Here is a 72,089-nt window from a genome sequence, read left to right on the forward strand (position 1 = left end):
CGTACAGATGGTCCGAGGCCGAGTATTTGTCCAAGACCGCGCTTCCGGCGTGTATCTCGCTGACCTTATTGGATACGCTTATTATGTCGGGGAAGCTCGTCTTCCCGTTCATGAAGAAGGTATACTTTTCCTTGAGCCTCAGTGGAAACACCCGGTGGCTGCTTAGTGCCTCCATTAAGACTCTCCCTCTCTTGTCTGTGGTCGATCCTCCCCAACAGGTTGACTTTGCGTTGAAGTCTCCGGCCACGACGACCTTGTCGTGTCTTCTAGCAGCGCTCTTCGTCATAGTCGACAGCGTGTCTATGTATTCGGAGTATGCTAGCATATTTATGTTGGGCGAACAGTATCCGCTGAAGCAGATGACGTCGCCGACGCGGACGCCCACTATCCCGTCGCTCTTGACCTCTGTTGTTTCATCAGGCAGTTTGCCGTTGAGGAGTGTGACCCATATCGAGGCGTCTCCTTTGGTGTCATTAAACCAGTGCGGTAGCTGCCTGTTCGGCTCGGAAATTATTATTATATCCGGCCTAAGTTCGATCGCGCATTGGTGCATCATGTCCTGCGCCAGCTTGCATCTGTTGAGGTTTATCTGCAGTATCCTCATTTATTCGCTTTTAGGGTCTCCCTTACCCCCATCAAGTCTTTGTAGACCTGGATCCACTCCTTGTCTTGCCCTACTTTGACGAGGATGGCTTCGGGTCTGTTACGTATCCTCATCGGTCCCTCCGGCCTCTTTGGCTTGTCCAATGCCGCCCTTCCTTCGTTCGCCTTCCTGACCACCGTCGGGGTGTCCGTTCTTTTTCCTCTCTTTCCGCGGACAGGGATCCAGTCTTCCTTTACATCGCTGTCCGTGTAGTCCGTAGTCGCTTTTGCCGAGCTGTTGCCGGCACAGGCTCCTGCGTAGGAGGCCTCCACGGTCGTTGGTCTCTTTTTCTTGGTGTCGCCCTTCCCCTCGACGGGCGATCTCTCCTTCCTTTTTCCTTCCTTCTCCTCACTCCTCCCCGGAGGGGTGGTCATCCTGGTGGCCGTGACTGTCCTAGCGTTCCTCTTGAGCCTCATCTCGTCCAACATCGAGTGGAGCTTGGACGCTTTTTTACTGATAGCGTCCCTCCTTTTCTTGATGTCGGTATCCTTTTTGCTCATGAGGTAGAGTCTGCTACCTATGTATTGGATTTCGCGGAAGACTTCTGTGATGATTTCCGTCATCGCCTTCCATTCGCTCATTTTGATGACGATACTGTCCTCGTCATTGCTTTCGGTCTCGGCCGTTGCTCTGTTCGCCATGGCCTTCCTCCTGAGACATTCCCTTGGTGCCGCCGCTTCGCTGCCGCTGTCCGACATTTCCGCCGGTGTGTCTAGCTCCGAGGTGCTGGCCGCTTCGTCCTTCGTTGCCATCGGCTGGCTTCTGGCCAGGCTTCTCGTTGTCTTGCACGCACTCCCCTCCACTGGGGACTTTCTCAAATATCTGGTGATCTTGTCACCTTTCGGGATTTTTTCCTTTGCGAATCGGGTCGCCTTTACGGTGGGTGGTGTCTTATCCTTGAGTGCCTGCATTGGCATCTCGACATCCTCGATGAATCCCGCGATGTCTTCATCAAATTCGAGGTATCTTCTTGTGCTTTTTTTGCACATCTTTCCCTCTGTGACAACTGCGGGTGTTTCTTGGTCCCCGGTCGTGTTTACCGAACGAGGGGAGGCCCTGGGATCGACCTTCCCCTCGCCGTTCGTCCAGTCGTTGGGTGACCGTCGGGTCGAGCCTGGGACGCTACTCGAATCCCCGACGGGGCCTGGAAGCTCCGAAACCCCCTGAGCCGTAGGTTTACTTACCTTGTAGTACTTGTCCATATTGTGTTTATGACTTTAATATACATATATATATATTTATGTTTGAGGTGTATCCTTCCGCGTGTATGCGATTCGTGTCCTAAATACTTGCCGATGTCGTCGTAAGGTCGCCAGTCGTCTGTCTGATGACCGGATACTTAAACTCGCAGAGTCCCTATCACTGTTCGACGCGGGGAGTTTAGACTGGCCCTCCACGGGGGCGCTCTCCCACTCCTTGGTTACCCAGGTAGCCCGCATCGGTGGCGCTTCGGTCTCGCGACCCAAGATGGCCTTCGCTCTGCCCCTAACCTCACTTTCCACACACAGCACTTTCAATCGTTTCTCTCGCTTTTATACCAGCGAGCTCCCCTATTTCTTGTATTCCCACTCATTCCGGAGCACTAGAAACTTCACTTTCGTGCACTTTTCCGCCCGAGTTCTTTAATTTACCCAGATATTTCGGTTATGCCTACGGAGCGTCGTGCACGTGTCCGTTCTGCTTGCCGCCATCATCGAGTAATCGTCGTGCTGTTAATGAAGTTTCTAAATATTTCGTGTAATATAGAAAAAGTGAAAAGTTTCTAAGAGTCTTCGAGTATCTTCGTGCGTCTCTGTGTGCGTATAATCGAGCGTCTTTAGATAGCGAACGTAGATCGAGGAAGAAATTGCGCGTCTTTGACCGGTTAGGCGGAGCAAAATTGTACGTTAAGAGATTAAAGACTGACACTTGCCAGGGTTACGAGTCATCTAGAAAAATAAGCTCCCGTAGAATATCACCTGAACGCCAATTTTGTCTCCGACTACGAGCACACGTAGTCCTATTACGCTGTTCTTTAGGGGGAGACGAGTGGAGAGCGAAAGAGAAGGCAGAGAAGAGCTCTCCGAGGAGCATCATATTAGTTTGAGAATTTTCTCATAAAAACAGGCTGAAATTTAAAGTTGATTTGAAACTAGAGATCGGTTTTAGAAAGGCTACCGGTTCGATTGGATCTCAGGCTGAAAGTTTCATCTACAATTATATCTCAAATATTTGTGCAATTTTATATCTTCTTGCGTGTATTGCGTATGCTAAAAATCCGCAATTTTAATTATCACGTTTCGCACGAGACCAGCATTCGCGCAAATACTTACGAGCGAGAATTTATTCAAACAGTATAAATCTAATCTACAGTAATCTACAGTTAAAACTACCTAGAATTTATTTTATAATAATATGGCGTTAATTACCGTCGTTTCGGCACTTGCAATTTTTCGAGAAGAATCGCTTCATAGCGTTGCACAAACGATAAACAATTAACATTGTCGTTATCGAACTCAATTTGTTACGAACTGTCGTCGCATTCGTGCAATTTATATTTAGCATAAACCGTACGCTTAATACAACCTTACGGTTATTAGCAAATTCCTTGTTAGCATATTCCTTATTAACAATTATTTCTAGAAACGAGATAACATTTGCTTGCCGAACTTATCAGAATATTTGTCTCTCGTTCGTTTGCGTTTATTAGCTGAGCGTAATTCTCGCAATGGTAACGCTTCTCCGGGTTCTCCAGTTGCTGTGTATGATATCGTATAAAAGATAAATGCTTCGGTTAAGAGTAAATTTCGAAAGAAACTATTCGTTAATTTGCCAAGGATTCGTATTCTTCTAATTACACTTGCTAGCCAAGTGTAACTACCACAATCGATGCCAATAGCCCAAGTTCGATCGTAACAGGCGGATCGTTTCTAACTAATTTTACGTAGAACGTTCTGATCGATATTATCGTCGTCCCACTGAACCAGTTGTTCGCGTTTATCGCGTCGCGTCTTAAAATCGGGCAATTGTCTGGTTTGCATGATTCGTTCGACGAACGGTAACGCAGCTGTACGCACAGAAACCGATAAATCGGTTCTACAAACTGATTAGACCTCTCGTTTAGAAAGACGGTGTAAATGAACATAAACACGTTTGTACGCGAGAGCCCATAGAAAGGAAATTCCGCGTACACCGGCAGAAACGACTAGCTTAATTTCAACGACAGCATCGTTTCTGAGAATTGAGCATTCATCGTTAAACATCAAAGCGTTGGCTTTCAGAGATGTACAAGTTTCTGTATGTCACGGTGTACACGTCAAACGTTCCTTGATTCGATGAAATGCAGCCTCTACTTTGCTCGATTTGTCACGGATTAGTTGCACCGTGCAAGCAAGGTTTATACTTAGACTTCAAAGTACCGAACATCGATAAAACACAACGCAGGTACGTGTTCTAAACGATGACACGAGCTTCCAAGTTTTCCAAGGAAAAATTGTTTCCCGCTGTTTGCGCGGTGGCTCGCGCTGCTATTCCAACGTTCGCAACGGAAAATTTTTTCCAAATGCGCATTACGCGACACTTTCCGAAAGTTTGTTAACGCTGTAACGAGACAGGAATCGCTGCGAGAATTATAACAGTGAAATTTGAAACGAAACCGACGATGCAGATGGAAATTACGTTATTCTGGACATTTACTTGTGAACGTAGTTTATTTAGTATTAGTGAAAAATTAGCACACGGTATGAACAATAGTTTTAAACGCACTATTAGTCTCAAAAACGATCTCGCTATTTACCGTGGCTTATCGACGTAGCGAACAAAATTGGTTTTTCCAATAATTCGATCATCTTTTTTCCGATACTTGTGTGATACATTTTCAAATCTGTTCCGCATTTTGCACGTATAATAATAATAATCACCATAGTTTTATCTCGTTACAGCTCCAGTGAAATTTCGAAATTATTCGGTGCGATATACCCAATGGCTTGAGAAAGCGTTCCAACGTTATAAAAATAAAACCTCGAACGAAAAATTTTTATTCTATATTTTCGACTTCTTTTTTCGCGTAGAATCACCCCCTTCCCGCTTGTACCACCAGTTACCAACCCTGTATGTTGGGTTGTCCGGAAAGTGTCTTTCTTTCAAAGAGACGTCTTTTTCAACGACGCATCTTTATACAAACATAAAACCTAATCTGTCGAACATTGTGATCTTTAGTTTGATAAAACAAAACGGATCATAGGTAATTCAATAAAATAATATAAAACGGAAAATGTGCATCCATTATTTCCTTATAGAACGAAAGAAACTTTTCGGACGACCTAATAGTTTCGTATTGCCATAAACGGAGAAAATTCGAACTTTCTAAGTAACGTAAACTAAAACTCGAAATTCGTTAAAGTAAAATTGAGGAAAAATCAAACATTGTGCATAGTAACTTTCTAAATTTTTATGTACAATGTTCGTCGTAATAATATCAACGATAGAATATAATCAGAAGAGTACGCGTGCGATAAATTCGATCGTGCGTTTAAAAAGAAATAAATGAAAATTTCAATAAGAACGTAGTTGGCGATTTAATAGAATTTCAATAGAATTTCAATAATGGACAAGAATTTCGTTATTTGTCCGGTAACGTCGTTGTGTCCATTTTCGTAAAAGCCAGATTACGATTGCACGTTTTTCTCGATTCGAAGCTTCGTCGAGTTTAATCCGGCGACCGGTTTAGGCTACAGTATGTTTCAAATTTCCAGCCCTTTGTATGCAGAAAAATCATTCGGCTCGATGAACCGCGTGAAATGTAGAAGTTCACTGATTCAGCGAACGAAAATAAATCGCATGCAATATTAAATCGATATCGTCGACCTGACGGCGAACTTTCTCTTTGGAATCTCGTATCTTGGACACGTCGAATCAAACTTTCGAAATTCGATATTTCCACCGATTCAATGCTACTCGTATGACTTTTTTTTTGCGTGGGGAGGGGAAAATGCTATTACGCATGCCCAGTGACCCGCATCACTGGGTTATCTGGGAGTCAGTCGGATGTCGTTGCCATACCCACTAAAAACCCCTCCTCCTTCTTCCTCCGCATAGAGGGCAGACAACCCCGGTAAAACCTGTCGGCAGTCATCAGGGTTGTCCTTTCGTGCCCCGTTGTATCTACTTCTTCGGGCAGTTACTGCTCATGTCGTCCTCTCAGCCAGTTCAGAATACTGGGCTGGTCTCCTTCTGCGGTTTTTCGTTGTTTCATGTTCTTGCCCTCATTGCTCCGCGTAGTTGTTGTTTCGCTCGTTCTCCTCCTTGCCTCTTCCCAGGCCCTCGCTGTCACCCTCCTGTGACACATGACGGTCTTGCAGAATTGCCTGAATTTATTCCAGCTCTCGTCCTTGGCGGTCACCGTGGCGATCAGATTGCCCACGTCTATCTTCCCGCCCAGAGCGTTCTCCAGCTCGATCCTTCTGTCTGTCCACTTCGGGCACGCGAAGAGGGCGTGCTCTGCATCGTCGTTCGGGTCTCCACAGTCGAGACAGTTGCTGTCGCTGTCCTTGCCATTCCTTTTCCTATAGACACCGAAGCTCCCATGCCCGGTTAGCAGCTGCATGGTGTGGTGATCGATGTCCATCTTCTTTTTGGTAAATAGCAGCGCACTCGGTATTAATTTCTTTGTGATATTTTCCTTTTTGTAGTTGTTCCACTCCTTCTGCCAGTCCTCTTGGGCCTTCTTGCGAATCGCCTCCAGTTCCTCCTTCAGCTTGCTGCCGTCATCCGTGCCAATCCTGGACCCATGGATCTTGTTCCTCTCGTAGGTCTCTCCGAGCATCTTTATCTTTATGTAAATCGGGAGATTCCCGGTCAACACGCAAAGTGCCGCGTGGGAGACGGTACGGTATGCCGTCGTTGTTATGCACAGGGCCGTTCGTTGTGCTCGTTTCAGCTTTTTCCTGTTCTTATCGGTATTCGCTGCTCTAGCCCACACCGGTGCTCCGTAAGTTACGATGGACTCCCACACATTGTAGTAGAGCCTACGAGCCAAGCTGGGCGGCCCGTTGATGTTGGGTAGAATTCCCCTAAGGGCTCCTATTAACTTGTCGGCTCTGTTACACACCATCTCGATATGCGCACCGAACCTCCGACTGGAGTCGATGACGACTCCGGGATACCTGATGCGATCGACCGTTTCGATGTCCGAGGAGCCCAACCTGAGTTTCACCACTCTCGGCACTCGCAAGCTTGTGATGAGCATGACCTCCGTCTTTTCTCTCGCCAGGGTGAGTCCGACACTCGTGCACCAATCGTTGGCGATCCTTAGCATCGTGTTGACCTTGGCGGAGGCCTCTTCGTTCCTCCCGACGGAACATGTGATGGCCAGATCATCCGCGAAGGCGGTTGCTCTGACCATTGGCATGTTGTCGAGTCTCTCGAGCAACCGGTCGTATACCAAGTTCCACAGGAATGGTCCGAGGATGGATCCCTGCGGAACTCCCGCCGCCACCTCGTGCTCCACCGTGCCGTGCTGGTTGCTCACGATGATCCTCCTTCCGGATAGGTAACTGCCGATTAGCCTTTTGACCTTCCATGGCAGCTTCCTCTTGTCAAATTCCTCGTATATGATCTTCCAGCTGAGCGAATTGAAGGCATTGCAAATATCCAGGGTGATCATCACGCATACTACCTTCTTCCGTTTGCAGATGTTGGCAAACTTCATCACCTGCGTGATGGCATCTACCGTACTCCTCTTCTTTCTGAAGCCATATTGCCTCCGATGGAACGGGTCCATTCCGATGCATCTCTCGATGATCTTCTTAAAGCATTTTTCCCAGATCTTGCTCATGGTTGGGAGTATGCTTATCGGCCGGTACGCGTTAGGGAGACAGGGATCCTTTCCCGGTTTCCTTAGCAGTATTACTCTGGCCGTCTTCCAGCAGTCTGGGATCCTTCCTGATTCGGTGATGCCGTTGAACGCCCTTGTCACGAGCTCGCTCCTGCGACTCGCTACCAGCTTCGCGATCTCGCCCGGCACGCCATCGACTCCTGCAGCCTTCTTGGTGTTCATTCTTCCGGCGGCATCGACGACATCGCCTTCGCCGATGGTGACGCTGAGGCTAATATCTCCTTCTTCTTCGGTCTCTGCCTCTTCGCGGCCCTCATAATGGGGGGGGGGGGGTCCGTGTCCCAAGGTGAATAGCCTCTGTAGGACTGCCTTCACCATGTCGATCTGCATGTCGTTGGTTGGTCCCTTGCTTTTACATTTCTTCATGACCGTGCGATAGGGTTTGCCCCAAGGGTCGCTCTCCAGTATCTTGCAGTATTCTGCCCAAGCTGTTTTTTTTTCTGCGGGCGATCTCCTTTTTTAACTGCCTTCGGATCTCCTTGTAGGCGTTGACGAGGGGCTCGGTGTTGCCGGCATTCTTCCTCCTTTCTCTCGTCACCTTCCTGAGCGCTTTGTGCGCCTGCGCTCTCAGTTCCGCGATCATCGGGTTTCACCAGTAGTTCGCGTACTTGCGGCTCGCCGCACAGTTCGACTTCCTTAGCATCCCTTCGCACGTACCTTCGATGCTCTTTTGCAAGGGTTCGGCCCCATCCTCTCCGATAGCCGCGCTGAGGTCCTCCTTCTTCATTGTGTCGTCGAATCTGCTCAGGAACTCCTCCGGCGACATGTCCTTGGTCACGTACCTGTAGAACTTCGATACGGTTCGGGTCTTCCTCGCCTTAAACCTGTGGAGCACGTACAGATGGTCCGAGGCCGAGTATTTGTCCAAGACCGCGCTTCCGGCGTGTATCTCGCTGACCTTGTTGGATACGCTTATTATGTCGGGGAAGCTCGTCTTCCCGTTCATGAAGAAGGTGTACTTTTCCTTGAGCCTCAATGGAAACACCCGGTGGCCGCTTAGTGCCTCCATTAAGACTCACCCTCTCTTGTCTGTGGTCGATCCTCCCCAACAGGTTGACTTTGCGTTGAAGTCTCCCGCCACGACGACCTTGTCGTGTCTTCTAGCAACGCTCTTCGTCATAGTCGACAGCGTGTCTATGTATTTGGAGTATGCTAGCTTATTTATGTTGGGCGAACAGTATCCGCTGAAGCAGAAGACGTCGCCGATGCGGACGCCCACTATCCCGTCGCTCTTGACCTCTGTTGTTTCATCAGGCAGTTTGCCATTGAGGAGTGTGACCCATATCGAGGCGTCTCCTTTGGTGTCATTAAACCAGTGCGGTAGCTGCCTGTTCGGCTCGGAAATTATTATTATATCCGGCCTAAGTTCGATCGCGCATTGGTGCATCATGTCCTGCGCCAGCTTGCATCTGTTGAGGTTTATCTGCAGTATCCTCATCTATTCGCTTTCAACCGCCTTCTATATTCTGGACAAGCCAGGGATCCGGTTACGTGGTCAAATTTCACTCCTTTCTCCTTGCTGCAGATGGAGCAGCAGGGTGCGTTGACGCAAGCAGCTATCGTGTGGTCTTTGGCTCCGCACTTCCTCCAAATCTCCTTTCGAGGGCTTATCGCCGTGCATTTGTTCGCGATATGTCCGAACATGTGACATCTGAAGCACTTTACCACATTGGGTAGTGCCTTTATCGAGGCTATCGTCAAGCCGGTTCTGATCTTCCGGCTCGCCCCCTCTTTGGCCAGATAGGCTTTCGGCATCGTCACTATTGCCGATTGGGTGCCCCACGGCGCCATTTTTAGGGTCTTTACTTCGACCTCAGTGATGTCGCTTATGCCCAGTTGCATTACTATCTCCCTGGCTAGTTCTTCCTTGCCTACGAGCGGGTCTATATCCCTGATCTCTACGGAGGTCTTGTCGCGCATTGGTAGCGCTCTCACCTTGCCTCTTAGCGCCGTGTTCATATCCGCCGCGGTCTTTTTGGCGTTGCTACCTGCTTTCAGCTCGATCAGAATGTCACCTGTTCTGGTCCTCCTAATTCCACAGCTCTTTTTTAGGGTCTCCCTTGCCCCCATCAAGTCTTTGTAGACCTGGATCCACTCCTTGTCTTGCCCTACTTTGACGAGGATGGCTTCTGGTCTGATACGTATCCTCTTCGGTCCCTCCGGCCTCTTTGGCTTGTCCAATGCCGCCCTTCCTGCGTTCGCCTTCCTGACCACACTCGTATGACTTTGATATTTGTCGATACTCCCCGGTACACGTGTAACGACATTTGCGACTTCGACGCATGGAAAATCCGTCTCGTAAAATGTGCGCTAGCCTGTGCTGAACTGGTGAATGATTGCCACGTTAGAACGAAGTAGCTTCAATAAATAATTGATATGCAGCGACATAAAGAAAGTAGTGGCAAAGTAAAAATTTTAATATAAATCTTTCGATGGATTCAAAGGCGTAATAAAAAAAGGTAATAAAATGATTTCGAAGCAGAACTAGATTATTTGAAATTCTCTGACGAAAATGCTACGATAGAAGGTCCTTTAGTGCGGAAATTACGTTACAGAATTTTTTCGAATGGAAAGAACACAATGTAGTTATTGATTTTGAAGAACGTTCCATAAAATATTGAGTTACTTAAGCTGCTTATATTTTGATTTTTGTAAATAAGCAAACGCGTATTGTTTATCATTTTATTGTTAACTTATTTATTCCATCTTTTCTATTATTCGTTATTTAATATTAAAAATTACACTTATTTTCTTAAAGTTGATTCATATAATTATCATGCTTTCCTTTATGAATTAATTGAATGTTAACGCGTCGCGTAATTTATAAGTATTAAGAAAAATCGTTTATTCGAGTGCATTATTCACCTGGTGTAATGTCACTCAATTAAGAAGCACGAAAGAATATATTCTTGTTCGATTTATCACGAAAAATAAAATCTTGCACGTGTGTACAAGCTGTTGGTTTCATCCAAAAACTACGACGCATGGGATAGAGAAACAGATATATATGCAAATGCACGTAATATATAAGAGAGAAACGTATGTACGAGTCCATAAATCGAAGTACGAACTGAAAAGGGAAATTTAAATTTTATCGAAAATTCTACTTCTAATCGACGTCTGCGTAAGATACGAGGACTAGCTGTTGGCGAGATACGGAAGCAATTTGTAGTTTCGAAGGGGAATATCGAGAAACTGGTGGAATACGCGAAGCTGTCGCCATATTTTAACGTCTAATAACTTCCAATGGCTGTCTGATATCCGCACGGTAACATTTCCAACGAAATAACGAGAGCGATTCGCAAAAGAAAATATCGACTCGCAACATTCGTTCTGGGCACGTGCTGCGTGAGCGCGTCTGCGTAATCCGTTTTTAACGGGCGAAAAAGTCAGTGTTATTGCTAAAACGAACGTAGTAGGAAAAAAGTAGCGAAGCGTAGAACTTTAAAAATAAAACAACATTTTTCCACGTTATATTCCTTCTGATATTTACGAAGCCTTCGTGTGTCAAAAGAATCTGACATTCTAATGTGACAATAAACAGGAAATCTTTTAAGCAAAAAGAAAAAAAAAAATACATATATCTCGAGTTCTCAGTGGGATTAGGGGCGTGTAACGAATCTTCATTTAGATTAACCATTGTTGTTATACGATATGCATGATATTTACTGGTACCGATATGATTACAGTACCGATATGGTACAGAGTTTGACAAGTAACCGTGGCAATTAGATACTCGAGATGCCAATGACAATGATCTTAGGTTCAATAACGAATCCACGGTCAAAGGGATAACAAATACGTCTTCTTCCAAAGTCTAAGTCGTACTGAGCTTACTTGTCCACAATTCAAGTGTAACTCAACTTACTTGTCTACGATATAAGTAGAACTCAACTTACTTGTCTACAGTATAAGTAGAACTCCCTCAGTCCAAATGGAACTGCACTTATATACTCGTCTCTGTACCCCTCGGGTCAACTATATTTTTAAGGAGATCTATACAATTACTCCATAGCTTTGTTAGGTAAAAACGTCCATGCCATGACCGTGGCTACGTTTAGCGACCAGTTGTGTCACTTCGAGCCCAAGCCTACTGTCATAAATCTCGGGTAAACATAGTCGGATTAAATCATAAACAACTACTTCTGAGTTTTATTATTTAAGTGCAGCTATAATAAAAAGTCTAGACTAAAGTATTGGGGGTCTTCCCAAAAATTCCAAAAGAAAGGCCCCGATGTCCTTTTATCTCCAACACGTATATAGGAGAAACAAAATAGTATAGTAATTTTTTAATTGCACACTAAATTAGTATTAAATTCCATACGATATTTTCAAAGATCTTGTATCTTTGAATCTATCAGATTTGTTTTTAGATACAAAAGAAAATTAATAAAAATGTGACTTAATTTTATTCATTCTTTTGTACTGTTCGATCGTTCTTCACTATGATACGGTTTCAACGAAGAAACGTTTTATTTATGCTCAAGTGAGAGTTTTCTAAATCAAGATGAGAAGACAATTGTGCAGCCCGAATGTGAATGTGGCAAACTATGGCGAGCCTCAAATCGTCATAGAGGAAAGCACATCGGGCGAAGAGGAAGAGGAAGGGCGAAGGAACGAGTCGCCTCCGCGTTGCATAGATCCCGATTCGACACCCTTAAATCCTCATCTATTGTCTCCCTGGCGAGAGGTCAGGAAACGCTCTCTACCGACTCCGCAATGTACTTCCGGGATAACCGCATCACAGGTACTGTCTGATGGTCATATCTAGAAGAACATACTTGCTTACGGGCCACATCCCCTTTCTTGATAATGTACTTTTAGTGTATCCTGTTAGCTTAACAAAACATAACGTTGTCCAACGTTTGCATAATATATTTAAATATATTCCTATTAGGTCATTTGTTGTCTGTATATTATCGCTTTCGATTTTGTCTTGGACTTCGATAGGTAATCCAATGACAATCAGGTGTATCCTCACCTCTTCATCCATTTCCCTTTTTACTTCCAATATTAGTCGTTCTTTCTCTATTGCATATTCTACGAACGAACCTGAAAGGTATTTACAGTTGTAAGCATATCGTATTGCCGGCCAACCTTTATTCTTAAAGGCTTTGATAAATGCTTCTTTCCAATCTTCCCAGTTGTGTCCTCCAGCTTTCAGTAGATTTGTTTGGTACCACCTTTTTGCTGTTTTTCCTAGGTACTTTCTCAAACCTTTGACTTTTCTTCATCGCATTTATTTTGTATTTTTTGCATTCCTCTTCATACTCTGATATCCAGTTTGTGGCTTTCTGAGTTCCTTCTAATCGTTCTATATTGTTGTTTGTTTCAACTATTTCCCTCTTATCTCGTCTTTAAAGGGTCTCTAGAAGTTTTTCCATGTCCACGTTGAGTTTCTCCATTTCCGTCTTTGTTTTTCTTGTGGATGTTATTTATGCTTCCTCTAAGACAATGTCTCGGAATACGAAGTTTGAATCCGTATCGGTATCAGTGCTGCTGTCTCATCGTCTATTGGGAGTTTAATATTTCGATTCTGAAGTCTGAAAATCGAGTTTTTTTTATTATGAAATGATTTGATAAAATACAAAAATGAACAACAATTAATATGCGTCTATAACAATCAATAACGATGATTATCTAAACGGGAAATTATAAGTCTTTGGTGCAATGTTTACCTGAACGTCCTGAGCTACCGATCTTTCTTCTTCAGTCTTTAAATCTTAAATCTTCAGTCTTTACAATCTTAAACAACTATTCTATAACCTTGTCTGTCTCTCTAATGTAACTCTCTGTCCGTCCGTCTGGGGAACACGTACTTCTTCAACTGCTCGTCCGTATCGATCTCTCCGTTAAACACAGCCTGTCGTGCTACCCGTGTTACGTCGCCTAAACATCTGCATGCCAGCCCTCGCGACCGGACAGCCAGCGGCCTGCGTAACGTCACTCCGACCCTCAATAAACCTAAGGACCCAATATATTCTTTCGCTGTCACTGTATTGTATCAACAGGCGTCTTCATTCAACCCCTTTGTCCTGAAGAATTTCTTAAGCCAAACATATTTTCGAAGCACATCTGGTTTTTAGAGAGGTCCTTGGGTTTATTAGGCGCGCTGAAAAAATACGGAGAAAGCGAACACGCACCCATCGGGAAGAATCGAATAGCTAGCTAATAAAACAATCAGGTTTTTCCATGAACAAGGTCACCTATCAACCACGATGGTAGGAGGCCTTCAAGTATCAGCGTAGGGCATAACCAATCGACATCGCGGATCGTTACCCTCACTTTTCTTAACGAAAAGTGTGAACAACGAATCCGCGTTCGTCATGCAAAAGGGCACACCCACACTGAACTTTCTTCCATCTCAACGCAAGAGCGACCAGCTAGTCAAAATTCTAACGCCTAACGTCTAACTCTGAACAGAACGCCAATTCAAGTCGATCCGTGACATTGCCAAACATTCGCTTATTCTATTAAGTATCATATCGTGCTACGTCCACCAAGAGACTAAGTTCAATTGTAAGAGCATTGCTCTATATTGTATACATCTATATTATCTGCATGCGATAAAGTTGTTAATTGTTTATATCTTTTCAACGGCGTTACTACTTTGTGTGATTGTATAAAGTGCTGGAAATATACATTATTATAACTCTGACTCCCAGTGTTATACCGCATTAACCACCCCGATTATCCTAACCGAAATACGGGGATCGAACTATTCGTGGTGTCGATTATTCTAATCGTAACGGGAATTTACGACTCCCGTTGACGCGTATTCTAACGACCGCGTCTCCCCGCGATAGCTCGAATTTACAACCCGTAAAATAAAAAGAATCCCTATCCTACATGAACTCTAGGGATTTCACATATTTACTAAATTTAGTTTTCTAGTTTATTACGCAAATTCTAGTTAACTGTAAATTTCAATGTTTATAATAAATAATTAAAATCTCTTTCATTTTAATCATTTAAACTACTATAACTTATTACGATTTGCGCTTTGAATAGTTAATCAACAGAGTTCAGTCTAACGAAAAAGTATTCCGTCCACAGCGATCGTCAGCGCTAGACACGCGCCGTCCGTACGGACGACATAGGCCGTGAGTATTCAGCACTCAAAGGGTTTATCGTCTGTGATAAAGCTTTTAGTTTCGAAAGCTCTGTTAAACTCGTTATGGTAAAATTAATAGACACTATAATCTTAACGAATTATCTTTTGTATTCGTAAGAGGCCCGACGATTTCTTTATTATGGGAAAATAATTTCAGCGATATTTTTCGCTTTTAACGCGTTTGCAGCGCGTACGCGTATATCCTTGCCTGTTGCGCGTTATACGTTTTAACGTATGTGCATAATTTTCTATCTACCAAATACGCGCAGCATTTAACGAAGCAGAGCGAAACGTTTGTAAAATTGAAATGTTAGAACGATGTTTCCGATAAAATTCTTTGTTCCCGGCAGGTTGAACTGCGAGACCGATGCGTTTAAAAGTGCAATTTTCGAGGAATTAAACGCACGAAATTCTGAATATTAGTTCCTTCGTTATGCCTTTGTCATATTCGTTTCTATCTTTATCATTATTCGACAGGTTATTCGCAACTCGTGCAACGAAATAGGAGGATATCCATACGTTGATCCAAATTTCTTCTTTCAATCATATAATTGGCTTTCTTTTGCATAAAACGATATTATCGAAACGTTATCATAGATATAATCTGGTTCTGGAAAAAATCGAAGAACGTCGTGTGAAAATCGATTTTAATTTAAATTGTCTTAAATATCCTTTAACGAATACGTCGTATTCTTTCGTTCTATTACGTTTAAATTAACAGTTATCGTCCTTTATGTCGGCCATTTCCTTCGTTTACGTTCTTTTTCACTTTCTGCCGTAATAGATCAGCCACGGATAGTCCATTTCGACGAATAGTTTCTCTCGATCGACGTGGAAACCGTCGAAAAGAAAGATTCAGGATATTGTAGCCGTTCGCCGATAAGGAGCGCCATTTACGCCGAAGGAGATCCGTTCTCTTAGAACGTTCATAGAGCTCTGGGTCTTTTCGTTCTATAGGATTAATATAAATCTAGAAATTGTACAGCCCAACTTTAAGTCTATCGCAGCTTCGTTCGAACGACGTTACATCGTCCTGTACAAATTTCGATTCCTCCGATGAAACGTGTATTCACAGCAAAGTACATTTTTCTGTAATCTTATTATGGCTTGCGAAAGTGTTCGAATAATCATGATCGTTCCGAGGTGACGCGTATCACACGAACAATAGAAAACTCGGAAAATACCGAAAGGTCGGATGTTACCGGCGTTCGTACGGTAAAATCGTAAAATTGATTTCGATAACTTAACATCGTACGTGCGTTTCAGTTTAGTTGACTATTTGATCGATTAAAAGTTCAATTAATCTATTTACTTTGTTCGCGCGGTGCCGGCGTTAAAATTTCGAAAAAAAAACGCGCAGTTAGGAGAAAGCTGGAAACACATCGTATAATACGAGACTCGGATAGCCGAAACTTCACTGAGCTGGCGGAAATTTTGCGTAGGATCGCGTACTATGCCAAACATTTTGAAATCCCGTTAACGCTGTAACGAGACACGACTGTCATGATTATGTTCGTTACATCAGTTGCGACTCTTCAATTTTTGTACTTTCGAGTGTGTCCCTATTTTAGCGATAATAAAACATATTTGTAACGTTGGGAGAAGATTTTTAATCAAGAAAATTGAAACGAAAATGTGCGATCTTTTTTCATTTTCTTCAAAACGAAGGTATCCTCTAACGTTGTAAGAACGTAATTGGGTCGACCCATACATAACTCGAGCTGAAATGATCGAAAGGGCGTAGCAGGCTTTTTTTTTTATTTATTACAAGCGTACAGTTTTGTCAGGTTCAGCCAAATATTAGGTTGCCCCAAAAGTGTCTTTCCTCTACGAATATGTCTTTTACGACAATGCATCTTTATACAAACACGACAGCTAATCTGTCAAATGTCGTGGTCTTTACCTTAATAGAACAAAATGGAACGTACGTAGTTCGATAAAATAAAGGAAACAAGAAACGTCGTGCGTCTATTATTCTCTTATAAAACGAAAGACTCTTTTGTTGTACAACCTGATATTTGAACTATCGATAATTTTCGAGAAAGGTCCTGTAACTTCCATATACATTTTCCGATCCATTTCAAATTTTTCCAATACAATTGTTGGGAATATGATACATTTACACTGTACATGTGAATGTGTGTGTAAGCATCAGAGGACGTCCGGGTCTTGGTTGAGACAAAAGACAAGAGCCAGTCGTTAGAAGTATCTGGAAGAGTCGGTTGACAACAAGCGTGCGTGCGAGTAGGTTTTTGAGGTCTTAAGAGTATAAGATATACGTATAACAGTTGTGTGCTAAATAAAGGGAATTATTTGTATTTCCGAATCCATTCTATATCTTTTCAGCATAATATATTTAAAGAAAAAGATTGATCGTACCTTCTGATCTGAAAAAATAGCTCTGTTTTTATACATTATACATTATACATGTGTATGGGAATTAACTAGTGTCTATATAGTTTCACACTGACAAAATAGTTTCGAGTTACTTGAAAATAGTTGCTTGATTCAAGCAACTGTATGCGTTAACAAAATAGTTCCAACTTACTTGAAAATAGTTGCTTGATTCAAGCAACTGTACGCGTTAACAAAATAGCTTCGAGTTATTTGAAAATACTTGCTTCACTCAACTGCACACATTAATAAAGTAGTTTCAAGTTACTTGAAAATAGTTGCTTGATTGAGGTAACTTGACCAATCTGAATCATCATAAAAACTTGGAAGGATATTTCAGACAAAATTACAGGTTCACATTGGCAAAATGATTTTAACTTACTTGAAAATAGTTGCTTGATTCAAGCAACTGTACACGTTAACAAAATAGTTTCAAGTAACTTGAAAATAGTTGCTTGATTCAGGTAACTTGACCAATCTGAATCATCATAAAAACTTGGAAAGATATTTCAAGCAAAATTACAGATTCACATTGGTAAAATAATAGGTTCACATTGACAAAATGGTTTCGAATTGCTTGAATTCAAATCGTTTGACGAAGCAACATGACCAATCTGAATAGTTTAATTGTCATCTTTATCCAAGACTCGCATAGTCAATCGAGCCATTCGGAAATCACATTGACCAACTCCAAAATTGAAAAGTAGAGAAAAGTAATTACAAGTATCGCAAGTGGTGAGACAATATGCGATAAAAATGAAAAGATGAACGTGGCGTTAAGCTCTAAGGAACTAGAGGTTTTGTGAGAATCAATCGTGTACTTGGACGATGAAATTGCGAAATTATGAGATTGTCCAAAGATGAAGTTGGTCAATTTGACTTTCGCCAGGCTCGATCGTCACTACGACAGTTCTCGCGTATCGAAACTATCTTGATGTTTGTGTGGACAGGTGAGACGAATGAGCGATCGTGGCGGAGAAGGATCAGGACATTCGGTCGTTACGATGGAATCAGTGTTACCGACTTTATTTGGCCGTCGCGAATCAGTCGCCTGTTTTCCTTTTGGAGGCGTGACGAGAATATTACCAAATCGTCGAGACCCAGCGTCCAGAATGTCCGCACCACCGAGCGGTAGAGGAAATACGCACTATCTTCGGTTGGACATTATGGACGACATCGCATACCTAAGAGCGAGGGAGGTAATGGCTCCTAATGGCTCCATTCATAACCAACACACCAACTGGCAGCTCTTTAGAGAAATCTTCACACACACAACTTCAGCCTCAACTTCACTAAAAACCAATGAAGAAATCGAAGCAGCCACGGAATACCTAAACACGAGCATAATAAACGCTATCCGCTACTCCACACCGGCAATAACGTCCATCAGCAAACACGAATATCCCCAGTACATATTAAAAAAAATAGCAGAAAAACGTAGACTAAGAAGAGTATGGCAGACCCATAGAACACCGGAGGACAAACGCAAACTAAACAACGCAACTAGAAAACTATCCAAAACCATAAAAAACTACAATAATGACTGTTTTCACAAATATCTCGCCAGCTTGTCCCCCACAGCCGACTCCAACTACTCACTATGGAAGGCCTCCAGGAAACTCACGCGCCCCCCACAAATAATACCTCCAATCCGCCGCCCGCAAGGCGGATGGGCGCGTAGCCCTATAGAAAAAGCCAACCTATTTGCCAAACACTTGTCTGAAGTATTCAAACCCTATTCCACCGTAGCTGCTGCAGACGTTACCGAACACCTGCACACTCCCTTCCAAATGTCCCCTCCTATTGAGCCCTTCACTTCTGCAGAGATTATACAAGCAATCAATCGCCTAAACCCCAAGAAAGCAGCAGGTCACGACCTAATAGGAAATAAAGCAATCAAGGAACTTCCCATAAAAGGAATTGCACTCGTCGCATCAATATTCAACGCTATCCTCCGCCTTCAACACATTCCCAAGGCTTGGAAAATCTCACTAATCACCCTCATCCCTAAACCCGGGATTTAAACCAATATATGAAACCACCTCCTATCGCCCAATCAGTCTTTTACCTACCCTGTCTAAACTATTCGAGAGAATGCTCACGAATCGTCTCCTCCCACTCCTAGAAGAATTGAAAACACTCCCAGACCACCAATTCGGCTTCCGAAAACAACACTCAACAGTAGAGCAAATCCACTGCATAACCCACATGATCAGCCAAACCCTTGAAAAGAAAAAATACTGTTCAGCGGTATTCCTAGACATCCAACAGGCATTCGACAAAGTATGGCATGAAGGGCTACTCTACAAGATCAAAAAGATCCTACCCCATCCATACTACTCCATCTTAAAATCCTACCTAACCAACAGACAATTCATAGTTAAATGCCTAGGCGCCTCTTCCGCAACATTCCCAATAGAATCCGGCATACCCCAAGGTAGTGTCCTCGGACCCCTACTGTTCTCCATCTACACTGCCGACTTACCTATATCAAACGAGGTAACAATAGCAACATTTGCCGACGACACAGCACTATTAGCTACACACGCAGACCCGGCAATTGCCTCATCCACTCTCCAGCGAAGTCTCGACTCCATGGAAAAGTGGTTCCAAAAATGGGGTTTTAAAATAAACGAAAAAAAATCCTCCCGTGTAACCTTCACGCTCCGAAAACAAACCTGCCCCCAGGTCACCATTAACAACGCAATAATCCCAAGCAAGGACTCCGTAAGATACCTGAGCATGACCCTGGACAGGAGGCTAACTTGGAAAAAACATATCTCAGAGAAATCAAAGCAATTGAAGGAAAAACTAAGAAAATTCTATTGGCTCACGGGCCGACGCTCCAAACTAAACATACAGAACAAAATAACCCTCTACAAGGCCGTAATAAAACCTGTCTGGACCTACGGAATCCAACTATGGGGAACAGCAAGTAACTCCAACATTGAGATACTCCAACGCTTCCAATCGAAAACGCTAAGATCCCTATTAAATGCACCCTGGTATGTTACCAACGAAACAATCCACCGAGACCTCAAGATACCTACAGTCAAAGATGAAATACACAAGTTCAGAAGCAGATATAGCACAAGAGTCAACAACCACCACAACCCACTAGTCACCCAACTACTGGACACGACGGACCAGATCCGCAGACTAAAAAGAAAATACCCTCTAGATTAAATCCTTAGTTTCTACTAGAACCAACAATATAAAACTATTATAATCCATGTCATTGTATCACGCCAAACTAAGTTACTGAAAATTCTCAACGAGAATTGATTGTAAATATTCTAATAAATAAAAAAAAAAAAAAAAAAAAACCATACAGCAACATCGTGATTTACGTCCTTCGAGGACAGCATCTTTCTGTTCCATTTGTTCACGTTCTCGAGAGATCGTCTGGCATCGCCACGGCGGACCTACGACAACGTTTAATATTTTCTTAATAAAAGCTAGCAAATATTACGAATATATTATATTTATTATTACATCATGCATTATATACTATATATAAATATTCGTCAATGATAATAAATATATGTGCAAGTAATCGTGTTGTTGATTGTAATCAAATGTAACTTGTAACGCTATTAGTATTTTAATCTTCCTGAAAAATGTTGAAATGTTGATTCGACAGCAGAGAAGAATAGCAGAAATAGAAAAGTAAAAGGAATCGCAAGTGTCGTATATCAATGATATTATCATAGGTCTATAACATTAAATTAAGATTCTTAAGAGATGAAAAAGGTTTAATAGTCGATTATACAGATATTTCGGATACACGATAAATGCGAGGTTTGTCAATGATCCGTGAAAATTGTTTGTTTGGAAATTTGTTTCCAAGGGATCGTTCACGGTTGTCCAATTTAACAAAATGGAACTCGTTGCATTTTATCGACCTAAAACGTCATGCGCAGATATTTTGACCTATATAATTTATATACCATACACTGTACAGATAAGTAGAAAATAAAATAATTGACACTCGCATATGCGTATCTCAGATAGTTACTACTTTAGTTAAATGATTTAATTTAATGGAAATCGCTTACCATAACGTCTCGTTTTTCCGCGTATAAAATCATTCGTACGATCACTAGAATCATGTTGGATTCGAGCGATGGGTCCATGTAAATTGCACTGACCTAGGATTAAAATACGTACGAAAATGTAACAGGCGTTAAAACAGTATTACAGCCTTACAAATAAATTATTATTCAAAACTCTCGTAAATACATCGTATCTTATATAATTTTCCTAAAAAATTAATTTTATTCGTTATATTTATCTTAGGAAATGTACGTTATTAATCTCAACAGCATTGGAAAACCAATTACCGAATGGCTGAAATTAATCGATTACAAAATTCCATTACGGATAAATTATTCGCTGAACTTTTTAAAAGATACGTGTAAGCTTTGAACAGTGTAAACAGAAAATACAGAGCTTCCATCCGAATATACGATCGAGATGTTTGAAAGCAAGTAGCGTACCTTGAAAATACAGAGATACGCATAACTCTGCCCTATGTTTCCCGGTTGCTTGCGTACATATGTAGGAGGAGGTATTCTATATCTAAGTATAATAACAGAATTTCGTTTGGTATTACTTACGATGTTTAAAAGAGCCAAGATATATTGGTGTACTCGAATTCCATGAAAATCTACCACGGAGTAATCAGCAGCTATTCCAAGCTCTAGCCATCGTGGCGACGAATCCTTAGCAGCTGGTCTTTTCTCTATGAAATGACTTATCTTAGAAATCGACTTATCTTCCACGAAATTAGAAAGTCTACTCGACTCGACTTGATAGCTTAAACGCATGATTATTAAAATCATAAATTAATATCTACGAGCAAGTATTCGTGAAATAATTATTATGATATAAATAATTATTTCAAAAGTATAATTTCAAAAATATCAATTCGGTATCACCGTGAATTTCATCCTGCAAATTTCTTTAAAATTCTTGACAAATTTTGGTAAACGTATTCCTCCAGCAAATTTGTCTATTTTTCTATTTTTTTACATTAAATTAGGCAAGATAGATAAAGATTCGTGCAATGGACAATATACATATGTGTAATAGACAGGGAATAATAAAATAAATTAAAAACAGCGAAATATAGATGAACGTGTAGAAGATCAAGCGAGAGTGGAACGCAATAGGGAGAATAATTGTAAACCGAGTTCCTTTTAAGGCTGAAGATAAGCTATTCTTATATTACATGCTGTTATTATTACTTTTGTACACGATAGATTGGAATATCAGTACAATTTCTTTCTTTCAGTAATATTCGATGATTCGTTAATTTATTAACCGCTATATTGTACGTGGTAAGTAGAAAAGCAACGATTGTACAAGAATGGCATTTGGAAAAATATTTGACTTACTTGATAATCTGTTCCTTTGCCATTTAGGACCAGAGAAGTATCCAATTTCCTCGGGATTTGTTATTTTATATAGGTTGGGGTTGATAATCAATCTCGGATCCACTCGGATTGGTTATCACACCTTTTATTTTCTCTCTTATACAAAACACCAAATCACACAGCAAACGTCTAAACTCTCCCAATGCGTCTTAGCAATTAAGGCGTGGTCGACTCCTATGGCAAAAGAGCGTCGTTAGGAGTCGTACCAACATAACCCTAGTAACCTTTTAGTAACTAGCGGTCATACCAACTGAGCATTTCTCAACAGGATTTACGTCGATCGATAATTCTTCCACTATTGTATCGTTGTATTCTGTGGAGACATCGTCTTTTTCATCGTACAGAATCAATTTCTCAGCTTCTGGGTATTCCACGTCGAAGACGTCACCGGAAAGATTATAAAATCCCTGAACATCGTGGCTTAAGGAATCGCGTTTGCTTCGTTTCGACTTTCTCTTACTTTCTTCAACTTCAAATTTATTCGATTTCCCTGTAACCGAATTATCAACGTTTTACCACGTTTGCCTGTCTTATCTTCGCTATTCTCGTTACGGATAAAATGAAAAAATAGTTGCAAAATTTCTGAAATTGTAAATACGACCAGACTGGAACGTATCAACGACATATACGGTGTCACAAAATTGTGACAAGTCAATATTCCAGTTGTTAGTTTGTTGAATTTACGCCACCGCTGATTAAACGTATCACGCTTTAATAGAAAATTCAATTTCCCAGCGGGGAAAATGGAATTTTGCGCTAATTAAAGTATTGCGCTTTTGTACAAAATTCCATTGTTTTCTGTTGCCCGCGAAAATGCAATTTTACGACGGACATTTCAGACAAATTTCCATCAGACGGCTTTCCATCCGTAAAAAAGAATGCTATCTATAAAAGTGTCAATGGAAATTGATCAAAGTAACGTCAAACAAACCCGTTTAAACAGCGAGGTAAGTAGACCAATTGCTTTTAACAAAACCTGTATCGTTGCTCTTAACCGTTTCACTTTTAAATATCAATCGGCGCTGTTCCTCATTAAAATTTCGATTTAAATCGAACGAGAAATACAGCGTAACACTTGGAATTTTCTATCGTTTCTCAACCATACTTCGAACATTTACGTCGCATTCTTCGATTCATAGGATCGCGATGTTGGATTCTTCGATTTCGATACAAAAACGTTTCACAGCTTTCGACGCGGGCAATTTAATTAAGAGAACAAATAATTTGTTTATAAACTGCCAATTACGTGCCTTGAATTTCCGATATATGCAATAAATTTCATTGCTACTTGACCTAAGTGGGTCATAAAGTTGCAACCGTGTAAACCGTGCCACGTAATTTTATTGCATTCAATTATCCACGTTTCCAACAATTTATCAAATTAGAATTTATCCGCGCATCGTACGAAATTTTTCATAAAAATTGATTAATAATAGTAGATATATAGCTCCTCGTATTCGTAAAACAGATTTTTAATCTGTAAACAACGAGTCGTGGTAATTACGATACGATCGATTTTCAACTTAGCAAAATTTGTTTCCATTTAACATTCACATCCAGATTGTATTTCCTTTGTAATAAATTAATTATATAATTAAATAAATTTATTATTCGAACCGATATTCAGATACAGTTCGAGTATACTTGATAAATTTTCAGACTCGATTCTCCAAGTCGAAAATGAGAACGTTTTATCCTATACTTTTTTTTCATTTTTCCACAAGGATTCGCGTTGTTCTCGCTTTCAGACATTGTTCCGTTGCATCCTGTATATACGGGGTGTGCCAAATTTAAACCGTCAAATTGTAAGTAGTTGATTTACAGACAAGAAGAAGAAGAAGGAAGAACTTTATATAATGTTCGTCAACGGACGTTTCTTTACAGAATTACAAACGAGTATCGTTCGTACGAAACAGGTAACGACGCGTTTTCCATCGCAGCGTGCAAAAGTTCGCTGTATTATCGTGACAGCGCAGTTGCATGCTTTTCATCATGCGACAACAAGCCCGTGTCGTTAATAGCTACAATAATGATACAATGAAAAATTATTATCTGGTATGTTTGATTGGTCGTTGGAGAACGTTGTCCGCGTGCTCGGATAGAAGCCTGACATCGATCAACGATGGGAGTAATACGATCTCGTACACACAGTTGCTAACAATTCGATCGAGTTGCAAAAACCGCGTGTTTTTACTCGTTGCGCTAGTTGTTCACGCGAACTCGCATCTCCAGAATAAACCTTCCGTTTTACAGTTGCGAAACCACAAATACAGAAAAGAAAACGCAGTTCTTGAAACTCTGACGAAACGCTGATAATACGGTCAATTGTCGCGTGCTGTGAAATGGAAAATTCGTCGTTACTTGTTTCATACGTACGATACTTGTTTGTAACTGTGGAAAAACGCGTTTATTGCCCAGCTTCGTACGACATGTTTTTCGGTAAATATTTACAAAGCGGACAATCTCGCCATATTCAACGGCTTTGAAATATGTTTGCCAAGGCTAATATTCCGAACAACTTTTTCCTGTAATACTCTTTACCGTCGCTCTGCTTTCCGCGATATTCGCAGCAATTTCTGTCTCGACGACAGCGATGATTTCGTAGTTTCGCTTTTCTCGATATCACTGCTAAAGCTTTTCCTACCTCGAATAACGACGCAAAGCTTCGTATGAATCGTATCTATCCTGTTACTTGATACGCGAATTTAATTCACGGTAGCCTCAGTGATGTTTCTTTCCTGTGCGAGTTGAAAATGATTATCAGAAATGCATATATATGTCGGGTTGGCGTTAAGATTAGAGTTAGGGTTAAAGGCGTGAAACGAATCCCTATTGGCGCTAGACGTGATCATTATGCAATAGAGGAGATATTTACTAGTGCAAATATGACTATGATGGAATTGGACAAGTAATCGCGATAATTAGATACTCGAGAAGCTAATGACAATGATCCTAGGCTCAATAACGAATCCGCGGTCAAAGGGATGACGAACTTTACCCTTCGTTAGCGTCTAAGTTACACTGTACGTTAGAGAAAGGGGCAATTATTACGTATACGAAAGACAGGTCGATTACTGATGAGATCGCACTAGAGAGTGACTCTCCGTCGCGGTGACGCTGTCGAAGAAAACTATGATGGGTGTGCCTAAGGGCACGAGATCATCGGATTCGCGGAGAAAAGTCTTCGTTCGAAGGGTGAAGGAAATTGACGTTGCTGTTAATTGGTCAATTTCCATGTTGGTGGTTAGAGAAAGATATTAGCTGTCCTTGGGAAAAGTTGCTAGCGGGAAGCGTCGTTCGTGGAAGGATAGATTTCTCTTATCTTCCCGTAGTTGGAGCACAGGCTATTTGTCTATTTGAGAGACTTTGTATAATTGAAACTTAATATTCGTAGCGGGTCCTCGCCCAGCTAAACATATACTGTGAAGATGCGTTGGCATCTGGCAATCATCTTACCCGAAGGACAAAGTCTGCGTGTGGCGAGCCGCGGGACAGAAATCGTTGAAATGTTTACCCTCGTGCCCTGTCCCAAGTATTTCTTTTAAGGAGAGCTATAGAATTACTTCATGCCTTTGTTAGACAAAACGTTCATCCCTTTGACCGCGGCTACGTTCGGCGACTGATTGTCGCCTCGAGTCCGAGCTCACTATCATAAATCTCAAATAAATACAGTCGGATCGAATGACAACAGTTTCTTAATACGGCTATGGTGAAATCTAAATTACAATACTAGGGGTCTTCCCAAAGTTCCAAAAGGAAGGTTCCGGTGTTCTTTCATCTCCGACATATATATATGTCGGCTGGACGATAGGATTAGGGGTGGAGGTGTTCGATGAATCTTCGTTGATATTGGCCATCGATGCGGTGTAACAATGGTAGAGTTTATTGGCACAAGTGAGTGGTATTACAGCGTTGGTAACTAATCACAATGTTAGATACTGGCGGCGCTATGACAATGGCCTCGGGTCCGGTAACGAATCCGCGGTCAACGGGATGTCGAACGTGTATATTTCGTGGAAGTCTAAGTTATATTCAGGTCGCCACAGAACAAGCACTACGTACCGGAGAATTACTTGTATCGTCGTTCAAATCGTACGAAAGTGTGTCTCTCCATCACGGTGACGCTGTCGAGGAAAACTATGATGGGTGTGTCTAAGGGCACGAGATCATCGGATTCGTGGAGAAAAGTCTTCATTCGGAAAGTGAGGGAAATTGGAGTTACTGTTAATTGGTCAATTTCCATGTTGGTGAAAGATATTAGCTGTCCTTGGGAAAAGTTGCTAGCGGGAAGCGTCGTTCGTGGAAGGATAGATTTCTCCAATTTTCCCGTAGTCGGAACAAAGGCTGTTTGTCGGTTTGAAGGACTTTCGTTAAATAGATCTTAAGATTTATAGCGGGTCCTCGGGCTAGCCGAACATGTACTGTGGAGACGCATCAACATCTGGTAATCGTCTTACTCGAAGCATAGTCTGCGTGTGGCGAGCCACGGGACAGAAACCATTGAGACATTTACCATCGCACCCTGTCCCAAGCATTTCTTTTAAGGAGAGTTATAGAGTTACTTCCTGCCTTGGTTAAACAAAACGTTCATCCCCTTGACCGCGACTACGTTCGGCGAGTGGTTGTCGCCTCGAGCCCGAGCTCACTATCATAAATCTCGAATAAGTACAGTCGTATCGAATGACAACGGTTTTCTTAATACGGCTATGGTGAAATCTAAATTATAGTACTAGGTGTCTTCCCAAAGTTCCGAGGAGAAGGCTCCGGTGCTCTTTCATCTCCGACATATATATATGTCGGAGATGGAGAGACACCGGAGCCTTCCGTTGAAACCGGGGAAAAACTCCTAATATTGTAGTTTGGATTTCACCATAGCCGTAGTTAAACAATCACCGTCCTTCAGCCCGATTGTAATTGCCTGCAATCTATGAGAATGAGTTTGGGTTCGAGGTGACAACCAGTCACCGAACGTAGCCGCGGTCAAGGGACGAACGTTTTTCTAACAAAGTCATGAAAAAGTCTATAGCCCTCCATAAAAAGAAATAGTTGTAACGGCACTTGACAGTAAGCATACTAACGGTTTCTGTCTCATGGCTCGTCATAAGCAGACCCTATTCTATGGGTAGGTCGATTGCCGGTTGTCGAGACATATTCGTAAAACATCGACCCGTCATAAACCTTAAACCTTGATTAACGAAAATAGGCAAACAGTCTTTTCCGTGAAGGACACTTCCAAAGACTGACTAATTAACAACAACGGCAATTTCCCTCACTCTCTGAACGAAGACTTGTCTCCACGAATATAAAAGACCTGGTGTCGCTAGAGAGTGGGGCAGTTTTTCCTAGACAGTGTCATCGTGAGAGCTTCGAGTACGATTTCATCGACTAAGATATCATTTCGATAGAGTGCTTACTTCGCGGGCTAACTGAGAGTACCACCTAGGCGTTGCCTACGAGTAAAGAATAAAAGAGTCCCGTGGACTGCGGATTCGTTTCGAACCTAAGGTCATTATCACTAGTGCTACGAGTGCCTAATCTTGTTAATAAGTCTGTGCTAATAAACTCTCCATCGTATCACGGCAATGGCCAACCCTAATGAAAATTCATTAAACGCCCATCTCCTTAATCCTGACTTCTATCCGACATATATATAAATGTACGGACATCAACGTCCGAGACGTTCGTCCATGCCAAACGGTAACGCGTACAGGAAACATGTGTTCAAAATGACTTTGACTTTAGCTATATTTTCAAATTGGAATTAGCTAATGGTCGTTCGCTTTGTAAATGATTATTTCTTTTTCTTCTTTTTGCCTGCAGATTAAGCCCTTCCTGTTTGACGGTTTAAATTTATTAAATTAAATTTATTAAACCGAATATATATATATATTCGTTTGTACTACGATTACTCTCATACTCTATGTATGGTATTATCATATCGACGCTATCAGTTCTTACAGTATCACGATCAGAGTCAATTTTAGAATAGAAGAAGCAATTAACGGCGGATCGCAAAGTAAGAAGCTTATAACATAATTGGCAAGGAAGTCGGTAAATCGATCAACCAATCACCTACATCCAACCGTCTAACGAAAGATGAAAAGCCATCGCGATAACGATCCTTCTCACCTGCAGGATTTTCCGGATTCACAGACACGAAGCTCGAATTATTCCTGATCGACCACCACTTTTCGTTTTTCGGCTGAAACATCACATGCTGGCCATTCGTCAGCGGCTGAACGAAGAACGATCTCTGCCCGATCAACATCAAGGCGTACACTTCTTCTTCGCATATCGTCACGACGACGAAGGAACTCGCGTCTCCTTCCAAGCTGCCTTGTCGAAGATCGCAGTTCGCCTTGGCGTTACGTCGCTCGGACTTGGTTTTACCCTGGCGCACCCAATTCACGGTGAAATTCGACGACAGTATCAATCGATCGTTGGACATGGTCCTTAAGGTCCAGTTGCTGATCTCGAGGAACACCGGCTCTTGGTGGAGATACTCGCGCCAAGTTTCTCGGTCTTCGTGGGTCGATCTTCTGTTCCGCGCGCTCTCATTCGGGATCACTCGAGGGTAAACGATCTCGTACTCCTGCAAGCTTTGCAGAAAGTCGCTCATTCGCGACTTAGTAGCGATCGTGCCGAGCAGCCACGTGGCGAGGAGAAAACTGGGAAGTTTCGATCGCGTCATGTCTCGCGCGCTTTGATCGAAATTTCAATAGGATTTTCTGGCTACCCAAAACTCGCAAGGCATGCTCGTTCACTCGCAGACGTAGTTATCGCGATGAAAGCAGCTAATTCGCAGACCCGATATTCTCATTTCATTTCGCCGGTTCGTAACGCGTTCGAAACGCCGTGGCATATAGACGCGGATGCGACCATACTCTCGCGTTCTAACATTTTCAATGTCTCGCGCTTTATCACGTAGCTAGCGCGGAAGTAATACGAAGGTGAATCGTTGGTTTTAATACACAGGGTGTTGTTTAATCGATCGTATAATGGAGAAAGGAACGATTCTACGGTACACCAGAGATGAAATGAAATCATAGAATGCAGTGGTTTTGTAGGTAGTGCTTTATCGAAAAGATTAACCGTGAATATTTGCTCGACCTATTTATACCAAATTGATACAGAATCTTAAAATACAGACGAATCTTTCTCAATTTCCTTCGATCATCGTCTCTAGGCGTACGAAACTGCCTCGTTGAATTCGAACGTTCGTCGATTTCCTTCGACGTCTTTCAATTTCTTCTTTTTTCAATCGCCGTTCGCCTTCTCAAAGCTGTCTTCGAACAGAATTCTTAGAACGACTTCCAATTCCTTTCGATTCGTCCAATCGTTTAGCTTTACGAAACTGTTTCGCTAAACTCCTTTTTCCACTGTACTTGCGTATCGTAACCAACTCGTGGGCGGTAACTCGCGTCGATTAACGATTCACCACCAGTAAAGTAACCGGGAATGCAGCAAACTAGTAGTCGGTAGAACGAAGCGGAACGTAAGTGGAGCGAGCGATAAGAGCGATCGCGACAATCGCACGCCTCGCCGTGCGATTCCCACGCGAACGAATCATCAAATTCGAGCCAAAGATTCTCACCAACTCGAAGATTCGCGCCAGTATTTTCCACGCGCGCGTCACACAAATTCGAACGACTTTCGCGAAAAGGACGGAAGGATAAGACGATCGATCGGATCTCGGGTCGATCGCGATACCCCCGGACAGAAGGTTTCGACGAAAAAGTGGAGTAGACGCGACGAAGGAGCGTCGTGCAGCAACTGGTGGCCAATTTATTCACCACGTGCCGTATGAATTTAATTTTCTTTCGCGCAAGAACGATCCACCATCGGAGAAAGTAGAATATAATTAATTTCGATCTCGTGTCGATCGCGACGTTCCGGATGGAACGTTTCGCCGAAGAGGTGGAATAAACGCGACGAAGGAGCGTCGTGCAGCAACCGGTGGCCATTTTTTCCACCACGTGGCACCACGTGGAAATTTAAACGTTTTCCATGAAAATGATGCACCATCGGTAAAAGTAAAATACGATAATTAATCGGTCGTCGAGTCGAACGTGATATTCCGGATAAAATTTTTCGATGAAAAAAGTGGAGTAAACGCGACGAACGAGCTTCGTGCTACGACTGGCAGCCACATGGACGGATGAACGCGGCTGGAAACGCACACGAGTGCAGCGGCGAACTGTGCGTAAGAGTAAGCGCGAACGCGAGACTGGAAAAAGCACCAGCGCTTACCGCCCACTGAAGTTCTAGTAATGGCAGCTTTATGTGCAATCACCGAGAAACGAGGATGCTGGCGAACGCATTGTTCGACCCCGACCGAGACGATTTAACAAGGGCCGAGGATTTCATCTTGAACGTTGCTCTTGTCACGACCGGCATACTTCAAATCCGATGGACCGATGATGGAGATAGAGATGTGGCGGCCTTGGCGACAATGTATATCGCCGAAGTGCCTAATGAGTCACCTGTATCCTAACGGTCCTTCCACCGAATGTCCTAGAAGTGTGACAACGGTCACGTACGCCTACAGGGTAGTGGGGATATTGAGGGATGACAAACAAAGAAGAAACAGATGTTTTTTCTTTTCGTTCGAGCCCCCTGTTCTTTATTTTACGTGACACTCTCGACCCCACCAGAATTCTTCGCTTTCCCTTGAACCGCGAACTCGAAAATATCGTATTCAGTAAGGCGACGAATCTAATGAACGGGAATTAAATCTGTTCCGACAGCTTCCTTTGCCTGGATGAAAGAATAAGTACGAGAGATAAATTATGCCAGATAATGCACAGTGAGTGACTGGCAGAAAAGTCATATCTACTTACGTGTATGAATTCTAAGTAAAATTTATATTAAACATTTCTTTTTTTGTCTATTACACACTTTTTTTTCTATTCTACGATATCTGTCACACGTTTACTCGTCTCGTCGATTACAATTCAGTTTTATAAAATTACAGCATTTCTTCTTCAAATTTTCTTCATGGCTTTCGATATTTGCAATGCTCAGTGCGTGGTGGCTGTGCAGCTACAGCTAACAATATCTTGTATATCAGTATCTTTTATAATCTTATACAGTGGCTGTGAAAAGGTATTTATATGCGTTAGGTTGTCCCAAAAGTTTCTTTAGTTTTATAAGGAAATATAATGTTATTATTATTGAATTCTGTACGAATAAAATAAAATGGATTCTATTACTACAAAATAGATCATACATAATTCAATACAATAATATGATACAAAAAATGTACATTTATTATTTCCTCACAAAACGAAAGAAACTTTTATGCCAACCTAATGCTAATACTTACGTATCTCTATCTTTTTCAATTTTTTTTCATCAGCCGTTACATTTCACTTTCAACTAGTGTCAATAGTTCGTAGTCATACGATTGTACTATCAAGTGACGCGAAATTTATCTGTCCATCTGCATAGTGGATGGTTTTCGACCAGTGACTTTAAGCGATTTTCCACTTTCTTCATATTTTTGCTTAGATTCCGCTTCGCTTAAAAAGATTCACATGTATCGATATGAAAATTATTGGAAGATATTCTAACAACTTGCAAAAGTAGTCAAGAATTTTTTTTTTATTTATTTATTAAGATTCACAATTTGTCCAATTTGGACATTTGGTGGAATTTTTTAACTGTTAAATTAGCATGTTGGTAGCTACCCCCAGCGGGGTACCATCCTCGTGTTTGTTAGGTTATGTCCTTTATAAGGTCTGCTGGGTGCTTCCTTTTTAGTCTTCTGTCCATGTTTATGGTTTTGTATGTTTCCGCAGCTAGCCGGTTTATGTGTGTTGCTATTCTTGATTTGTATTTCTCGGAGTATCTGCTGATTTCTTCCTTGACCGTTGGCATTCCCAGGTCCCTCCGTATATCTTCGTTTCTGACGTACCAAGGTCCGTTTACTATTGTTCTGAGGATTTTAGCCTGTCTTACCTCTATTTTGTTTATATGGCTCATTTCTGCCGTCCCCCATAGTGGTATTCCGTACGTCCAGATTGGTTTTATGATCGTTTTATATATTTTTAATTTGTTTTCTGTGCTTAGTTTGGATTTTCGGCTTGTTAGCCAATGCATTTGTCTCCTTGTTTTCAGTATTTTTTCTACTATTGATTTGATGTGTAGTTTCCAGGTGAGTTTTTGATCTAAGTGGAGTCCTAGGGATTTGACATGCTTTGTTTGCGTTATATGCGTGCCGTTCAATAGGATGTTTGGTGGTATCTTTTTCCGTAGCGTGAATGTAATATGGTTGCATTTATTGGGGTTTGCTTTTATTTGTTTTCCTTGTAGCCAATTTTCTATTTTTACGATATGTTCTTGTAGTATTTTGACTGCCGTTTCTGGGTTAGTATGCCTGACCAGTATAGCTGTGTCGTCCGCGAATGTCAATACTGTGCTGTTGGTAGTTGTTGGTATGTTCGCCGTGTATAATGTGTATAGTATTGGGCCTAGGACGCTTCCTTGTGGTACCCCGGCCTTGATGTCTTTAACTTGAGAATGTGTGTCCTTGATTTTTATTACGAAGGTTCTGCTGCTTAGGTAGGATTTTATTAAGTGGTGTATTTGCTCCGGGAATTGTTTCCTAATTGTTTGTAGTAGACTTTCATGGTTAATTTTATCGAATGCTTTCTCTATGTCTATAAAGAGGGCTGTGCAGTATTCCTTGTTTTCTAGTGCTACTATTATTTCGTTTATAAACCTGTGCATTTGCTCTATCGTGGAGTGTTTGTTTCTGAAACCAAATTGGTGATCCGGTATTAGTTTTTTTGTCTCTATTATTGGTTTTATGCGGTCGTATATTATCTTCTCCAGTATTTTGGAAAATACTGGAAGCAGTGATATTGGTCTGTAAGAAGCAGTTTGGTGCGGGTCTTTGCCTGCTTTATGTAACATTTTGATCTGTGCTAATTTCCATGGTTTGGGGAAGTATTGAATTCTTAGAATTGCATTGAATATTATTGTCATTAGTCTTATTGCTTTTGGCGGAAGGTTTTCGAAGATTTTACCATTGATTAGGTCGATTCCTGGCGCTTTGTTGTTTTTTGTTTTATCAATTATGTTTCTAATTTCTTGTGCCGATGTTTTAGGTATGGTGTATTCCTTGTCGGCTGTGGTAGTAGTGGTTTGTGGATCCTCCTCCGTATGACTTTTGAGGTTGCTGTTGTTGATAATGTGTGGTGTGAATGTGTTGCAGAGGTGGTTGGAGAATTCTTCGGCTTGTTCTTCGTTGCTTCTTGCCCATGTGTTATCTGCTTTTCTGATTGCCGGGACGGGTATTATTGGCTTCCTTATTTTTTTCGTGGCTTTCCATAGTGAATAGTTGGTGTTCTCGTGTGTGGAGAGTGTCCCTATGAACTTTGCGAATTCGTTATCTTTGTGCTCCTTTATATTGTTTTTTATTTCCTTTGCAAGTTTGTTTAAGTGTTTTTTGTTTTCTCGGGTTCTGTATTTTTGCCATTTTGCTTTTGCTTTTCTTTTTTCTTTGATTTTGTCGAGTATTTCTTGCGGGATTGTTATTGTTTGTCTGCTGGTTGGTTCGGGAGTAGTGGTTGTCCTTGCTGCTTCCTGAATAGTTGCTGTCAATGTTGCTACTGCCTGTTCTATGTGTTCAGGAGTTTTTAACGGGATGTTGCAGTTTATTTTGCTTTCTATTATTTCTTTGAAAGTTTGCCATTTGGTGGTTTTGTTGCATAGTGTTTCTGGTTTGCTATAGTGAATTGGTTTGTTTCTGTATTCAATTATTATGGGTGTATGATCGGAGCTGAGCTCGAGGTTGGGTGTTATTTTTAGTTTATTTGTGTTTAGTCCCCTTGTAACTGCAAAGTCCAGAAGATCTGGTTTTTGTTCAGGTCAGTCGGCCAATGTGTCGGTGTTCCTGTGGATAATATATTGAGGTTATTATTTCTAATGTATTTTTCCAGTGTTCTACCTCGAGGTGTAATGTTTCTTGACCCCCAAAGCGTGTGCTTTGAGTTGTAGTCTCCCGCTGCGATGTACTTGTCCCCTAGGTCCTGGAAGTATTCTTCCCACATTTGTGTTGTTATTTTGTGTCGCGGAGGCACATATACTGCTGACAACTGGAAGTAGTTGCTGCTAGTTTGAACTGTAACAGTGGTTGCTTGTAAATATTCTTTGTTAACTTGGCTGTGTAGATAATGTTTGATATCGTTTCTGACTATCACTGCTGTCCCTCCGTGAGCTTTTCCTGAGGGGTGTTTGGTATCATATATGGTGTAGTATGGTATTTTCAAATAGCTTTTTGTAGTGAAATGTGTTTCTGAGACAAGTAGTATGTCTATATTATTATTATATATGAATGTTTTAGTTTCGAGGGCCCGTTGTTGTAGGCCGTTTGAGTTCCAGGCTGCTATTTCTAGAGTGTCCGTTTTTATTTTTTGCTTAGCACGTTTGTAATTAGTTGTAGCATGACTGTGATTTGTTGGGTTTGCTGTTTCAGTACTGCGTTTTGTTCGCTTATCATTCTGGTTAGCATTTCGGTGTTCTTTATGGATTGTTTGAGCAGTTCTTTGATTTCTGCAGTGTCATTGTTACTATTGCTGTGGTATTGGTTGTGTGTATGTGTTGGTTGACTGGTTACTTGAGCATAGCTTAGACCACCAATGGTGCTGGTGCTGATAGGTTTGGTGTTTATTGCTTGCTCTGTATTTGGTAATATTTCAGGTTTTGTGCTGTCCTGATGGGCTTGTGTGTTAGTGCTTGTCCTGCTTCGTAGGGGCGGGAACAGTTTACGTTGTAGTTGTTTTCTTACTTCACATCCTTTATAGCTGGCTGGGTGGTTTCCGTTACAGTTGAAGCATTTAACTTTTTCTATTTTTCCAGAATATGGGCAGTGTACAGTTAAGTGATTTTTTGCGCACTTGACGCAAGCTGGGCTTCTGTTGCAATAGTTTTTAGTGTGTCCGTATTGTTGACACCGCATGCATTGAGGTATATCTTTTTTGTGTCGTGGTGGTTCGACTGTTACTATTGTGTTTAGTATTTGTTTGATATCATATATTTCCTTGTTATTGTTTCTGGGTTCCAGTTCTATTAAGAATAGTGGTAATGGTTGCTTTGTGTCGAATCTTGTTATATTGTTTATTGTTCTTGTTTGATGACCAATTTTAGCTAACTCATCGCTTAGTTTATGTATTTTCGTTTTAGGATGCAATCCTCTTATGACAATTTTGTAGCTCCTTTCAGTTTTAAGCTGATACGTGTGGTAGATAGCATTTTTTTCTTTTAATGCTTTTATAACTTTCCTAAATGTTTCTGGTGTGTTTGTTTGTATTTTTACTTGATCCAATTTTGTTTGCTTTATTGTGTAGTTGTTTTTCTCATCTAGATTATTTAATAAATCGATGAGCGGGTCTATTATTTGGGCCTCAACAAAGATTGGTGGTGGTTTTGTAATGTGATATGTTTGGATAGTGGTTTTATTTACGGGGTCAGCGTCTATTTCTTCCGTTAGTGAGTTGAAGGAGTTACTTAATGGTAATTCTTGCAGCCATCGCTGCTTTTCTGTAACTGGGTTTCCTATGGCACTTATGTCTGTGGTTGTTTTGCGTTTTTTGCTAGCCTTCGCTGGCTTCCAGCTTTCGTCCTGGTAATATCTTTCATGTTCTGAATTGCTATCTTCCTGTCCCCGATGCTCTTTTGTTTCTTCTGTCTCAATGTTAATTTGTTTGGTTTTTATATAATATGTTTCACCTTTTGTTGCTATGTTTATAGTTGGTATCTGCATTGTTATTTTATTTCCTCCTCACTAACACTTTGCAGCACTATTACTTTGAAGCACTTTTTCACTATTCACTTATACCTGGAGAGGACGACCGTCTAGACACGTCCGTCCTCCTCGGCTGTCCGAGCAGGAGTGTCAAGAATTTTTGAGCACACTTTTTAAAACACAGTTGCTGCTGAGTGCCGAGACGTGCAGACGTGTGTCCAGTGCCCTGTGAAGTTCACAAAACTCCACGTGACGCCCAGCTGTCGAAAGCGAATCCAACTAACCTAGCCAGGGGTTAACAGCCTCTCGACTAGTTCTTTCACACTGAATTAACTAGCTCGATGATGGCTCTATCATTTCCAACAGGCTCCCCGGAGCAAAATTATAACACCGCCATGTTTCCTCCCCCGTGGCAAGAGGGCAACGCAACTATCCTGGTAAATGACCATCACACGAAAAAACGAAAGCTCGAACCGACCAAGACAAATGTAAACAAGATTCAAACCAAACCATCAGCCATCCAAGTGACTACCTACAATAGATTCTCAATTCTGGAGTCCACGGAAGACTCCATGATTACAACCGAAAAGGTAAATAATCTCCATACTCAAAGAATTCCCCCTCCCCCACCGATATTCATTAACGACGTAATCGACATACAGTCAATGATTAAGACTATCGAAAAAGACATCAGCAAAGAGGACTACAAGTTAAAGATTAACAACAACCACGTGAAAATACTGCCGACCCACCCAGACGCCTATAGAAAGTTAACCAAGCTATTAAAAACGTTAAACGCTAAATTCCACACATACCAGCTCAAACAAGAAAGACCATTTCGAGTGGTGCTACGCAATATCCATCACTCAGTCGATCTAGACGAACTAAAATGCGAATTGTCAAATCACGGCCACGAAGTAACTAACATCAGTAACATTAGGCATAGAATCACAAAAAACCCACTATCCTTATTTTTTATAGACCTAAAACAAAAAACAAACAATAAAGAAATCTACAATATCAATCGGCTGATGAACTCCATAGTTAAGTTCGAGCCACCTCTTGTAAAGAAAGAAATAATACAATGCAAGAGGTGCCAAAGGTACGGCCACACGCAGAAATACTGCAATCACAACTTCCGGTGCGTAAAATGTGCAGGTAATCACCCCACTGACCAATGCACTAAATCCCCGGAAACCCCCGCCAAGTGTATCCACTGTCAAGGAGAGCATCCTGCGAACTACAAAGGATGCTCAGCCTACAAACACTACATAATATAGTGTATCCAAAACTGAGACCCAAGGACATAACCATACAAGAACCTAAACCCCAAAAACTCACTACACCAACAGTATCCTATGCGCAGGCAACGCAAGGAAACGTAAACAACTCGAAAACACACATTGTACACACAGAAAATAGAATTCCCACCCCACAAAACACAGACAACTTTACCAGACTCGAAAAACTTATCGAGAAGCAAACTGAGCAAATTAACAACTTGCTGTCACTACTCACACTCTTCATGGACAAATTCATACGCACAGAAGCAAAATAAAACCAATGCGAATAGCTCTGTGGAACGCCAACGGTCTAGCTCAGCACAAATTTGAACTAGAACTATTCTTAAAACAACAGCAAATCGATGTGATGCTCATATCCGAAACCCACTTCACCGACAAAAACTACGTCAAAATACACGGCTACAACTTCTACCACACACAACACCCCAGCGGAAAGGCCCACGGCGGCACCGGAATAATAATCAAATCAAACATCAAGCACTACGAACTTCCACCATTCCAGAAAGACTACCTCCAAGCAACAAACGTAGCAATAGAAGACTGTCATGGTACAATCACCACTTCAGCTGTATACTGCCCTCCCAGACGCTCCATCGCCAAAGAAGACTTTGACGACTTCCTGGACACCCTGGGCAATAGATTCATAGCTGGAGGAGACTACAACGCCAAACACACCCAATGGGGCAGCAGACTGGTTACAGTAAGAAGCAAAAACCTCCTCAACAGCGTAATAACCAACAACCTCAACTACCTTACCACATACGAACCCACACACTGGCCCACCGACACAAACAAAATACCCGATCTCCTTGATTTCTTCATAACTAAAAATATCTCGTCAAGACACGTCCAAATCAATTCCTCGGCTGATCTCTCCTCTGATCATTCCCCCGTGATAGTAACAGTCAGTTCAACTATCATCGAGAATACACCTAATGGCTCCATTCATAACCAACACACCAACTGGCAGCTCCTTAGAGTAGTCTTTACCCGCACAACTTCAGCCTCAACCTCACTAAAAACCAATGAAGAAATCGAAGCAGCCACGGAATACCTAAACACGAGCATAATAAACGCTATCCGCTTCTCCACACCGGCAATAACGTCCATCAGCAATCACGAATACCCCCAGTACATATTAAAAAAAATAGCAGAAAAACGTAGACTAAGAAGGATATGGCAGACCCATAGAACACCGGAGGACAAACGCAAACTAAACAACGCAACTAGAAAACTATCCAAAACCATAAAGAACTACAATAATGACCGTTTTTACAAATATCTCGCCAGCCTGTCCCCCACAGCCGACTCAAACTACTCACTATGGAAAGCCTCCAGGAAACTCACGCGCCCCCCACAAATAATACCTCCAATCCGCCGCCCGCAGGATGGATGGGCGCGTAGCCCTATAGAAAAAGCCAACCTATTTGCCAAACACTTTACTGAAGTATTCCAACCCCATTCCTCCATAGCTGCAGCGGACGTCACCGAATACCTGCACACTCCCTTCCAAATGTCCCCTCCTATTCAACCCTTCATTTCTGCAGAGATCATAGAAGCAATCAGTCGCCTAAACCCCAAGAAAGCAGCAGGTCACGACCTAATAGGAAATAAAGCAATCAAGGAACTCCCCATAAAAGGGATCGCACTCATCGCATCAATCTTTAACGCCATCCTCCGCCTTGAACACTTTCCTAAGGCGTGGAAAATCTCACTAATCACCCTCATCCCCAAACCCTGTAAACCAATATATGAAGCCAGCTCCTATCGCCCAATCAGTCTCTTACCTACCCTGTCTAAACTATTCGAGAGGATGCTCACGAATCGTCTCCTTCCACTCCTAGAAGAATTGAAAACTCTCCCAGATCACCAATTCGGCTTCCGAAAACAACACTCAACAGTAGAGCAAACCCACCGCATAACCCACATGATCAGCCAAACCCTTGAAAAGAAAAAATACTGCTCAGCCGTATTCCTAGACATCCAACAGGCATTCGATAAAGTATGGCATGAAGGGCTACTCTACAAGATCAAAAAGATCCTACCCCATCCATACTACTCCATCTTAAAATCCTACCTAACCAACAGACAATTCATAGTTAAATGCCTAGGCGCCTCTTCCGTAACATTCCCAATAGAATCCGGCATACCCCAAGGTAGTGTCCTCGGACCCCTACTGTTCTCCATCTACACTGCCGACTTACCTATATCAAACGAGGTAACAATAGCAACATTTGCCGACGATACAGCACTATTAGCTACCCACGCAGACCCGACAATTGCCTCATCCACTCTCCAGCGAAGTCTCGACACCATGGAAAAGTGGTTCCAAAAATGGGGCTTCAAAATAAACGAAAAAAAATCCTCTCATGTAACCTTCACGCTCCGAAAACAAACCTGCCCCCAGGTCACCATTAACAACACAATAATCCCAAGCAAGGACTCCGTAAAATACCTGGGCATGACCCTGGACAGGAGGCTAACTTGGAAAAAACATATCTCAGAGAAATCAAAGCAATTAAAGGAAAAACTAAGAAAATTCTATTGGCTCACGGGCCGACGCTCCAAACTAAACATACAGAACAAAATAACCCTCTACAAGGCCGTAATAAAACCTGTCTGGACCTACGGAATCCAACTATGGGGAACAGCAAGTAATTCCAACATTGAAATACTCCAACGCTTCCAATCGAAAACGCTAAGATCCCTATTAAATGCACCCTGGTATGTTACCAACGAAACAATCCACCGCGACCTCAAGATACCTACAGTCAAAGATGAAATACACAAGTTCAGAAGCAGATATAACACAAGAGTCAACAACCACCACAACCCACTAGTCACCCAACTACTGGACACGACGGACCAGATCCGCAGACTAAAAAGAAAATACCCTCTAGATTAAATCCTTAGTTTCTACTAGAACCAACAATATAAAACTATTATAATCCATGTCATTGTATGACGCCAAACTAAGTTACTGAAAATTCTCAACGAGAATTGATTGTAAATATTCTAATAAATAAAAAAAAAAAAAACTTTTTAAAACACGAGAACGTAAACAGATATTGCATGATCCTAAACGATCCAGCGTGTAAATGTCGGTAAGGCTTTTGCAGACAGAGGACAATTAATATGCTTTCAATTAATATAATTGATTAGCACGCTGGGATAAACACAATAGTAGAAATAATACAGAAATACTTTTTGTAGCCACTGTAAGTAGCTGTTGGATACAGTATTGTTCAAAAGTAGACAGACGCTCGATTACTTTTGGCAAAATGTACTTTACTCGCAAGATTATGCGTAAATGGACTGCAAAATTTCATAACAGTTAAACGTAAAACGGACAATAGCCTACGTTTTGTAAAATGGTTTATCGAAATTAGGAGATAAAGAATTTCAGATAAGTAAGAGTGTAAAAAAGAAGAGAAAGATGGTTTTAATATTAATTTTAAAAATATTAAAAGGGACATTTCTGATTTTCTTATCCGTTGATAAATTGTTGTTTGAATAATTGCTTCTTGGAATAAAAAATATTTCTTTCCATTTTATTTGCGTTTTACACGACGAGATGAATGGCAACGAACGAGATGCAAAATGAGAGATGCTTAGCATCGAAGCATTACGCGTGGGCGATAGATTAGTATGACTCTTCAGAAAGAAATTACATTACGCTTAACCACGATCGTTATTCTTTCCTGGAATGGTTTTATTTCCTCTTAACAAGGCGATGTCGTCTCACGTTTTCTACGAAAAACAAAAAATTCCATTCTTTGCCTTAGTTTTCATTATATGCTATCGCACGATAAATCATATCCCTTTGTTCACGGATGTGGAAATTTAATTAAAACCGATTCCTAGAAACGAATATGCGTTTTCCATTGGAACAAAACCCTATATCCCGTTAGAACCTTCCAGGAATTCAAGAACTTTGTAATTTTCCGTTTGACGATGTCGGATCTACATTCAACCTAAGCTCTCTCGATTTCTACGAAAATGATAACACGCAGATTTCCAGGATGCTGTTGAAAGAACAGAATGCACGAGTATAAACTGAATGCTTTCATTTAGGCAGTGTAATTACGTTAATTGGTTACAGCTGTAAACGCGCTGGTATAAACTATATAGTTTAAGCGATTTAGTAGATACCTGATCTCGCGTTTCCCTGTTTCCAGCGAAATTTTAGTATTATAAACGGAATGCGGATGTTTGTGCGTTTGAGAGAAATGTGGGTGTGTATAAACGTCCAGGTTGTACACTCTTGTTCACGAGTATCGAAAAATATGCCGATCGTTAAAATTGTTCGCTTCCTGCAAAATAATCAAAATAATTGGAAACCAATCGGAGGATACTTAAAAATTAAAGTAAAATAAAAAGAAAATTAAGGTATAATTAGTAAAAGAATATTGTACAGAGATCGTACGAAGGAATTTAAATAAAAGTTGTGTACAATTTTCTAATGTTATGTGTCCACGAGAAAATTCCCATTCTATTGGGTTTTCCCAAAAATTTCTTTCGTTTTATAAGGAAGTGACAGATGCACATCATTTTTTGTTTTACATTATGATCCATTTTGTTCTATTAGTAGAAAACGGATCATACAAAATTCAATAAAATAATGTAAAAGAAAAAATGTTGTGCATCTATTATTTTCTTATAAAACAGACAGAGACTTTTGGAACAACCTAATATGTTTCTCATTGACATCCTTGGGAATTAAGTAGAGGATAATGGAAAAATGGAAATCGATAAAAAGTATTTATTATTAAATCGAGAGTTTTAATGAATTTTTTTTTTAGAAAAGTTTGTTACTTTATACAATTTATTGGTAGTGTATTGCTATAACAATTTTTCTAAAATTTACAATTTAAATTACATTGGTTCGTTGAACGATCGAGTAATAACTTAGCAGTGTTTTAAATCTCATTCTCGTAGATTTGATTGTATTTGTAATTATTATAATTATGAGCATCGTATTCTTAAGAACATCCCCTTTTTATATTATCAATTGTTCTTTGATTTATCGACATCATTAGAACGAGAACATCATTATTATTTTCTTATTTCTGAGCTTCGTATTATCGATATCGTCGTAATTTTATTGATTTATTAATCAATATTCATCGTAATATTATTATGAAACACATAAGGAATGAAACTCCATGTACACATTTATAAAATGAAAACAGCATTTTCATTGGTAATGCGATAAATCTTATGTATCGTGTTGTTGTGTAATATTACAGTGTATGTTACAATGTACGTATAAACGCGTTAATAGAACCAATTATTCTCATCGGCGACTAAAATGATTCACGATCGTGTGTTACTTCGTCTGCAATGTCAGGACGGATACATGATAATTGTTAATGTAATTTGTAATACTAAAGCTAGAAACAGATCGATCCCTCTTATCGTCAGATCGTTCGCAGCACCGGTACCGATATTGCAAAACGATTTCTCGCAGCAAGTGGTGCAAGCGGAGAGTTTTGTTCGTTCACCGACCACTATACATCCGGAGTCGCATTTGTTAGTACACTTTCTCTCCACCGACCAAGTTTGTGGACTAGACGTTGAATCTTCGGTGCTGGTAGTGTAAGAAAATCGCTTTACCTGAAGAGAAAGAAGCAAACGTGAAAGGAATATTTGCAGATTTTAAACTTTCACGATGTTCGTTATATGACATGTCCTAGCGGATCGCAAGAGACACTCGTACGCTAAAATATAGTATTTCTTTTAATTTTGTCCGAGTACGAGCTCATTTTGGGCGGCATTAAACCACGAACTTGATAGTATCGAGCGAAAAGAGAAAAAAGAAGACTGAAAAGAAAAGATGAGAAAGAATTCTACATGTACGTAGAATGATTCTTGATACTAAAATTAAATTAATATTTGCAACAATTCCTTGTTTCACTCTGTATGACATTTCACATTGGAACTTGTAACGAACACGAGTGAGTGTGAACGTAACATATTTTTAGTCAAGGGAATATCAATTTTCCAGAATATCTCGCATCATTTCCAGAGAATACGGTTCGTTCATTGTTAATTCGGTCGGTTAATATCGATTACGGATTTCGTAAAATTTTTGCCGTGTATGTGCAAACTGTACAATTATATCATATCCAATATCATTGTTGATTACCAATAAATAAGAAGAACAAATAAAAAATTGCATTTGCATATTCCCTCTAATGTGTACACCATGTACATATGTTCCTATAAAGCGGATTCAATTTCAATAAAGTACGTAATTATTATGAAACTGAATTGATCGACTATATTGAACATTTCCAAACACTAAAATCGCGTTATGAACGAAATGAAACTGTGGCTCTATCTTGAACAGCCTTCTCTCGCTCTCGTGTTGACGATAACTAATATCGCTTTTAGCTAGCTGTTTGCTATATTCTGTTTGCTTTAAAAGCACGCGATCAAAGCAAAATATCAAACATCTGCTGAAACACGTGCGTGACCTGTGTATAATCAACAAGCGTTGGAATCGCTGTTATCATTTGTCATTACCATACAGGTCCTTTTATCACCAGTGCACTTGTGCCCGAAAGTGGTGAAGTTTCCAGTCAGATTGGCGCATCTCTCTCCATCTTCCATTGTATCACACTGATGACACCATAAATCGTTTGCTCGTTCCGACGCTGCGTGAGTTCGATGTTCCGTAGTTAACAGTTGGCCTGATCATCGGACACAATCAACCGACAAATACGTATTAATTAATAGAAATCGTGATTTATCCTAGATTTCTAAAGATTATTAAAATCGACGTAGGAATCGGACGTAAGACGTTGGGCAAATCGTTGTCTACTTTTTAATGCTTCGCATCTTTCTCTCTTTTATTTCTTAGAAATTACTTCCTTCTACTTCTTCCTTTCTTTCATTTTTCAAACAAATGTGTCGTGCTTTCATTAACGTCAGATTTTTGTACATTTTTGTACAAATAAATAGATATTAGTCTTGACATTTACAGACACATCGGCGATATGCGTAAGATGAAATTTCGTCGCGTTCGTTGACAAGATTGCTAGGAAGATTGCGGAAAGGGATATCATCGAGGAAATCGTCTAATAAGGTGAAACATCGGTTTAGGTTTCTTATTTAGAACGGAATTCTTCGGATGTTTAGCTTTTCCGTCGAATAGCGTCTCTAACGATATTTCGCCAAATTTTCCTGCTGTTCTTGCGATACGTCCGACGGTAAGACTTGGCAAGCAAAATATCGTAAACGTATCCGGAAATTACGAAAAATTTATTTCGATTTATTTCAATTAAACGTATTCCGAGAGCAGCAAACGTATTCCTTATCCATTGGCAGGTAATCAACGAAATCATACACGGGTACTTAAAAATACCTACAGTTATGAAAGATATTTCCAAGTTCGGAAAAACGCTTCCACGCAAGTTTGATCAATCGTACCAATCCTCTAGAGTTTCAGCTTCTTAACAGATTCGATCATCTCCGAAGACTAAACAGACGGTATACGACTACGTTTGCATCTACACGACAATTGGATCTACGCAAGACTGCAGATTCGATATCCACGAAATATTCTATGTATATTTCATGAAGTTAAAAATTATACTGTTTTATTTCACATCTGGTTCCAATAGAATAAGATGGATTAAACGTAATTCAATAAAATAATTTAAAACAAAAAATGTTGTGCGTCTATTATTTCCTTATAAGATAAAAGACACTTTTGGGACGGTCTAATGTTAAAAATTCTCTGTGAAAGTTGATTGTAATATTCTTCTTATCTAAAGAAAAAGAGAAAATAGAAATAGATGTATTCAGTATGAATTATTTATTTTATACATAGGAAACATAGGCAAGACGGTAAATGAAAAAGGTAGCCTCGAAATGAGAATTCATCGCGAAGCTTATCACGGAAGAAAAGTCAATTAAATGCACCGTGTACGATGATCGTTGTTTACACGATTCGTAACACAAATGGCTAACACCTACGAGTGAAGGCTTCAACAGGTGCACTTTCCTCTATATGCAGTTTATATGTAGAGAAAGATCTTCGCTATAAATAGACGAAACATCGTTCCTTCAGACATCTAGTGAAAACTCCCTCAACGAAACACGCTCCTAAAACGCAACTTGCTCGTAAAACAAATAGGGCCATGTAACTGAAAGGAACCTCGAGAAAGAAAGAGAAAAATGGGAAGAAACAGAAACTTCCATTTTCCATTACAGAAACGCTCTTTGTTGAAAGAAAAATTCCTCAAATTAAAAATTCTCAAAGACGAAATACCGCCATTGTCTATCCTGGCAAATTATCTTCCGTCTTAACCAGTTACCTACTCTTGACGAGTATACTCGTCACGCGTAAAAAGCAGTTTTTGCTGTTTAAACTGCAATTTCAGCGAAAACTAAAATATATTCGTAAATTTGAAGACGTTTCGACCATTTGGAAGCCAGGACCAGGTAAAACGAACAAATGAAGAGATATAAATAATTATTATGAAAAAACTATAATACAGCGTGAACAAAGTAGTTGTTCTGTCCTTTCTAACGCATTTTAGTCGCATTAGTCGCAACGGCTAACTGGTCAATACATTGTCGAGTCGATCAACTTTGGTATTCCGATCGTATCGACGTGAAAATCGGCGTGACGAATAAGGCGCAAGAATCGTTTTCTTCTCTCGCAAATACCGAAGATGGACAACGCGTATCGGCGAATTTTTAATTTCAGAAAAATGTAATTTGATTCGTGGCGAAACGTGTGAGAAACGCGTCGAATTAAAGAGGCGAAGGTTTAAGCAGCCCGACAAAGCGAGTGAAATGCGAGGCTTACCATTGATGCTTACGACCATGGAGATAGACACGACGATCAGGAAGTACGTGACAGGGTACATGTATCGGCCATGTTGATAACGTCTAGCGCGTCACATTCGAAAATAAATTCGGCTGATGTCATTGGCGCATTGATCGCATGCTGGTGTATGGCGGCGAGCGCGTTGCGACGCAAAACGAGCGGATTTGGGTACAATAGGCAGCCATATTGAGAATAGCCGGAGTCTGCGCTGGATGGGTACAGCTGCTCCAGAAACCTTGAAGCCCAAGGAAAATCAATATCCATGGCAGCCGGAAGGTCCTGTTCGTTCAGCGGGAACGTTTGACGTCAAAGTTTCTGCGCATTCGCATCACACCCAGAAAAAAGAAAATTCACTGTCACTGAATCAATGATTTGTCGACACCGCAACTAAAATTCAACTTACAATGCCTCGAAAGCTAAAATAGTCCGACACTCGCCGTAAAAATATCTTTCGTTTCGTACGTTCATTCGAACGAAATAACTCGTCTGCAACTGTGGACCGAACCATTTGAATTTTGCTCGACGAGTTAGAGGAAATCTTCGAAATGTGTTATTTAAATCTTCGTTACAGGTCCAGCTAGAAAAGTTGTAAAAAGCTACCTTTACTTTCTTCTTCGCTATTCCGACTAATTGTACTTCTTTCAACATTTCTTTACACGTCACCTATTGTTAATCTTTCCAATTCTTCTAACTCGTAAAAAAAAAAAAAAAAAAAAAAGAAAAAAGGAAAGAAACAAATTGTTTGACTCAATTTTTGAAAAGTTATTCTGTTTTAAAGAACGCACCAACGCCTCCTATAGCCCGTTACACGAGACTTCGGGATTTTGTTCGTTTTGTAACGAAACACGACTATCCAGATCACATTGGTAGAATTTGAAATCATCCTGAAAGTGCAAATGTAAAAGGCAGAAAATAGTTGTGGCGAATATTTGGGGGGAAAAATAGTACATAGTATAGATAGGTATTTTGAGCGTACAATAAATATCAAAAATTATTCCATTGAATATCAAGACGTATCGGTACAACAGATAATTGACTGTTTAATTAATTTCGTGAAATTAATTTCCTCCACGAGATACACCATAAAGAGCTATCTTCAACATGTTATAGACGCGAAATACTGTCCCATTGAACATTGAGATGCATCGATGTGATGGATAATTGACTGTTTAATCACTTTTGGAATCTCTGCGAAATATACACTCGCACTAAATATCTTGTTACTTAAAATACAATATAATATGTAATATGCGATATGTAATATAATATGTAACATACACGTACACACGCGATATATTTATAAAGAAGCACGTATCAGAGTTGGAATAATTTCGTGAGCAACAGTAGACGGTAAATGTAATTTGCAAACGACCTCTTTATCAAATATCGATAAACGCGATCGATATGGAAGGGATCAGTCCTTATGCTGGCCAAATATTCCGTCATCATTCAAACATCCATCGAAACTAATCCCAGTACATACCATTCGAATAATCGAGTAACTTCGTTATCGCGTATGATACAGTGCAATTACTTGATTGCAATGATATCTCAACGATTATTAACAGATACCAAGATGTCTCGACAGTTGCAAAAATCTTTTATAAATAAATTACACGTGGCTCGCGAAGCTGTTTCAACGTTGCTGGAAACTTTTTGCGTATATGATATACGAAGCATTTCGAAATGATCATTGCAGCACTGTAGCGAGACACGCCTAACTTGATCGTATCGGTGAAATTTCAAACGGATTTGGAAGTGTGCATAGAAGTTATATTTACCAGGGACACGTACTTTCCAAAAATCATCAAACTATTCGAACAGTCAATTATTATTTAGTATGTTAATAAGCCACGATGTACAATACCCTTAAAAAGTTAGAAAGAATAAATTTTCGGAAAATGGAACAATTTGACTTTCAAATGGCTTGTACGTGATGTAATCATCTGTTTGATGAACTTTTAATTGCTATCGTAGATAGGATCGTAAAATACTACGAATGTTACAGACATTGTCGTGATTTTCCTATAAAGTAACACACGGCGCGTAGTCCGTTTGATGTTCGATTTGCTTGGCTCTTGTAATCCAATTTCAATAAAATTGTACAAAATGCACGTGATACGAAAGAAAATATAAAATATACAAAATACTCTTTACTTCTCTTTTTTTTTTCTTTTCAATCATATCCTCAAAAATATGAATTTGCATCAAAATCTACAGTCTAATTAGAATATTAGAAAGAATATTCAGACAGACGATGTATATAAAGGAGATACAAATTACGACGATGAGAGAACTCGCAAGATATTTGTATCTGTGAAATTGCAACTGTAATAAATATCTATAAATATCTACGCCGATTAAATTTTTGATACACTTCGGATTCTCATCGGAAAACCAGTAATAACATATTTCTATTTCGTAATATATTTCTGATATACAGAGGATGCTCTCAAAAATATATACACCCACTTTAATTAAATGGTATCGTGAAATTGCTGCATCGTATTATTACAATTTTTATACAAATCTTCCTTTCCTTCAATTTTGTGTACATTTCGGATGTATTCCTTTCTTTTAATCCTATTAATGGATCGATAGATTTAATTTTATAAAATTGATTTTTTGAATATTTATACATTCCATATCTTTTTAAGCACCACGTCACATGATTCTTTCGGTAGAAATAACTGCGTAAAATTACATTTTCTCTGTACCTGGGAGCTTTTGCGCGGTGAATTTTGTACGATCGAAGCCCCTTTTTCGAGTGGCGTGGGTGCTTCGGCATGGGAAAGTGCCTCTCCATTATCGTTTTAGCTGGCTGTTTCCATTTGTATAAAATCGTCGTTATTATCGTCTTTATCACAACGAAACCATCCCATTACATCAGTGTATTTAAGGTTTCCCCACAGTTACCCCATCATTCGAGCAATCCACGTGCTTTACATAATTCTCAATATCACGTTTCCATTTTCTAACATCTGTGACTGTAGCTTTTCCAACGTCACGTACTCTTGATGAATTCTATCGCCGATTCTTACACCACCTCCCACGTTTTTAATTAAATTGTATTTTCTTTCTGTACGACTGGAACGTTGTTAGTTTCATACCTAATTCTTATTTATCGGAATTCTATTCTATTCTATTCGAACAGAGAAAAGAATGTGTAGATTTTTTAAAAAGAAACTGTTTTTTCGAGCTATCGCGGGGAGACGCGGTCGTTAGAATACGCGTCAACGGGAGTCGTAAATTCCCGTTACGATTAGAATGATCGACACCACGAATAGTTCGATCCCCGTATTTCGATTAAGATAATAGGGGTGATTCAGGTATGATAACACTGTGGCTCACAGAGTTAAAATATATATTTCCAACACTTAGTATACACGATTGAATAGATATAAACACTTAATAACTTATCACGCTGCAATAATATAGATATGAAAGTAACACGGTATGAGACTTAATGTTAGAAGTTAGATCTTTGACTGTGGTAGGAAATTCTGAGAGATATAGAAACGGTGAGAGTTATAGGGAATGCAGGAACTCTAGTCACCGTGAGAGACGATGGAAAACTCTGAAGCTTATTCTAATGTGAATACGGAGGAAAGCTTGTTATGGGTGTGCCCTTTGAACGAAGAACGCGGATTCGTTGCTTACATTTTTAGTTAGTAAAGTGAGGGCAACAATCCGCGATGTCGATTGGTTGGGACCAATGTTAGGAAGGAAGAGAGGAGGAAGAAACCTCCTACCAACTTGGGTCCTAGGCGACATTGTTTACAGGGAAACTCAGATTTTTCGTTAGGTATATCTCCGCTTTCTTCGTAATTCTTAAGAGCACATAATAAACCCAAGGACCTTTCTAAAAACCGGCCGAAAACTCTTCTGGAATTAGAAAGCCTTTTCTGGCAAACAGATGTGCTTAGACCATGTGTGCGAACAATGCAGCTAGAATTGCAACTTTATAGTGGGTCCTTGGGCCTCTGGAGTGTTAGAAGGACGGCAGATAGACCGTTGGTTGGCAAGCCGCGCGGGATGGCGTGCAGATGTGTTGCGCGACAGAACAGAAACTTATCCGTCACTGAGAAATGTTAGGTTCGACTGATAAAACGTACAGACACCAGAGTATTCGTGGGAGCAGTCGAACATCAACGATTCTACGATCTCGGCATATTCCACCTCAAACACGATTCCGTAAAATTCAAACTAATCGTCCAGCGAGCTGTTCCATGTTTTCCAAACTGAACAGATCGTGAGCATCGGCCAGCGATATGGGAAATGAAGATAATTTCCAATTGTTCGTAACATCTGACGATCATTCGACTTAAAACATAGTCCTCGCGGTCGCGGCAAACAAGTTACGCAGGCAATTTGTCAGCTGTCGAACGAGAGAGCTGGCTGGTTGTACTGCGTTGAAGCAGAGCGATTCGAAGAACGGCAGAGACGCGAAAGGGAAGCGTTCACCGAGAATACGTCCGTTTCGTCTTTCTCGTTAGACGGTGGAAATGAATTGGCGATTTCACCATGAATACTACAAAGGAAGTTAACGCTGTAACTGGCGCGAGTTTCGCGTGAAACGTAGCCTTTGACGAGGTGAAAGCCGGTTTGTTTGCGCGTCTCGCCGAACAAATCCGATAACTAAAATTGTCTGACGAAATTGTTTTACACGAGCCGTGTTCTCGGTAACGCTAGCGGCTATTTAATCAAAATTGTCGGCCGCGTTTCTCGTTGGCCGTTCGATCAACCAACGTGTAATTAAAATGATAATCTTAATAGATCCTCATGGACATAGATAGCGAGGCTGGCAGTTGGCGAAGCGAGCTAAGCAAATAGCGAATTATATCGCGTGTTATAACTGGATCGTGGAAGATTGCGCATATTTTTACACTGATAAATTAACCCTGCTGCTGATCCTCTAATATTTCTCGTTCGATCTCATCTATTACAAATAACAGATACGTAAGACAACATAGGAAAATATATAAGTAAATAGTATCGCGAATAATTACGAATAATTGCATTCATTTTCGTTAAAGGTAAATTATATTGTATTTACGTGCCAAGGATAGAACTGAAATTGCCGCTGATATTGATTTATTCTTGTTAAATTTCAATGTCAGAATAAAAAAGTTTAGCAGTTAGCGGTTGCGACCTCTTTGAAAAGCGTGTACCTAAAAGTGTGTCGCGAACAGTAAGCGATGGCGAGTATACTCGTCGAACACGGAGTACGGGTGGCTGTTATAATATAGAATTCAGTTGTTACGAAACGACTGTTTTATTTTTCAATTTAGTACCTGGGCATGACCCTGGACAGGAGGCTAACTTGGAAAAAACATATCTCAGAGAAATCAAAGCAATTAAAGGAAAAACTAAGAAAATTCTATTGGCTCACGGGCCGACGCTCCAAACTAAACATACAGAACAAAATAACCCTCTACAAGGCCGTAATAAAACCTGTCTGGACCTACGGAATCCAACTATGGGGAACAGCAAGTAACTCCAACATTGAAATACTCCAACGCTTCCAATCGAAAACGCTAAGATCCCTATTAAATGCACCCTGGTATGTTACCAACGAAACAATCCACCGAGACCTCAAGATACCTACAGTCAAAGATGAAATACACAAGTCCAGAAGCAGATATAGCACAAGAGTCAACAACCACCACAACCCACTAGTCACCCAGCTACTGGACACGACGGACCAGATCCGCAGACTAAAAAGAAAATACCCACTAGATTAAACCCCTAGTCCTACTAGAATCAACAATATAAAGCAATTATAATCCATGTCATTGTATCACGCCAAATTAAGTTACTGAAAATTCTCAACGAGAATTGATTGTAAATATTCTAATAAATAAAAAAAAAAAAAAAAAAAAAAAAAATTTAGTACTGACGGGGCTCGTCGTAACGTAAAATACTGCCATCTCTTCGTGACGAGTATACTCGTGGAAAACAGCCAATTGGTTAAACCAGGACCAGATCACGATACCGTTTAAAGATGAAATTTGTAGAATGGTTAGAGTTAGAGAATATCGGAACTTTGTATTATTATAACGTTTACCATCGCTGCGCTCTCGATATTAACCCTTAACTGCTGCTCTGGGACTCCCAGACGATATAAACATCCGCGTAACTTCGCTCTCGAGCAACGCGTGATGTCAAGTGTCTTGGTAATTTTCAATTAAGTCGCCCCTTATGACTATAACTTATAACTTCTGATCTTTGTTCCGTATAGGAGTAATTGAGAACGTACAACTTTCCTTTCGCTTTGTTTCGTCTTGTCCATTATGGATGAAAATGCGATTATAGTTACGAAACGAATCATTCTTCGTTGATCGCGATACAATGGAAATGTTTACAGCGAACGTTCCCGAGTGCTTCGAATAAAGAAAGAACGATGCAATACGATACTCTTTGACTTATAAATAACTTTCCTTTGAGATCAATCGGTGGATCAATTTTCTGGCTCCGCAGACGCAATGTTACACGTAATCCTAGGAATCGTGAAGTTTTCAGTCTTTTCTAATATTATTTTTCAACTTGAAATTCAATCTATTGGACGTAGGAATATTTTTACTGTAAACTATTAGAAAAATGTCCATCGTATAATCGACGAGCATCGCGAGAGTAATATCCAGGCTTTAAATTCTAAAGGCTCGTTACCGTACAACTGTAGTAGGCAACGTCGTTGCTCTAAACACGTACGTAATTTTGTTCACATTGTATAACCGATAACTATTTTCTTTTTATTATTTCTTTTTATTCGAATGTCCTTCAGCTTTCGCTTTACCACCGTACATCATCCCTACGTCATGCACCGATACTATTTTTCTTTTACACTGTGACACTTACTTGTCTGCTTGACCATGCGATCCTGATTATCATGCAAATGGTCCAAGACTGTTGTCGTAATACTCTACGGAATAACTAAAATTGTTGTATCGTTCTAACACGTTATAGATTTTATTAAAGAGGAACGTTTACTCGATAGAAGACTCAGATTCATGAAATAAGACACCGGTTTTCCCTGACGCCACTTTACGATATAAATAATTAAACTTTTTCTCCCTCGTATATGGAAAGCTTAAAATACTTTTCCTGTATTATCTATGCCAAATCTCCTGTCAATTTCGTTACTAAAATAAATGTTACAGTTATCAGCAATAATCGCTTGCACTCGACTATACGTTTCTTTAATTAAAAATTTATCAAAGCGAAGTCTTCGATTCTTTAAATTCTGCAAAATTTGATAAAAACGCGCAATGACTCGAAACTTCCGACGAGTAATGTACGCGAAAGACTCTGTATACTCGTTAGGTCGTTCCTCAAACGAGAAACAGATCGAACTGTTCGCGTTCGAGTCAAACGTAAAGGGAAAAGATTAAATTTCCTAACTTTCCGTCGATAGGATCTTCATCGACGTTTATGACAGTTGACTTCTCTTAATTAGCGAAGCTTCAAGCTTTCGATATTTCCAAGTTTCAATAATTCTCATTCTCCGTTCGCCTTTCAATGACCGTTATTAGCGTGAGCGTGTGTCAATAATCAAAGCGAACGATGCTCTTTTGAACCTTCCTTTCCTCTTCCATTCGTCTTCCTTTTCAGAACGGAATAATGGCTAGATCTACTTTACTCGTTGCGCTGATTTAACGAGTGCGTGTTTATTCTCTCTTTATTCTTCGTCTGCTTCTGCCCTCGCGTCTGTTGAACATCGATTCGATTGCTGAACTCGACTGTGTGATTCTCCTATCAGGAACGACATTTGCGTCGGAATATACATGTTACGGTCGTTCTTTAAAATTCTTCTAAATTAAAAGTTCCTTAAAACTCTCCTAGCTGCAAAGTTCTTCTCCTGAAAGAGTCGCGGTAAACGTGGATATCCGACGTTACGCGTTCGTTAACGAGCATCTCTTATGTCGAATATTACAAAGCAACGATTTACCCAAAATATAGAAATATCTTCCGAAATAGCGGACTCATCGTTAGATTATTAGATCGCGGATGTTCGTGCATTTGTGGGAATTTTAAAAATGCAAAAGTCCATGAAACGTTTAGGAAACGTAGAGGATGAAATAAATCTCTATCCGTTTCGGTTTATTCAGTCGTATTCGTGAAAGTAGCAAACTGCACGAACATACGTATATTATTATTATTATATCTTGTTTTTGCGAAAAGCATTTCTCTTGCAAGCATTTGCCTTTTATATTTCTTACTTTTGGCGTTCCGCGTACTTATAGGAAATTGCAGCTTAATCGTTGCAATAAAACTTATCGCTTTCTATTTTCCGTTTCTGCACATCTTCGTAAATTTATCGTATTAGCGACGTGAAGTATAACGGACGATTGATCGTAAATTGAAATCACAAATTCCCCATCGACCATTTCACAACAGACTGCCGCAGTTGCATGTTTTATAGGGGTGAATAGCCGCAGAGAAATTGATTCCAGTTCTACAAGGGACAAGTGTTATTGCTTTCATTTGAGCGCTCTGCCTAAGTATATTGTTCGTGGATTTACTGCAACAATGTTTGGGATTCTAAATTGCAACCTCCCAAGAGAAAACTTCGAAATGCTCTAAATATCGTATCGGCTACTTTCACGTAATGATATATTTGTTTTTTGACAAATAAATAAAGAAAAGAAAAGAAGAGTAAAATACACATCGAGAGTATTTTACCTGGAATACGTATTCAAGGATTATTTGCAGATTTTTCAGACCAAAGATACTTTTGTAAAGTGTATAATCATTTATCTGGAAAGTATTAAAAGTACTTCGTTTCTAGTAGGATTATATAATATCAATATCGTATTTAGGAAGTTGTGAAATTGCGAACTTATTAATAGGAAACACCATATAGATACAGAGAATGAAATTACTGATCGATACGGAGGATATTAATTCATTTAATATCTTGGCGATAGCAGATGATCGCTTTGCAATTAATCAGTACTCTGCAATTTATAATTGGATATAATGCAGTTAATTATTTAAATCAATTGTTACGTGTATAAAGATTGATAGCAGGTATTTATAACTTTTCTGCGATTTTCACATTAAGCATGATGAAGCAGTTGAATGATTAATTGATTCTCTTTAACATAGCCATGAGGGAGACGAATTTTTTTAAAAAGAAATATTCTCTTACCAACTACCGTCGGTAAAATACCGAGCGTAGGATTAAACTGTTAGTTGTGAAAACTATTAATATTAAATTAACGTTCGTTGGGACGATATTCGTTGGAATTATATTTTCAAAGTCTCATCTTTATGTATACTACCTGAAGTATAATATTTCTGCAAATAGTGAAATATAAAATAGTGAAATGACGATGTTACAGTAAAAATTGTTTTATCGTACAAAATTGAATATCTTTGTGTATTTGCTACGATATAATTATTAAAAAGAAGAAGAAACTTTCGATCATGAGAAAGATGGAATATAATGAAATATATTCAGACATTGAATAAAAATTTTTATTTTCATTTCGGAAGATGGAACGAACACGAAATATGCAGCAAATTTTGCGAATATTTCAAAATGAAGGAACTGCGCAAATATAAATATTTGCAAGTTAATTGCACTTAATATGGAACACCTGACTTTAAAAGCTTCCCAAAAACAGAAACATGCTTTTCTTTTCAATTGCTTTCGAGAAATTAATAAGTCCTTTCTGTGTCGCTTTATAAATTCTTTTAACATCGATATTACGTTTTTTCCTAATATTAAATTCTAACAATTTCTTACAATTTTTCAGCTGAAAGTTGTATTAAAATAATTTTGGCAACTGCTGAAAATTGTTGAAATTGTTGCACCAAGAGCGTAATTTCTGGGAAAAAAGGGTCGATGAGAACTCAAATCCTTCCGGGACTGTTTTACTCGCTCTATTAAACAAACATGTTTAATGATAAATCATGCAAAAAGTAATATTTTTTACGTTCATTATTTAACACGACTCTCAGAAAAATTTTATAGACTGTCAAACGTAACAATCAACTGCATTCGATCAACATGCTTTCATTTTTAAGGAAATATTTCATTTATTATTTGCGTTATTACTTTAATAAACGTTTGCTATACCGTTAACGTTCATATCTATAAACCAACGTTTACTTACAGCTTTACCCTTACATAACGTCAATCTTCGAAAGAATTACGGATTTTTATTATACAATATATTAATCTTAGTTATTATAACGTTAAGTTATTAGCAAAATTACAAGATTGAAGTTACCAGAAGAAAAAAAGCGAGGTGTTCGTTTCCTCTTTTACAAATATAGAAGAGGAAGGTTGCTTAAGAATGATTAAAACGTAAAATGAAATTCTAATTAAATAAACGCCGTATTACCATTTTTCTACTATAGTTTCGAGTAAATTCCGCGCACTAATCGTATTTCTCTACGGCACAATAATAACATTCTGTTAATCAGTCTTTGAAATGTCACCGCAAATGTTCCATGTGCAACGTGACGTGTATTCCGCGATAATTTTCTTAAACTATATGAAGTTAACGTTTATAACATTCTATAAAGTAATAAGCAAACAAAATGAATAGCCTTCATCACGCTGTATATCCTGTTTGCATATTTAATATTAATATCAAAGCTTCCATGCAAAAAGATGTTGTATTTTGCAAGCGTATTTTATTACCGAGTGCATAATAATTCATTAACAATCCCCACGATTTATCGTCACAGTACGAAAGTACGTTCAATAATTTACATTCTGTTTTTAAACAGCCTGTTGTAGCTATACTTTGTTTTCACGTATTTCAAGTAAACATATCATCGATAAATACACCAGTACAAACGCTATTATATCGATGCAAACGTTAAAACATTTTCATCATGGTGAAATGTATTTGGTACATCAATTTTAGCGAATTCAATTAATGTATGACTAATGTTAAGCATTTACTTTGATTCGTTGAGTTGTAAGAATGAAATTAATTAAAATTTCCTTCAATCAAGGTAGATGTAATTTTAACAGAAAATTCCATTAAATTTCTATAAGTATTTCTAATGGTTACTCTTATGCCTATAGATAAAAATTAAAAAGCAAACTATCCTATAAAAATTAACAGATAAGATTATTTTTTCCTGTTAATTTCTATGCCATAATTGCCTCTTCGATTCCCTATTTCTCTACGATTTATTCGTCTCGTACACAATTTTAACGTAATATTTGTAACAACAGACAGAGATACTTAGTTAGATTTAACACGATTCTTTTTTTCGCTTTTGTTAAAAAATTATTCGCAGACCGCAGCTCCTCCTTCGATAAATTTTAATTCTCATTACGTGTACGTACATAAAACGTAGCGAGTACGAAACAATCACAGAATAACGTGATCTTCGATGAGATGCGATGTTTTAATAAGTTCTGATAATAGATGCATCATTAAATATGTAATTGGAAATGGTTGTTAATCGCGAGCATTAAATAATAATGTAATTTGAAAATAAATTAAATTCGATATATTTATACCGAATATATTAAAGACGTTTTAACATCGACATATTCAACATTTACTACTATTTTCCAGGCACAATATCTTCTTGTCGTTACGTATTTGAAACCTCCATAATATCTGAATTTATTTTAGCGGACACAGCAGTATGTAAAAGTTTTATTCATTACATTAATGAATAAAAAAAAAAACAACAACAAATCACGAGTATCTTCGTTAACTTACAAGATACGTATTATTAAATATCCAAAGAACAATTCTAAACAATTTTGCAGAAATAACATTCCAAACAAATATAATACTTATTAATTGATATATTAAATTCGTCGGATGCAATTTTTTAATCGCACATGAAACAAACGTATATTTCTCATTTCGTTGAATTGTTTTCTACATTTAAATTATTCCTGGATAGATGAGAATTATACGAAACTCACGAAATAAGGAAATAAGCAAAATAAAAAGAAAAAAAGAAGAAAAAAGAGAAGAAACTGGTAGATTTCACTTATCGTTAAACTTATATTCTTAAACCAAGTTAAACTTAGTTCGCCATCTTCGTGATATTACGCAATTCAACAAACTGTCAGATGCAAATACAACGTTAACATAGAATTGTAACGATAAAAGTTATATTCGAAGTTATGGTAATCTCTTCTGCTATGACTCATCATTGTGCAACTGTAACTTATAGCATTAACAAATCTGTATTTTCAGCCACGTTTCTAACTATAATCGTACATTCCATGTACATAAGTAATGTCCACATTGAGGAAGTATAACGCTTAGTTAATAAATTCGAAACCACATCGTTCGCGTGTAGTCCACGTGAATTATATTTGAATTGTGTTAAAATGGCAATTTGTAAATTTTATAGGTCATATCGAAAGGATTAAGGATATTGAAGGAGAATACATAAATATTCGAGTCGCGTACATAAGTCTTAATATTACGAGCATAAATCTCCAAAATCTTCCGAATCTCCGTCGTATCTCAGCCACGTGAAATTATTTTTCATAATCTTAGTACGTTATTGATCTACGATATAGTAAAAGTTCTATACAATAAGTAATAAGCTTTATACAATAGCTCGTGGTTGATAACTCCGCGTTAAATACAATTTATGGCAACAAAATTTTATCCTATTCTAACAGTTCGTGGAGATAAAAATCGACGGACTTATGCAACTTCCAGTTGGCGAACAAATTAACGCAAGTTTCCAACGAATGAAACGCGAATAATGGGCCAAGGAATTTCCGACGATATGAAGAATTAGGTAACGTTGTCGGAGAAGAGTGCGCGAATGTAATACAATACCTTGGAAAAGTAAAACGTTTCTTTTAATAATGTAAATGGGCTGAAAAATATTGCGGCAGAAGCGAGCAATTACTGATTCTACGTGAAAAACCGAGTGGAAAATGTGGAATAAAATTTGTAAAAATTTCAGTACACCGGTTAAATCCTCAATTTCGATCCTCGGATGAAAAAAAATTAATTGTAATAAATCATACCAGGTGTTTTTCCTATCTTTCTTATTTTTCACGTAGAATCACACTCTGTGTTTCTATTCGATCTATTGGCCAAAATCTATAAAATTCACGTGGCGATCAACGTATCGATGCATTCTGTCAATTAATAAAAGAAGATATAGCTTAACGTAGAATAATCTTTTTTATTGCGATAGTGATGGAAATTTCATTATCGAGATTAATCGTTACCTTGTTGAAAGTCTGATCGGCGCTATAGCGAAAGAGTAGTTAGGCGAGCGGAATCACGGCGTGGAATGGAAAAGCGTGAGAAAGTAGTCTCATAATGTAATTAATGATCGAGGAATCGAAATTCTGTCGTATTTTACAGCGAGGATAAGAACTACTCAAGCGACAATCGAATGTCACTTAAGCGCTCTGGAGATGGAATCAATTAGTACTTGACTGGCGTTAATTCTTGCGCGAAGATCAATTCTCGCAAACTATTCGAAAAATAAGGATTAAAAGGTTTTTACATAGGGAAGCGTAGGATTGAAGCTTAGGATTTAATTTTGACGCGAATAAATGAAAGTTTAAGAATCGAGATTTAATTGAAATAAAAGTAGGATCGTTAAATTAAAAAACGTGAATAATTCTCAATTTTTGTCGCATATGAAGTATAGACACAAGTCTTTCAAATAATAAAATATTTAACCAACGTTAAATATTTAACTATAACGTGAAAGTAATATAAATGTAAATGAATATCGAACATTCTGAATTATAACACCAATTAATCGCATGCTAATTAATATTTACGAATCATAAGCGAAACACGATGGAAAATCGAAATTCGATATATATATTTCGAACCGTAAAAATAAGATCAGTAGAATGAACATGAGTTGGTGTACACTAGTTTTTTATTAAATGAAAAATAATTGATACGAATAGTAATAATAATAGAATATTTCTTAATTAACTTTTTCATTAATAGATATTATGTTTACATATATACAAATAAATATAATTTTCTACAAATAATATATATGTTATCAATTTAGGATATGAGTATAAAATTTCTCACCATGTCACAAATTTTCCCGAACGTTATTTTTCGCATTTGAACTTGCAGTTGGATACTACGACTATATTTCTTATATTTGTTTACAAGTTTAATAAAACTATTTTACGCTATGGCTTCGCTTGTTACTTACGGCTTCTTCAAACCAAGCGATTAAGAGATGGAATAAAGCTGAAATTACGTGATATAATATGCGCGTATACTTCGTGTGCCTGACATTACGAGCATCACACTACTTACAAAGGAGATTTTACCTTGTATAAATCATACTTTTACTTTAGCAGCATGATAAATTTTATCCGATTACTTGAAAGCTGTTTGTATTCCGAGTTATTAAGCATCGTTATAACAACGAATGGTGTTGATAATTCTCTAATTTATTTAAATTTCCAAATTAACATAAAGTGTTACGTAATTATTTTATAAATGTCTTAAAACGTTATGAATATTAGTTTATATGAAATCTTCCCTTAGAGAACGTGGGCGGATGAATATTAAACTTTGATGGAACGCATCTAACGATGAAATATTACATATCTATGAAATTCATCTAAATGATTAAATATCAGATATCTATGGTATTCATCAAACGATTAAATATCAAATAATATAAAAAAAATATAAAATAACAGTTAGCAACATTTCGATATTATGGATTAATTGAATTAACTTTTAAATCGAAACACAAACGTGTTAACTACAACCTGCGGATTAAAGCGATTACAACTTTTTCCTTTTTTTTACTTTTTTTTTTTTTTTTTGATAGGAAAACTTCAACCAATACTTTTGTGTAAGCCTGTGAGGTAAGCCTCGACTTCTAAACTAACTTCGTAAGCTATAGAACTAAAAGAGCATAATCGTAATGTGATACGAATAGTCGGAAGAAATTTAACATTTATTTAAAAACTATATATATTTATTTAAAAACCGCTATATTACAAAGTCTTTAACTATATTTTTATGAATCTGTATAATTTTTTAGAATTTTAAAAGGATACATATATATATGCAAGCTCCCTAGATTTCATGTAGGATAGGGATTCTTTTTGTTTCGCGGGTAGCACGACAGGCTGTGTTTCACGGACAGACCGATCTTCCCTTGTTTTACGGACGACCATTTTAAGAAGCGCGTTTTTCCCGAACGGACGGACAGAGAGTTACATTAGAGACAAACAAGGTTACGGAATAGTTATTTAAGATTTTAAAGACTGAAGAAGAAAGATCGGTAGCTCAGGACGTTGAAAATTGATTCTCAATTTTCAGGTAAACATTGTACTAAAGACTTGTTATTTCCCGTTTATATAATTATTGTTATTTATTGTTATAAACGCATATTAATTGTCGTTTATTTTTGTATTTTATTATTTACTTCATAATAAAAACTCGATTTTCAGACTACAGAATCGATCCCTGAATTATCACCAAATTACCATCTTACAAATCGATTTTCACTACGCCATGCCGTTAGAAGTGAAGCTACGTATCGCCGTGAACGAGAACGCAAGGGGGAGAAAATAGAATGCATAAGAATCCATAAGAAAACCAGAAGATGAAGTATGTGATGTCTTTCCTCCAGAATATCAAGCAAGAGATCATCGTCCGCGGTTATTCAGTTTATCGATAGTGAAGAAAGCCGCAAACAACTTAACCATGGTAAGCCATTACAGAAACATTGCACTCACGATGGATGACGCAACGGCAGCGTCATACATCGGTACAAGTTTAAACTTCGTGTTTCGAGATATTTACTTAGAAGAATCGGAGATCATCCCCACAAGGAAAATAAAGACCGAAATCGAAAAGCCCAATCTTCAAACAGAAACATTATTAGAGATCTTCCAGAAACAAAACATGCATGAGAGAGAAGGCACAGACTTTGTCATAAAACAATTTGATGGAACGCAAAAAGCCACAGATTGGAGTATGAAATATTCATATTTCACATACGCATCCCTTCCATACTCTAATATGAGTATGAAACCGAATACCAAAAATACAAAATCCAAACTGATGAAAAAAGGATCAAGAATTTGAAGAAATATTTGGGAAAAACAGCATCAGAATGGTACCAGACAAATCTGCTGAAGGATGAAGAATACAACTGGGAAAATTGGAAGGTGGCAGTTCAAAAAGCCTCTGGCAATAAAGGTTGGTCTGCAGTACGATACGCTTATAACTTTAAATACATTTCAGGTTCATTCACTGAATATGCCATAAAAAAGGAATGATTAATATTGGAAGTAAGGAGGAAGACTTCTGAAGAGACAGGGATAAATCTAATTGTTATTGGATTACCCATACACATTCAAGATAAAATCGATAAAGAAACAGTACAATCAACAAATGGCTTAATCGGATTCTTGGGGCAATATCAGACGAAGGGAAGAAAAACACAAGGGAGTAACGCAAGATTGGACAGAAAGCCAGAGCCACCGCCCAAGAAACAACCTTGTGTGATTTATGAAGCACTGAATTTCCCAGGTCGATTTCACCCAATAACAACTCACCAAAGAAATACATGCACATACTCATCGATCATTTTTCAAGGGCTGTTTTTATGTCCACATCGAAAACACAACACACAGAAGATATCATAAAACTTATAGACTCGACAGGAGAAACTGATTGCATAAAAATTATCCTTGCAGACCGATACCCAGTAATGACATCCAAAGAAATTCAAGAGTATAGGAGGAAAAGGAACATTAAATTAATTTTCACCTCGACAGACTGCCCATCCTCCAATGGACTGAACAAAAGGGTAAATCAAACATTAGTAAACAGGATCAGATGTAATTCAGACGAAAATAAGAGAAACTGGACAAAAATCACAGAAGAAAGCGTAGAAGAAAACAATAACACCAGACACAGTGTAACGGGGTTTGCCCCAAATCATTTACTGAATGGAAAAATGATTGAAATCGTCCCTAAGGAAATAATGGTGAATAAGATAAACCTAAAAAGAGACAGAGAAGAAGCATTCAAAAACTCAACAAGAAATTTCGAAATCAACAAACAAAAATACGATAAAAAAAGAAGAGAACACGAATTTAAAATCGGTGATATGGTCTTCACCCATAACGGAAAAAAAATGAATAGAAATAAGCTGGAAGAAATTAGGAAAGGACCTTTCATAATTCTAAGAAGGATTTCAAACTCCATATATGAAGTGGATAACGGTAATCGGGGATCTGAAGGGAATCTGTTCCACTCCCCATTCGAGGGGCGGTGTAAACTCCCTAGAGTTCATGTAGGATAGGGATTCTTTTTGTTTTACGGGTAGCACGACAGGCTGTGTTTCACGGACAGACCTTCTTTTGTTTTATGGACGATCATTTTAAGAAGCACGTTTTTCCCGAACGGACGGACAGAGAGTTACATTAGAGACAAACAAGGTTACGGAATAGTTATTTAAAACTTTAAAGACTGAAGAAGAAAGATCGGTAGCTCAGGACGTTGAAAATCGATTCTCGATTTTCAGGTAAACATTGTACTAAAGACTTCTTATTTCCCGTTTATATAATTATTGTTATTTATTGTTATAGACGCATATTAATTGTTGTTTATTTTTGTATTTTATTATTTACTCCATAATAAAAACTCGATTTTTAGACTACAGAATAGATCCCTGAATTATCCCCGGATTACTATCTTACATATATGTACATATTTGTATATTTATATATATATATATAAATACATATATATATATATATATATATATATATAGAGAGAGAGAGAGAGAGAGAATGTTACAAGGAAGTAATCTAAAACTCCGTAAATTTGTAGTACATGTTTAATGAGAGAAGTATTAAATATCTGATAAGCGTAGATCCAAAAATTAATCCTATTTATTTGATATACCGTACTTTTTATTTAACATTTAAATCGAACGTTTAAATCGAACCCTCGATAGAATAGGTAGAATAAACGTGTCCAATAAAATAATCTCCTCCATCATCTGATTTGAATTCAACGAATTTTTTTTTATGAATACACATAGAGAGAAATCTACCTATTGTGGACACATGTACAAATCAATAAATAATGCATGTCGTGCAATATCGGCTACAGAAGGAATAAATAGAGAATTATGTATTATCCACAGATGGCAGTTATACAGTGACTACGAAAGGTATTTAAATAATATGAATATAAATACATGATACAGGTATTAAACTTGGTATTATTTAGTGGTACTTTCATACGATTATAAGGATTTGATTTGAAATATAAAAGCTGATAGGAAAACGGTTCATTGGAAAATATGGACACGCGCAAATATTTTCTCGTGCCCGCAGTATATTAAAACAGAAAGTCAAATATTTCTTATCAATGGCGAAGGATATTTTTCTCTTCTTCTTGACCCAGCAATTGGATTTCATCAATATTATATAACGTTGATTAAAATTTCCTTTTCTCTCGAGTGAGTACTATAAGATCACAAAATAACATAGATCTTTTCTTTGCAACTTGCTGAATATAAAACTGCGTCCTTTTACAGGCAACCATGTATATTCCAAGCGTGATGAAGGGATTAGATCATCGTATCGTAAATTATGCTTACTTCCAACCCCAAAGGCAGACTTTCTATGTGCTTGTCTCTTTGCTTCGAGGGCCAGCGAACTCCTCACTCTATATGACAGAAACAGCCTAGAATCCAGGGGGAAATTTGAAAGTCAATCAAGGAAGGAACTGCAAGATGGACAGAGCAAGGTCTCGTAGAAATGTATGTGAGATTCGTTTCTCGCAAATTACGAGATACGGAAACGTTTAAAGTCATCTACAGGCGGAAATCTGTTCAAGACAGTCGCGGTAATGTTTCGACGTTATATTTTATACGTTAAGCCAGCTATTATTTAAATATGTTCTTTGAAATTAAGTAAAATCAAAGTAGCTGAAAAAGTACAGCTGATAAAATTACGTTCAAAACGTGAATGAACAATAATTTTTACTTTCGTTACGCTGTTGTTATCGATTATCCATTATTTCTTATGGCAAGAAATGGGAACGTGCTTAATTTACGATAAAAACGAGAAACAATACGTAAAATATTTTTCACGATAAATTATTTTCATATTGTTTGAAATAATTTTACGCTTCCGCGATATAAGTGGCGAATGTAATTGAACAAGAATCATTTTTGATAAATGTAACAGATATATACCGTATATATATGCAAAATATATTATAACGTGTTAATTCATAAAGTTACTTAAAATTATTGGAAATCTATGTACGTAGGTATGTTTAAATATTTCATTCATGTTTTTATTCCATTGAATTGCAAGTTATATAAAATCATTTCATTAATAGTATAGTTAAATAATATAAGAATTGCGAATTAAGAATATTTTTTATTAGTGATATAAATAATTAAATTAGTAATAATGTATACTTAACACGTTCTTGTATTTTGCTATTAAGGTAGAATTAAATGGTTAAAGAATTAAAATTATTTCGCTCTTCTTTCAAAATTATTTCAATCTCGATCTCATGTTTTAGAAGGGAAAACTATAATTTTTGTTCTTAAAACATATCATCCCCTAATAGTCTGCGTTCGAATCATGATTATTCTAAAAACCACTATGATTGTGTTATTGAAATAACGTCATCAACTAGTTTCTTAAACTACGTAGATGCTACTGAAACAAACTACGTACATGCATAGTAAGTTTATATGAATATTAAACACAAGAAACTTCGTTTGACTTGATTTGGCTGAAATCAGCTTGTCGAAGTGCATCATAGAAATAAGTCACGTCGATCAAAGTTGTAGCGCAATATCTATTAGACCGTCATTAAAGTCATCGTTGGTACATTAATAGATGGTATCACACAGTTAAACGACATGTCATAATATTCTTTCATCTAAACCATAGTAGCAACAGACTGTTTCCTACAGACTAGAGGTATTTCATGGGACGATCATATAAATTCTTAAATACAATAATGTATAATACACATACGTACATACATGAACCAAGTCTGTAAGCATAATCTATAGACTATAATAAATACGTGAAACATTTTGAATTCTGTATTAGATTTGAAGAAATCTCGAATAAATCAAAAGATATTAAATACTACAAAACTGTGAGCATTATTAAGGATTAGGATGTGATTTTTTGAAAGATATAAATATAATTTATGAATAGTTTCAAAGATGAAGGTGAAAGAAATCTGTAACAAGAATTAGTCCCTTAAGGAAACGTTAATTACTTTGTTACTGTAGAAACACTTGTGGATTCTTCGATATAAAACTAACAATTATCTTTTATCTAAAGGATATGTTATAATACAAAGATCCTTAAAATTATTCGATGGAATATCCAATTGATATTAATGCTGATTACCTACTTTTTAACCTATCATTTACAAAGAACAGTTTATTTATCGAAGCTATAAACTCTTTTGCCCGCTTCAGAGCTTCCATCGACGATTTATGACGTACATGGTGCAATAATGCCTAATGCGATTCTCTTTAATATCCCATATTGCATACATTCTCGTACCGATTACACAAATTGTTTGAATTCAAGAAACATGCGATCACTATACCGGTATAAATTTGTTATTTACTTGATCTGAAATATCCTTTCAAGTTTGAAGTGAAATTGAAATTCTTTCAAATAATCTTTGACTTAAAGATGTTATTTATAGCTTCGCGTTTATCGATATTGATTCCCTAAATTTAACTGATTTTACATGTATATTTATTTTACGATTTAAGCATTACATGTTAGTTTAAGTATCATTTACATACCAGCTACTTGAAATCCATTTAATTTCATGTAACTTAACTAATTACAGAACAAGGTTTAACTTTTACGTTAACTAAGCTCAAAATGTCCATGAAGCATGATTTGTTTCTGGAAAGTCATTTAACTATTTTAACTAACGAAATGTATAACGAAAACTATCGATTTTCAGAACTTTATAATATAATGGAATCGTTTTACATATTTGCGGACAAACAACACAACAGTTTTCGTCTATGAATACGAAACAAAAAATTTAAATAAAAATTATATTAATCCTTTCGGTACGAGTTGTTTTTTAACATCGATGGTACGTATAAAGCAGTAAAGCATGTGCGTGACCTGAATACATTTCCGGTCTTTTTATAACGATTGTGAACAAATAATGTAAAACTATAACTTCAAAACTATAACGTATGTTTCCAGATAAAGAAAATAATCACAGACTTCGCTGGATGCATAAGCATTCATAGACAACATCAATGGAATTTTTTCTGATGAATATGTCCTTCTCCTGTAGGAAAGTATGAGATGACTCGTTTGTTTGTAAGAAATGTTCAAGAGCAGTTATGAAATCATTTACGGATTTCACTACGTTTTACATATTCGAAACTTTCCATCTTTGCATTTCTTTTCTGTCTCCCCTTTCTCGTGAATACTTAAATACATGATTTTTTCAAAACTTCACAAAAATAATCGTAAGAATCTATTCTATTTTTTCTCGTATATTTCCTTGTTTGGAAAAAGGAATAATTTATGACTTGTAATTTGTAAAATTACGCTAATAATATCAGTTTACTTGTACAAGATGGCCACCATACACATATTTGTCACATTAGAAAATATAGACCTAACCAAACAGGAATATTACACATTACAAGTTAACGTACATATATATGTAGTATCTATTTACAAGTATCGCAGATTACCTCTTGAAAAGTAAGAAAACATAAAGACTAAAGTAAAGTTGTAAATCTAAACTACAGTTCAAGTTATACAAGGCATGCAAAGCTTCTCTTGAAACGTTAGGTGCGTACTTCGATATACAATATAAAGAAACATAGCCCGCGAGAAAAGCTATATAGTACATACCATACAGATCCCTCGCCATAACTTTGTCAATATGCGCAACGAAATCGGTAATTTTCGCGCCACCACTCAAACGCCGTTTCCCTCGCTTTGGATAATTGAATTAAATCCAGATCGTCCATGTTTACAGCGAAGCAACATGTAATACCGCCAAAAGTGCTTTCCACCCCCTCACATAACTGACATCGGCCGTCCGTGGATCCAACGGAAGGATTTTGAACGTTGGAGAATGCGTAACGCTGATTGGCTATTGAGCTCGGGGGTCGATCGTATAAAGGGACGCCGGGTCGCAACGAGCCTCACAGTACCGCTTCGACTGTGAACGCGATAGGAATTGGACTGTTTATTTTACAAAGCTCATTTATCTTTTGCAACAATTACATTCGAATGTCTTTTCAAGCGCTAACGACATAATCGACGTTTGGTAAGCGATTAGTAACTGCGAATTCGTAGAATTCGTGGATAATTCTCGAGCTGTTTCGTGCGTACGCGATATTAAGTGGCACGCAAACAGGTGCACCTATTCGCGTAGCGCAAGAAATGTATCACGGAGGTCGTTGCAGGTAATATCCATCGACAGACGGGACAATTCGGGTGCACGATCTATGCCTATGACTGTGCAGTAGGGCATACTCTTCTCGACCACTTGTCTGGCGCCAACCACCACTATTGTCTCGCGAAGGCCAAGCTGTAAATCTTCGTTGCTTATACCGTTTTCTTGGTGAGTGTTAATTTTTTACTTATTCGGTGGTATAATAATACCGTTATTACGAGGTAAAAGTTTTGTTAATTTTCATCAAATTCCGTTCGTTTTTCATTACCAATTTTCAATAAATTATCGTTGCTTGTCTGTCGGATTCGTATTATTATAGTATTTTAACTGTCTATGTTTTTAACGTTCCATGGCTAGAAATCCACGAACAGTACACAAATTACCAATTGCTGTTCTTTTATCTACGCGACGTTTAATTTCCGTTAAAAATAAATTACGTTTAAAAAACTAGTTTAAAAAATGACTCGGTTAACCGGTTAATATCGGATTCTTGCTATAGTTGTTACATGACTTTTTACTATTTTTTGTCTATTGCCAAATAACCTTTCTCATGGTAGGCGGATCGTACACGATTATAACGTGGAGAAAACGTGAAGGGTAATCGTTTTACTAACTCGTTGCCTTAATTGGTTTACCTTAACTATGTTGGCTGTGTCAACCGATGATACGGGTTACGCTTATTTCATTGTTCATGCAACACGGTATAACGGTACATATCTGGAATCTGCATAGATGATTAGGGATGAATGTTATGGAAATTTCCAATCTAAACAACCCAGTCTTCAATGAGTATCGATCGATCGCATTTTAATGTCGTTAATTACGAGCAATTATATTAATGAAACTATCGTAAATCTTGTACAAATAAAAACAAAAAAGGATCAAGAAATTAATATTATTGTTACCATCGTTGCGCGCAAATATTACGTACAGTGGGTATTTTATCGTAAGAAGGAACATATTACTTTGTCCCAAAAGTTTCTTTCCTTTTATAAGGAAATTATTTAATTGTTAGTACATACGCATCTTCTAACGAATGGGAACAACTTCGAGTCACCGTAATCATCATATCGAATGGAGAAAAAAAAAGATCGAAAAATATATATATTGGAAACTTTGAATCTAAAATCTGATATTTATACGAACGTTGTAGCACGAAATTTAATTTCTCTTCTTTTTCCGGCTTCCGTAAAACGACTGCGTCTAAAGGACTTTCGAAACTTAATTATCCCGGTTGAATCTTTAAAGTAATATACATGGACTAACTTTTCATTGAAGACACCGGTAAGGAAGAAAATCGCCAGGAACTGGTAATTATCGAGCGCTTCCACAATGAGTAGACGGTCAGTTTGTCTAACTCCTTCATTCAAGGATAGCGCATACTTGAAGTGTTTCCTACTCCGGGGACTGTTATTGAAATGCTTGGAATTGCACGTATAGTTGCGCAGTTATGCGTTTAAGGGCCACATCTGTCATCTCGATTTTTTTATTATCGTTGCACACCACCTTGCATGATTTTAATAATATTTAGACAGAAGAAAAAATATGAATAAGTATTCTTGTTATTATTTGCGTTATTAAGTCAAAATGGAAAATACCTTCGGTTCGAACAGTTGATTTTAATCAACTTTAGTTGAAATTCGATTTGTACTTTGGAAATTTTAATCGGTTGCAGAATATATAATATTAGAATATATAATAACGGATATAATATGCAAAGTTAAATGTATTCTACGTCATTGTCATTATTGTTATTGTTTGATCGTGATCGGAGAATAATATTTTAAAAGACATGACGAATATATGGCATAGAATTTGTATTATGAGATCGAAATGGAAGATACTTTTAGTTCGAAGGTTTGATTAAAATTCAAATTTCATTGTGCTTGGCGAATTTCCATCGATCGTAGAATATACAGCTAAAACATCGATGTAACATCGAAAGTCAAGCAATATTCTACTTTCTCGTTTCGCTTGTTATCGTCATGTACAGCCTCGTAATATTTTTAAAACCATAGGACACATATAAATGAGATATAAATACGTAAGTGCGTTATTAAATCGAAATGGCAAGTACTTTCGGCTCGGATATCGATCAAAATAATATTGAGAGTGAAATGCAAGCTATGTGTATCACGCGTTATTTCAGCGCGAAGTTTCGGTGAAATTGAACCGAAAAATTTGATTTCAACGCAAATCAAACGCTGGTTGGCCGTGTCAAAAACATATCGCCGTATCCACTGTTTTGGTCCGGTTATTTCACGCGTGATGACACATATGCAAAATTGAAAGTCCTTTACAACGTACGTACACAAGTGTCCCGTGTGCTTCTTATCTCTCCTTACGCATAAAACGCTATGTGTATATTTCGAAATATGAGAAACGGTTGATTTGCTGTACAAAGTGCAACGTCACGTGATTTTTATCGAAAGCTATAACCATACCAGATATAACGTTACAGAATAAAATACGTCGCGAAATACCATTACAGCGTGCTTGGTTTTATTTTCTAATCTTTTTATCCTAACTTTGTCATTTCGCTCGTGCGTGTGCCTTGTAACGTAACGGTAGTAATACAGTTTTTACGTTCACTCGCATACGTAGCTTGCAACGTAGTATACTTTATGTTCAGACTGCTGGCCATAAACTCGATTTACAATAATTATCCTCCCTCTTGCCTTGTATTCTCGCTTAATCATACACACACACACGCAAAACCTTATTTTTATTATTCTTTTATTTTATTCTTTTTTTGTTATTTTACCTTCAGTTGCGATACGTAAAAGATTCTTGTAATTACGCTCCATCTAAGTGTTAGCCTTATACCTCTAACGTTATAAATAAATTCTTAATATCGAATCGACATCGCAGAAAAGGTAAAATATGGAACACTCAGATCGGTTAACAGAACAGAAATGTAGTTGTTCGCAATCATCGAGATCCGAGCATCAAATTGTTTGACTACTCGATGATCCACATTTTGCCATCAGAATAATAAATCTAAAATTTAGCGAAAATAGTTTCTGGCAAAATAAACGTTCAGAAAATGAACGACTAACTGAGTGAAGTAGCCTATAGTCGTTTGGCAGACATTCATCATCGATCGGATTAAGAAAGAAAGGGAGACCTGTTCCATATTTGGCCACTTTCCTCTATGTATGTAAAGTGTTTATAACGTAAAATGCTAAAGTCGAACCTTGTTAGCTCGAAGCCCAAGGGATGAGCAAAAATTTCCGAGTTCTAGAGGTTTCTTCTTATCGAAAACGTCGAGCAAATGAGGTTCGACAAGCGGAAATTCGAAGGAGT

The 72,089-nt window shown here is 38.5% G+C and overlaps 2 protein-coding genes and 2 long non-coding RNA genes across 4 annotated transcripts; 2 read left to right on the forward strand and 2 right to left on the reverse strand.

Moving 5' to 3' along the window:
• Positions 1–22,424: 22,424 nt before the first annotated feature.
• Positions 22,425–29,154, reverse strand: LOC126927215 (uncharacterized). Its single transcript, XM_050743490.1, has 3 exons — positions 28,593–29,154; positions 22,711–22,953; positions 22,425–22,637 (listed from the first exon to the last, which is right to left on the reverse strand). The coding sequence occupies exons 1-3, from the start codon at positions 29,152–29,154 to the stop codon at positions 22,561–22,563; spliced, it is 882 nt and encodes a 293-aa protein (XP_050599447.1). The 3' UTR covers positions 22,425–22,560.
• A 13,170-nt stretch (positions 29,155–42,324) lies between these two features.
• Positions 42,325–44,638, reverse strand: LOC126927230 (uncharacterized). The gene is made up of 2 exons (XM_050743511.1): positions 44,046–44,638; positions 42,325–43,133 (listed from the first exon to the last, which is right to left on the reverse strand). The coding sequence occupies exons 1-2, from the start codon at positions 44,130–44,132 to the stop codon at positions 42,864–42,866; spliced, it is 357 nt and encodes a 118-aa protein (XP_050599468.1). The 5' UTR covers positions 44,133–44,638; the 3' UTR covers positions 42,325–42,863.
• Positions 44,639–64,415: 19,777 nt separating this feature from the next.
• LOC126927255 (uncharacterized) lies at positions 64,416–64,697 on the forward strand. Its single transcript, XR_007715327.1, has 2 exons — positions 64,416–64,515; positions 64,598–64,697. It is a non-coding gene; the product is annotated as an uncharacterized LOC126927255 (long non-coding RNA).
• A 4-nt stretch (positions 64,698–64,701) lies between these two features.
• On the forward strand, positions 64,702–67,344 carry LOC126927244 (uncharacterized). The gene is made up of 3 exons (XR_007715312.1): positions 64,702–64,806; positions 64,885–65,195; positions 67,314–67,344. It is a non-coding gene; the product is annotated as an uncharacterized LOC126927244 (long non-coding RNA).
• Positions 67,345–72,089: the final 4,745 nt, after the last annotated feature.

Source organism: Bombus affinis, unplaced genomic scaffold (assembly GCF_024516045.1).
Source record: "Bombus affinis isolate iyBomAffi1 unplaced genomic scaffold, iyBomAffi1.2 ctg00000080.1, whole genome shotgun sequence".
In the NCBI taxonomy this organism is placed as follows: domain Eukaryota; kingdom Metazoa; phylum Arthropoda; class Insecta; order Hymenoptera; family Apidae; genus Bombus; species Bombus affinis.

Bases quoted from the DNA above. Each gene is read 5' to 3' on its own strand.
- LOC126927215 (XM_050743490.1), bottom strand. From the start codon at position 29,154: ATGACGCGATCGAAACTTCCCAGTTTTCTCCTCGCCACGTGGCTGCTC. The intron at 22,954-28,592 runs GTGAGAAGGATC...ATTCGGTTACAG, and splicing joins GAATCCGGAAAATCCTGCAG to GGAAATCGAATAAATTTGAA. The intron at 22,638-22,710 runs GTATGACCGCTA...CTTTTGCCATAG, and splicing joins TGTTGAGAAATGCTCAGTTG to GAGTCGACCACGCCTTAATT.
- LOC126927230 (XM_050743511.1), bottom strand. From the start codon at position 44,132: ATGGAAGATGGAGAGAGATGCGCCAATCTGACTGGAAACTTCACCACT. The intron at 43,134-44,045 runs GTAATGACAAAT...CTTTCTCTTCAG, and splicing joins GTGATAAAAGGACCTGTATG to GTAAAGCGATTTTCTTACAC.